This window comes from Wolffia australiana, chromosome 15 (assembly GCF_029677425.1).
Source record: "Wolffia australiana isolate 7733 chromosome 15, ASM2967742v1".
Lineage (NCBI taxonomy): Eukaryota > Viridiplantae > Streptophyta > Magnoliopsida > Alismatales > Araceae > Wolffia > Wolffia australiana.
Window position 1 is genome coordinate 10855168 of NC_135849.1, and position 72089 is coordinate 10927256.

Consider the following 72089-nt stretch of genomic DNA (forward strand, 5'->3'; position numbering starts at 1 on the left):
TTAACTCTTAAGGAAATTTTTCTTTATATTTTTTATGGATACAATTATCTTTTAAACCATGTGCTGATATAATGCACCCATACTAACTAGAATGGAAGAATATCCTTGGTCATTTTGATAGTTCACAATATCCTTAGTCATTTTGGAGTCTTGCGCAAATGAAGAATCATATATACATAGTAACCGATAAAACTAAACCAAGAGAGAGTTTGTATACTCTTACATATATTCTTGATCGTGAGGGGTAGCTTGTCACCCCATTGGCTGGAAATTTAATTTAATTTTGTTTTAATGTGATCCTTATTAATTAATATATCGATAGTTTATTAAGGATGGTGAATAAATGGTATTGTATCATTGAAGTTATTAACTAGAAGGATTACATGGGTCATAGGGTCACAAACATAACATATATGGATGTTCATGGATATAATCAAAGCTATGAGAAATTTTATGAAAATTTCCAAAATAGTATAAATATGGGGCACCCATTTCAGATACTCATGCAAGCCAAGCTTCCACCCCCCCTTTCTTCACTCCCTCTCAAAGAGCTATATCCTTCTATTATGGTCGGATGATGATAAGAACAACAAAATTATTTAGAAGAGTTGGAGATATTGAATAGGAGATCCATCAATCAAGTGTCTGTGTGGATACATCTAACTGCCAGACAGGTGAACATCTAGAATGTTCTCTTCATAGAACTGAGTGAGAGTGGAATCTGTTACACATAAGGTGATATGCGCATATTTAGATTTATAGCTTAGATCCAATTCTATTTATCTTTTTCTGAAAAAAATGTAAAATCTTCATACAGTTAATCAAGCCCATAGACTAAGGATACAAGGTAAGTCAAGTAAATGGTTTCCAATATAACGCATAAACATCAAAGATTTAACTTGATGAAATTCATATAAATAAAAAACTCATAAAAATTATGAATTTTAACTTTGAAGAATCTAATTCATAAATTTTATAAAAATTATATTAAATCAAGTAATTTGTATTTAATTTATATGTCATGTTCTCGAGACACTAATAAAATGTCTTGCATAACTATTTTACCCTTTTACTGGGTTATTTATTTCTTAAATCAGATATTTTTGTGTTTTATTATAATTATTGATAAGGTGTTTAAATACTAAGCAAAATTATGTGAACTCATATTTTAAATAATAAAATAGATAATTTTTTCATAATCTTAAAGTAAATAAATTGTGATTTCCCTATATTTGTATACCTTTAATGGATATTCTAGAATTTTCATGATAGCTTTTCGCATCTTAAGTGCTCTCTAAGACCAAAAAAGTAATGTTGAACTTTTAAAACTATTTGACCGATTTCAAGGAACCAAATTAAGTCAATATGTTTACCTTACTCTATCTCTACTAGTTTACATAAATGTTACAAGTTATTTTCATGTCTTTTATTCTTAGATTGGCCTTCTTTAAGAGTAATATGTGAATATTGCCTTATTTTCTATCTATGTTATGATTTACTGGTGTTTAGTGGGGGTCAGTTGCATTGGGGTGAACAATCTATGGCGTGTTGTGAATCCAGGTTCAGCAGTCATCAGCGTCTGTTTTGGGGTGTGTAGTAGGCATATCACACTTGTTTTAAAGGGATGTGCAAGGAATTTACGTCCAACATCTCTCATTGGCCAATGGAGAGTACAATAATTACCAGTTTACCTCATAAAAATATTCAGCCCAAGATTAACCTAATTGGCGATTAACAATGGCCTTGATGTTGGGACAGTAGAAACTATGCATATCTCTCATAAATGATGGTGTCATAAATCTAGAAATATGATTGTAAGTAAAAACATACAGGAACATATGCATTAACTTTATATCAATGGTCTTCGTGTGCTTGTACATGTGAGAGGGTCAAAAGTCAATCTGGAAAAGTACAAAACGACCATACAAGGACGAAATAACCTGATCCAATAGGAATGTAGGAGTCCAAATGAGTTTTGGCGCATTAGAGTTGACATTTAGTATTCCATTTCCATGTTTAGATAGATCTATGCATAAAAATTAACTAGGAGCCATTTAGAACCGATCAATCCTTCTGATTCCATAGTTAAGACCCATGTAGACCTTTTCCACATAGCATTGAGTCATTAGATCAAACTTCTCTCTAATAACATCTGTTATGTATGTATCTTAAGTTCAGATCGAAATATTTCATCTGTTACTCTCATTATTCTTCTAGTAGCTGTCACCAAATCTAAGCTCTATTTTCAATGGAGACAACTTCTACCCACCACTAGATTCCCTAATTTTGTGTGCTTACAAGTTTAGTGCCCGCAGGCATGGAACTAAGTGTAAATACATCAATTTTCGCATGAACCTCACTCATCTACACGCACTACAACAGCCATACCATGAATGCAAAGAGATGGTCTTCATCCCTGTGGTGGGTGTTGGTGCATGAAGGAGAAGTGGGTGTTGGATACATAATCACTGTAGGGGATGCACCAATGCCGATAACTAAAAATCCTTCTCATCAATTACTCAATATTTTTCTCTTTGTAAAATCTGATACACCGATGTTTTGTTGATTCTATAATATCCATGAAGAAAACTTTCCATTTGCTGATTTCTATAAGCTATTTGATTACGCACTTTTAAAAACACGATTTCATCTCTTTGTCAAGTTATACAGAAAACTAAAGCTTCAACTTTGGATTAAAAGACTATGGTCTTGTGCGACATTTTCACAAGACATGTGCCCACTCGTCGCTGTGGTCATCATCTGTTTCAAGAAAGCACTCTCAACCTTTTCCCACATCAAGTTGAACCCTCTACCAGATAGAATAGGTTAAAAAAAACCCTTCTTTATTTACCTTCCCCTCTTCTAAAAGGCAAACTCGGCAACAGCGTAAACATATAAAAGAAAGAAGCAACAAGAAAGAAAAGGAAAGCCTACTTGGAAGGCCGCCGTGGCACGTCTCCCTCGGACGCGCCAGAAGCGACCTTAGCGACATCGACAGGGGAAGTCCCCGGCTTGGCCTTCACATAAACCACAGCGTAGCCGATCACGCCGACGATGATGAATCCAACGGCTGCCATGGAAGCGGTGCTCAACGGCAACTTCCGCCTCTGGTGCAACACTTCAGACGACTGATGCCCCATCGTCTTCTTCACCTCCTCCTGCTTCCTCCCTCTTCCCCACGACCATGACATCTCTCTCTGTATCTTTATCTCTATCTCTCTCTCTTAAGCGGTGGGCATGGGCAGGTTAAAGGCAGCCGATACATCTCTGGCAAGGAGAGCTGAGGCCACGTGTAATTCGATTTCCTCTAATTTTGGTATTATAGGAAAAAATGGATTTTTTTATTCTTTTTTGTTGGGTTTTAGCAAGAATCAGAAATCGGGGTACCTGCCTCTTCTTTGGGAGATGTGGGCTCTGATAAGCGGCTCGATGTTGCCGTCCAAGACGGAGTTCAAAGCAGAGAGCTGCAGCCCCGTTCTGATGTCGTTGACCAGCCGGCGAGGACGGATGACGTACTTCCTCCGTGCTGCGTCGGACTTTTGCGGCTCTTCTCCTTTCGACATCAACAGAAGCTTCGCCTTGAGGCGGTTCAGCGCCTTCATCTCGTTGGCGAACCGGCTCCTCTCCCCTGCAAGAAGATGGGTCAACGTTGACCCTTGAAGTCAACGGTGGGAACGTGGACTTTAGATACCTGAGCACTGGACGACGGTGCCGGTGGGCAAGTGACGGACGGTGACGGCAGGCTCGGGAGCCGAGGAGATCTCCAAGTCCGCTTCGTCAACGTCGAGGTCGGGTGTTGACTCGAGGAAGAGTGGGATGACGTCCACCACCGCCGAGATTCCCTAAAAAAGAAAAGACTCGTATCAGTCAACGAGATAGGCAGTTGACTAGATAGAGTTTTCGGCATCAAACAAACAGCCAAAAAATTCTGTTCATGTTCGTGTTCGGGTTCTGAACATTTCCTCCGTAAGGAGGACACTTTAAAACGCCCCCTTAAAAGAGAGGAAGAGAAAACATACCAAAATATGACAGAAGAAGATCGAAAAATCGGAATGCAGAAGCAAAAGCTTCCTCACCGAAGCAGTACCAGGAAATCAGAATGCAGAAGCTCCATGTTCAAAACATAGACTAATTATGAAATTCCTTCCTTGTGTTCGCGAACAGTTCCGTGTGTTAGCAAACGGTTCGCAAACATTGTTCGAATCTATTTTCTACGGTTCGTGTTTGATCGCCAACGTTTGCACGTTTGATCAAGAATGAAAATATTTTTCCCATCCCTATGGTTGACCCACCTCTTGGAGGGTTGACCCGCCGACGGGCCCGTTGACCATCAGGTGAGAGCCCCTCTCCCCCAGAAGATACCCGTAAACGTATTCGGATTCAAGCTCGATGGTTGCAGAGCAAAGGCCGGTTCCATGAGATGAAACGCTTTCGATAACTCTTGCTTCATAGCCATGTCTCTGTGCCCATCTGCTATACATCCTCACCAGCTTCTCTGTCCACAGCTGTTGATGTAGCTGTCATGTTTACGGTGCCGAGAAGAAAAGAAAAGAAAAGAAAAGAAAAGAAAGAATCTCCAACCTGAGAAGCCACGTCATTCGATTCGGCTCTGACTGTGACGAAGGCGCCTTCCCGATCGTAGGGGCCAGTGAGAAACTTGGACATCTCGTACTGATCCAAGAATTTGTTTACATCCATCGATGCGTCGTAAGCCTGTTTGAACAGTCGATGGTTTATGGAGTCCGTCTCCGCCAGTTCCGCAATTAGCTTTGCTTCTTCGGCCTGCACGAAGAACATGTCAAAATTTCAGTCGGCATAAGGCAAGCAGATAACTGCAATCAAAGAAAGAAATTCGATATTAAAACAATCAGCGTGGATGGGTCACCGGATTGAGAAGAAAGGAGAGAACTTTTTAGACATCCGTGAAAAATAAGCAGCGTGAACGACCGTACAGGAATTTAATAAGGGAAAAACGCTTCCTTTCACGCTGAAAATTGGACTAATAATCGGTAGACAGACTCACGTTGCACAATTGTGGAAGCACAGCACCTTGTATTGCAGCTCCTTGAGAGCTTTAACCACTCTGGTGGAGCGAGATAGTAGTCTGAGAGATTCACTGGATTTGGCAGGGTCATCCCAGAGATTATGCCGGAGGAGAACCGCCTCCTGCTCAACTCGCCTGGCTTCTTCCGTTTCCAGGGCCTCCGAGGCAATCAATCTAGCACGGGTGACCGCATCCTCAATCTTCTTCTTAAACGAGAAGAACCCTAGCAGAGGAAAAAAAAATTTAATTTGGGAAAAGCGGGAGAAGGAGCAATCAACCGGCAATGAACTCCAGACGAGAAAGATTAAGAGAGAGGGGAGGAAAGGGAAGAGAGACGTACCGAGCTCCTTGAAAGCCTTGTTATTCCGTTTATCCTCCGTCGACTGATCCGCCACGGAAGAGCACCGAAGACGCCGCCGCTCCGGCCACCGCACCGCGGCGCCGAACGCCATCGCCTCCGCCATCGCCGCCGGCGAGAGACCACGAAGGGGATTTTTCGAACGATGATAACGTGAGGCTCTCTCCTCAACTCGTAAACTCGGGCAAAAAGAGTTAAAGAGCAGAAAAAAGAATAAATCTTGACCGGGAATGATGATAATCACACAAAGCCCACGTACTTCAAACGTACACGTAGCCGCACGACCGTCGTGCGGTACGGAACGGGACGGACAACGAATCGTTCTCCGTCCCAGAGTCAAAAGCATTAGAAACATGAAATAAATAAATAAATAACGATGAGTATATTGGTCAATCGCCACCGCCGGCAGCGGCCGCGGCGATTTGCTTCTTAAGATTGAGAATTTGTACTGCGTAAGATGCGAGTTTCTCCTTGAGCTTGGAAGACGCTTCTTCGTACCTTCTATTCATGAAGCTCATCTCTTCGACCGCTTCCACATACCTCCCTCGGTAAGCGTCAAGCTTGGCCTGCGTCCGGCCCAGCATTCTCCTCAGCTTTGCCTTCTCGATTCCGTGGTTCAGCGCTTCCTGAGAGGAAAAGAGTCAACGACTGGAGAGAAAGAAAGGTCAACGGCCAATTAGCGGAACTCACTCGATCCAGTTGACCGGAAATCTCGTCCATTTCGGAGCGTTGACGAGCTCTCTCTTCATCGAAACAGAGGAGCTGACTTTGAAGGATGTTTATTTGCTCGCTAGCACTGTAATTTTCCGACAGAAGCGTCTCCATCGAAGCCTTGAGAACCTGAACGCAGAGCGAAGAAAATTAGACTGACGAATTACTTCAACATGGGTGAATAGCGTACATTCTCGAAAACGTGTCCGTCGAGTTCTAGTCGCTCAAGATCATTTTTCAGCGTGGTAATCTCCGACATCTTTGCAATGCTGCACAATGGGAGGCGAAGATTATTGATTAGGTAGATTGCCCCAACACCCATATGAAAAAGAAAAATATAAAATGGGAAATTATCGGGAACGGTGACGAGCGGGGGGAATAATGAATGAACTATCGACAAAGATAAAATTGAAGATAATAAATTCAAAATTATCATTCACCTGCTTTCACTCGCGTCCATTAAATTGTGTTCAGAGCAAGATAATCTCTCCTCAAGAAACTCGGACCGTTTACGACAAGATTCCAGTTCGCACTTTACCTGTTAGACAGGGAGCTTTGATCATGAAAAAGAGAGTTTTCAAAGAAATCCAGAAGAATACGCACTTTTTGCCTACTACGAATAGGAATGGAACCGTACTCTGAAGTGACGTCAAAAAAATTTTGTTTTCCAAACGGCACTCGAGAATTCTATCTCTCACCTAATTATGCCTTGATTCCGGACTCAAACATTCGTCGACTTACCTTTTCTAAAAGGTCGGTCAGCATCGCAATCTCATGCTTGGATCTTTCCTCAGATTCCAATAATGCCTTTTCCGTGGCGGTCCACAGAGACTTCTCAGTCTCAAATTCCAGCAGCGCTTCCGTAAGTTGCTGAAACATAATTGTAAAAAAAAATGAACTCATAAGCTCCATCTGAAGACTGGCGCGCCAAGCTTTGACTCACCATTGCCATTTCTTCCTTTTGTCTGGATATCCAATCATGAGAATCATGGACTTCTCGTCTGGCAGATTCACTTTCATCCAACCTAAGAGCCTGAAACATCATGGAAATTATCAAACTGTTCCAGAAAGAGCGCCGCTCAGTCAACTAAGACCGAAAGATGAAGCCTACCATAGTCCCGATTTCTTCTCGCAACAAGGTCAACTCAGAGTCGGACGAGTTCAGTCTGCTGGACAATGCATCCAGCTCATCCTCGAGGAACCCGATTTTGACAAGAGCTTCTTCTTTTTGGATCATTTCAGCCATCAAATTTTCTTTCAAAGAGGCAATCTCCTCTATTTCAAATGCACCTACCTCGACCTAAATGCCCGAATAACGTCGGATGTATTATTCTTTGATATATAACGAATTTATGAAAGAATACCAATAAATAATTTATCCATCCGAAATATGATTATAGCCTCGCAAATTAAATTCACCTGGCGCATTTGATTGCATGGGCCACTGTGATTCCTCGATTTACTGAAATCAAGAGCTTTTGAATCAAACCTAGAGACTGACTCGCGCCTGTTAGCACCACGCTCAAGGAGAGTCTTCTGACTATGCAACTGCTTAATTTCTCGTTCTGCTTGTGCTTTTTCACTCTGTGTGGACAATAGAATTTCAAAGAGTAAAATGAATAATTGAGCAATCGCCAAAAGATTATGTTCGGTCAGTAACAGCAGATTGTTGCCACCTCGAGTCTGACTTTATCTTGAATTGCATTTTTGAGTTTGGATTCTGTGTCTTTAAGCTTTGTTTTTGTCCTCTCGAGCTCCTTCCACGTGACTTCCTTCTCTTTTGCCAAAAAAGAAGATGAGAGGCATGAAACTTCTTTCTGAAGACCAAGTATATGTTGAACAAGCTCATCTTTTTCTAGTTCATGTTCACTAACCATTTCCTGTAAATGAAGAACTGGAAGTAAGTTAACCGTTACAATATAAGAGGGTGAATGACGTGGAAACTTACACTCATTTCCTTTTCACTGACTCGCTTCTCCGATACAATCTCCTGAAAACGTCTTTCCAGCTCACAATGCTTTTGAAGAAACAGGGCCTACGCTCTTGGAAGATGATATCAGACATCCCTTTGAGGAAGATATCATAATTTGACTGATGATTCATAAATTTTTCGAGTAATACCTTTTCCTCTTCAAGTTCATCGTTCTTCTTTCTCATAACGCCGTGGAGTTGTGCATGACAATCAGAAATGGACCTTGCAAGTGCGATAATTTCTAAGGCCGGCGCTTTAAGACCCTATATTAAATCCAAAGCGAGATATGGTTTTTATAATTCATATAAATTATGGAAGCCCCCAAAACTGAGGCCAGGAATCCGTTTACAGAAAAAAATAGCCATATTTTGACATCAGATTCTTGACTTAAAGGAGTAAACGCTAGCTAAATTCATCCGTCCCCCACATCATCTACAAGTTTAGGGATCATATGCTTACCAGGAATTCACTCGACAAGGATGACAAGCCTTCAAACAGATTTTTAAAAAAATAAGAAGCCTCTTTGACTGCATCATTTGACTGCTGAACTTCAAAATAAGAAGCTTCTATGTTTTCAACGATAAATTTCATCATGTTCCCCTGAAAAGATATTTCATGCATGTGATTTAAAATTTTGATCAGGAAAGGACTCAAAAAAGAAAATAAAAAAATTTAAGCTTCAACAGGTATGAGAGACTATGTTGTACCATTCGACAGCCAAGAACATAAAGTATATGCATTATCAAAACAACGAACAAAAGGGTTAAGAAAACAATCAACTAGAATGAGTCATTCCGTCAAAACTAGAGATCTAAAAATCCAATAACTTGACATTAAAAAATTAGCATTTCTCCACCTGTAAAAAATTAGTTTGAGAGACAAGAGATAGCACAGAGTAAGAGAAACTATCAAAAAACCAACAAACTATTCGTGTACAATGAGTCCATATTTAAATATACGCCTGTAATGGCTAGTTTTTACTAGCCGTTACTTGCCCGATAATAAGCCTACCCGTTAAGGCCGACTTACCCGTTCTGTCAATTGAACAGATCGGGTAATGGGCTGGTTAACCCAATACAAAAGAGGCTTATTTATCAGCCTTACAACAAATATATTCAACAGTATCATCAAGAAGAGCTAGCTACAAGAGGATAAGTGATCACGGGGATTTGGACGAGGGATCTGGCTTTGCAATAGCAACATTTACATTTGTAAATGAATTTCTTGATCTTTTCTTACCAATTTGATACAGACTGTATCAATATCCTCCTGGGAGCATATCTCACACATCTTCTCAAATACATCTCACCGTTAAGGATCATCTCTTCATCTCTGAGAAGCTTAAATTCACATGGAAGAGACCTTTATCAATGGAATCAGTTAGTGCGCTTCACCTTGCTGAGAAGAAATCTGGCAGATCATCAGAGTTAGGAGCTGACTGATGAGTCGCCTACACGATTAAGGAGATGGGACACAGAAGAGGCACTGATTCATGAGTAGCATCTCAAAACCATGCCATTACAAATGTACTAACACTCACAGTTCATGGAATTTGTCAAGGAGTTATGGGAATCAATTCCATTCAATTTTTGCAAGAAGCAGAATTCCTGACTGGAGTAGGGACTTGCAGTGAAGGTAGCGCATCTCCTCCAGGTTGATAAAACGGTGATGGAATAAGACAGAGCATTGATGACATCACGGAGAGAGATCAACTACAGCGGTTGAATGATAAATCGTCAAAGTAAAGAGAGATGTCCACTCTTAGAATGTGTATGTACGGTTTCTTCATGGGCCTCAGACCTGAGTATGAAGAGAAATGATTCAGATATTGTATAGAGAAATGATTCCAGATATTGATTTATTCAGGTCATCATGAAGGAGAGCAGACTAAATATAGAGCAGACTAAATATAGAGCAGACTAAATATAGTCCTGAGGTTAATATGGGATATGTGAAAGCTCTCTCTACAAAAAGCGACAAAAGGGAAGCAGTTGAAAAAAGTTCCATCTGAGTCAAAGGATGGAATTACCAATAAGTCAACTCAACACCGGGGGAAGTTTCAGAAAGGAGATGCAGAGGAAGAATTATAAAATTATTCAAAAAATTGACATTGTCATATCAAAACACAATGGTTTGCTTTTGATATGAAGGGGAGGACATGCTTTGGCAAAACACGGCTTTGCAGGCATTTGGCCTTTACAATGTATTTTGATAGTCCATGCCATGTACACCCAACTTGTCAGGTTGCTCCCTTCAACTGAGGGACAGAGCAGCAGCTGCACCCAGGCTGGCTTCAAGGACGAGGCAGAGAAACCAGTCAACAGAAACCCAACTCAGATCTGAAACAGAAACAAAAGACGCCAGAATTCACGGGCTGCAGCATCACCTCTGCCTCTCTACCTCGTCCTTGAAGCCAGCGTTGACAGGCATTACCTGTGGGCATCTACGCAATGCTGAGGCGTTCAGTAGAATCGGTGGGTTGGACTAAGAGATGTATATCCCACTCTTGTTTGGTACTGGTGAAAGTCCCCCCAAAGGAAGATGAATTCAACCGCAAAGGGGGAATCGGACAGGGATGCCCCCTGGCACCAGTGCTCTTCATCTCTGCAACGGATGCACTTGGTGAATATACCCTTCCAAGAGAGATGGATCCACAAAAAGGGGTCAGAAAGGGATGCCCTCGAGCACCACTGTTCTTTGTCTTGGCAGCAGATACACTTCGTAAAAGTACAACATATGCTTGGTCCCACAGCATGTTTAAGTAATTTTAGACCCCTAGCTTCCAATGGGGTATCCCTGTACAACAATATGCAGATGACCCCTGCCATTGACAGGGTCATCTCAAGGACATGGATTGGCCACCGGTTCTAGATAAGGGAGCGCTTGGTGCATCTGCAACATGTGCACAGCAATCCCCATCAACGTGTGGGGTTTGAAGGCGCGTAAAGGTATGACAAGGAGATTCCTATGAAGAAGCTCAGGGTGGAGGGAGGGGGATGGTCCAAGAATACGTAGAGCGCAGGGCCTAGGAGTATTGAAAATGCAAGACTTGAACATACTATTACTGGCCAAACGGGTGGGTAGACTTAAGGGAACAGAAACGGATATGGTTATGATACAGAACCAACAGTCATATCCTCTTTGATGTAACTCCACAAACTTCTCTCTTCTCCCTCTCAACCCCTTACCTTGTTATGATCACATTGGGTAAGAGGGGACTTAGACATCAAGAGAAGAGACAAGTGACTTTAACTGCATTCTACTTGGCTGCACTCCTATAGGGAAGGCTGCCCTATTAAAAGGAAATACATAATGGCCAAATGAGCAAAATGCACTTAGTGGGCTATCATGACAAAACTAACCCTAGATAGGCAATTTTTTCCTCAAGTCTGGGAATTCTTTTGTGCCAAGCTGGGAGACAGCATAGCCTTCCCCTCTTGGCTTGATGACAGGCAGCTTGGGGCACATTAAAAGCAGAGTCCCCATGTATGTTCACCCTTGCAAGGACCCCGCAGGCCCCAGTTTGGGAGTGCTAGGATGGTGCCTCCATGCTTGGCCGACACCCTGTCCGATCAGAGGCTGGAAGAGTATATAAGGATCCAGCAGTCCTTAGTACACCTACATCCAATGAGAGGGTTACAGGATGGTTGGGGATGGATCGGCACATCTTTTTATGTCTGGATGCATACACGAGGCTCAGATTCAGAAACCGGGACCACCCACTCCTGCCTTGTCATATGATTTTACCTCCCATGGGGTATCGGAGAAGGAAGCGAAAGGAGAAAGAGGATAATAGGATGTCGGGCCGAGCCAGTCATGGGTCGGGCTGAGTTTGAAAGAGGAGAATCCAGGAGTACTGGTTTAAGGATGGGAGGAGATCTGGAGTAGGTTAGGGTTTTTTTCTGCTGGATTCTGAATGGGCAACAGGCAATGTCTTCTGGAGGGTGACGGGGGAATCGACCTTGAATCCTTCTAGGAGAGTGCAGGCTAGCGGAGCACGAGCAGGAGCTAGAAGGAACCACCATTCACGATTACATAGTTGAGTTTTCTTGTTGTCTGTTGATACACAAGGCGTATCATTTGGTATCAGAGCAACGGTCTTGGCCAAGATGACATGGAAGGACCTCGAAGCTCGTCTTGATGCCACTGAGACAGAGTTCGCTCGGTTTAAGGCCAAACATAAGTGCATTGCTGATGCAGTGGCACAAGCTCGTGAGGAGGCGAAGCAAACACGGGAAAACCAAGGCGAATTTCTGCGCCATGTGCTGCAATCGTTGGTATCTTTCCGCCATGGTGAAAGCACCCCACGAAGTGCGGAAGAACACAAGAAGTTACGGAGGCGAATGAGCTTGAGATGGGAGTTACTGAGGAAACCACTGAGGACAACCGTAGCAGGACAAGCATACCCCTGGCTGCGTGGGATGGAACGATTCTTCAAGGTCCACAAGGTTCCCTTGGAGGATAGGATTAACTCTGTGCTGCCTTACTTGGAAGGCCCAGTACTGCAATGGTTCCTGTTAGCTGGCGCATTATATGTCGTTCATTTCTTATATCTCTTTCTGTATTTGGCCCATTATGCATATGAGGCCCATTATGTACAACCCGTATACCCTAATATATATAGTGTACACGGGAATAATTGCGGGGAAGTTCATTATCGTTTTTCTGTTCTTCTCGTGAGTTGGTCTCCTTCCACCTGTCGCCTAGGGTTTGGCTGGAGGAGAAACTCTCAAAGGGAAGCTCACAGTTCCTGTGGACTATGGAGCGCTATACATTCGACAATTGAACTGACTTCAAGATCCAGATTGGAAAGCGGTTTTGGGGAGGCATTATTGGATAATATCCTGCATCAGTTCATGGACATTAAGCAGCACGGTACAGTAAAAGAGTTCTGCAATGACTTCAAATGTCTCTCTATGTACTTACCACCGATACCCGAGTATATGATATACCAAATTTTCTTGAAAGGTTTGAAAGAGGAGATACAGGCAGAGTTTCTGCGTGATCAGATTCAAGGGCTCCGGAATTTAATGGATGCAGCCATCAAGGCCGAAAAGATGCTCCTTACCATTTGGAAGGCGTATCACCAGCAATATCTGAAAGGCAACCGCTCATCATATGGAATCTCCAGTAATGTGAGTGGTTACTGCCGTGGATATCAGAAAATGGCAACATCAAGTCATGACGTCGTGGGGAAAAACCAACAGAAAGAGCTCATCCCTGGCGGGCATAGAGCGAAGTGGGAGGGGATGAATGAAAAACCCCATGCAGAGTCATTGGGCTACCGCAAGCAGATGATTTTTACTCGAGAAGAAATGCAGCAAAGGCGAGACAAGGGACTTTGCTTCAACTGTAATGATAAGTTTGGACCCGGTCACAAATGCAAGAAGACATTACAGCTGGTGATCATTTGAGAGAGTGAGGAAGATGCGGATACGACAGACCAAGGGCACTCCAGATGACTTGGGTGACGACGACGAGGAAGTGGGTGGTGAGCTGCTTCTGGCTCAAGTTTCGTTATCGGCCATGATGGGATTCACCCACCCTAAGGCCGTCAAATTGTTGGGAGAAATCCAAGGGCGTCCTTTAACTATATTGATTGAGAGCCGTGCGTCGCATAATTTTTTGAGTGAAGTCATCATTCATGAGTTACACATCCCCTCAAAGACACCAATCCGATTCCAGATGATGATGGGGAATGGCCAAAAGACATCTAGCCGGGGGATATGCTGCAGAATTCCCTTCTCAATTCAAGGAGTACAGCTAAAGAGCGACTTTTTACCATTGAAGATTGGAGGTACAGATATGATCTTGGGAATGCAGTGGCTTTCCTCCCTAGGACGGATGCATATCCACCGGGACCAGATCCTGATCCAGTTTAAAAGTGCAGGCCAGCTAGTTACCTTACAAGGAGACCGCAAGTTATCTTGTTCCCAACTGTGGGCCAAAGCAATGAAGAAAGCTATAGCGGACAAAGATCTAATGATGGTGGAATTATATCATGTCGAAGGCATCACAACCCAGGACGACATTGATCTTGTCACATCCTGGGAGGAACACCTAAGACTGGCATTTACACAAGTCTTCACTGCCCCACGGGGTCTACCGTCTATCAGAGATGTGGATCACGCTATACCATTGATACCAGGCACACGTCCATTCACTCTTGCAGAAAGATGAGATTGAACGCTTGGTCCATGAACTAATGCAGGTCGAACTGATACAACCGTCCCACTGTCCGTTTGCAAGCCCGGCGTTGCTCGTGAAGAAGAAAGATGATGGGTGGAGATTTTGTGTGGATTACAGGGCGCGGAATAAGTTGACCATAGTCAATAGATACCTCATTCCAGTGGTGGAGGAACTATTAGACGAACTTCATAGGGCGACATTATTCTCCAAGCTTGGCCTCAAGTCGAGTTATCACCAGATTCAAATGAAGGCAGAAGATGTACACAAGACGGCTTTTAAAACTCACGAAGGACACTGTGAATTCAAGGTGATGCCTTTTGGTCTCATGAATGCCCCGGCCACTTTCCAATGTTTAATGAATAACTTGTTCCACCCGTTCTTGTGCCATTTCATGTTGGTGTTCTTTGATGATATTCTAATCTAGAGTCAGTCGATTGAAGACCACCGCAACCATCTCCACCAGGTCTTCCAAGTTCTGACAGACAACTCTCTTCATATTAATCCTAAGAAGCGCCAGTTTGTACGCACACAACTTGAATTTTTGGGACACTGGATGTCAGAGCACAGGGTACAAGCAGACATGGTAAAAATTCAGGCGATGGTGGATTGGCCTGTTCCCAAAACGCTGAAGGAGTTCGGTAGATTTCGGGTTTGACGGCCTACTACAGGCGGTTCATCAAGAATTATGCTATGAAGGCAGCACCCTTGTCTGCCCTACTGAAGAAAGATGCTTTTAGGTGGAATGAGGAGGCACAAGCCGCATTTCAGGACTTGAAGAAGACGATGACGGAAAAACCGGTACTATCTCTGACAAATTTCCAGATGCCGTTTACAGTGGAGACAGACGCCTTTGGGACACGGATAGGGGCGGACCTCATGCAAGGGGGTAGTGTTCGCCCAACCGATATCTGTCCGTCATCCGGTATCGGACAACCAATATCCGATATCCGGGAAAAAATGGTACGGTGCCAGATATCAGATATCGGATATCGGTCGACATCCGTCTATATGGGGTTAGACGGATATCGGTATCGGCTACCGAAGGTGGAGGGACGAGGAGGATACCGGATGCCGGATATCGGTTTTCGATATCCAGATGTCGGAGACGGATGCCGGATGCCGGATATCAGTTGTCGATATCCGGATATCGAAAACCGATATCCGGATATCGAAAACTGATATCCGGATATCGGTACCGATATTGAGAAGCTATCTATCTCACTCATTTATAATAAATGAATTATATTTTTATATAAAATATCGGTGTTGGATATCGAAAACCGATATCCACACCCGATATCCGATATTGTCATCCTTCCCCCTGAGACGGAGACGGATCTCAACACCGAGACGGATATCGATATCGGTTATCGGTACTGTAGCAACCGATATCCAATACCAATATCCGATACCTGGATATCGGAATGACCGGATACCGTAAAATTGCCTTTCCGGTATCCGATACAACATCCATCCCGATACTGTCATCCGGTACCGGTATTGGGACGGGCGAACACTACAAGGGGGGCACCCCATCGCATATTTCAGCCATACCTTACCGAGAAGAAGCCAGCTCAAATCAGCATATGAAAGAGAGCTAATGGCAATCGTGCTATCAGAACAAAAATGGCAACATTACCTGATCCACCAGCGTTTCACTATAAGGTGATACGATCCTTGATCTAGGCTCGTATCGGAGGGACGGTAGAGGGCGAGGAAGGTAGAAGTTCCCGGGGTAGAGAGGAGAACGGGAATGGTCTGGGGGAAGGCCGAGCTGAAGGGGTAGGGATCGGCCGGGGATGAGCCGCCTGAAGACGCGGTGAAGTGGAGACGATCGCGAGGACGGGGATCAAAGAAGGGGAGAGAGAAACCAGACCTAGACGAGGAGAGGGCCAGGACAAGAACACTTCTTCTAACTTCTTCTTGGCTGCCCTCCTAAAGGGAGGGCATCCCTATTTAAAGGGAAATACATAATAGCAAATATCTAAAACGCCCCTGTGGGCTAAATGACGAAACTACCCCTAGATAGGTTTAGGATCCTATCAAGGATCCTATCATAAGGACAGATCAACTGAGCCTCAAATTTTTGCTGAAGCAGAAGCAAGTGCAAGAGCCATATGCAAAATGTATCAGGAAGCTGATGGGGTACCATTTCGAGATTGAATATAAGCCTGATAAGCAAAATTCTGTCGCAGATGCTCTCTCTCCAATCCCTAAGTTGCCTGAGCTTAATGCTTTATCGGCATCGAAGATGCAACTGTTAGACTTGGAAGTTTTGAAGAAGGAAATTATGGCTGATGATCATCTACAGAGCATTGTACAATCTCTTCAGGACGATTCAGAGCCATGCGGCAACTACAGCCTGCATCATCAGACTTTATTATTTAAAGGTCGCTTAGTGATACCAGCGTCTTCGAGTTTACTCCCATCGATTCTATCTGCTTATCATAACTCTCCAACGAGGAGGCACACTGGTCACCTCATGACATAAAAGCGAATTGCACAAGATCTGTACTGGCCAGGCATGAAGAAATATGCCAAACATTATGTCAAAGGGTGTCATGTGTGTCAAACTCACAAGGTGTCATCATTGGCGCCCGCAGGACTATTGCAGCCATTACCAATCCCAAAGAAAGTCTGGGACGATGTATCGATGGACTTTGTGGAAGGGCTGCCTCTGTCTCATGGAGCCAACTGCATCATGGTTGTTGTGGATCGCCTGAGCAAGTATGCACTGTTGACATTATTGTCTCCTTTCCTTTTTCTTTTCTTCTTTCTATTATTACCTCCTTTCTATTATTAGCCCATTAAGGGCCCTTTCTATTATTAGCCCATTAGGGCTCCCTATAAAACCCCTTGTAATCTCTTTGTTTGAGAATCAAGAATTGTTCTTTCTTCTTGTCTTCATGGTATCAGAGCCCTAACTCTAACCCTAATCCGGGTTCCTGGGCTCGACCGTAGCTCCGATCTCTGGCGTTTCTACATTCGTCACGATCTTGAGCTCCTTCTCCTGGCGGCGCAGCTTCTTTCCGGCCACATTTCCGGCTTCCCGCACCGCGCTCCCTCCTCGACTGTGCTTCTCTCTCGGCAGCGTACAGCACAGAACAGAACTCATTTCTCTGTGGAATGAGATTGATCACTACATGCCTCCGGACCCTCACTCGGTGGATCGCAAGTACACTCTTCAACTTCGGGTTTTTCAGTTCCTTATAGGACTTAACCCGGAATATGAAGCGGTACGGGCTCAGCTTATACACCGGGAGAAAGAGCTTTCCTTCAAGGATGCGCTTCGCAGCGCGAGAATTGAAGAATCTCGCTTTCAGCAGTCCCAGACCCCGGCTTCTGCACTTGTAGCACATTCGTCTTCCTCCACGCGCTCCTCGGTGACGACCACATCGACTGGAGCAGGAGCTTCGTCTCGTGGTCCATCTACTCGGACTGAGGAATCCTCCAAAGGTGATCCTTCCCTTTTCTGCAATTACTGCAAAAAGCGGGGTCACTCCAAGGAGACGTGCTTTAAGCTTCAACGGAAGCGAACACAACAGAGCAATCTCGCTACGGTTGCACCTTCTGTCAACCAAGTACCGATGCCTGGTCAAGTGCCTCTGTCCTATGGTCTTCTTCCAAGTGGAGCGTCTTCGGCGAGTGCTTCTCTTCCCGGCTTTACACCTGAAGAAGTGGAACGTCTTCGGCGATTGCTTGACCCTCCAGTCGTGGGCTCGTGCTCTCTAGCTAACGCGGGTATGTCCACCATTCCTTCTCCTCCTCCTTCACCATCTCCGTCGTCATCATCATCCACTTGGCTTCTTGACTCTGGTGCCACTGCCCACATGACACCCAATCCTAGAGCTTTTGTGACCTATGAACCCGTTTCCGGCTCCTCCAAAGTTAAAACAGCTTCCGGTGATCTTCTCACTGTGGCTGGGATTGGTCGTGTGTCTCTCTCTCCTTCGATGAACCTCACTAAAGTCCTTCATGTTCCACGGCTTGCTCATCATCTTCTTTCTTTATCCCGCCTTGTTCGTGATCTGAACCAAGATCTTACATTCACTCCTAATACCTGTTTTTATCGTGATAAGGTGTCAGGGAGGACGATTTCTATTGCTGAGGAGCATGAGGGTCTCTATCTTGTTCGATCTCCCTTGTCTCCCCTCGCTGTTGCTGCCGCTGCAGTTCCCCTTTCGGCGTCTCATGAGCGTTTGTGGCTTCTCCATCGACGCCTCGGCCATCCATCCTTTGCTACTCTTTATCGTTTATTTCCAAAACTTTTCCAAGGCCACTCTGTGGACCGCTTTGTTTGTGATGCTTGTCGAATTGCTAAACATCATCGTACTACTCGATCCTATTTCTTCTTCCCATTTGACGACTCCTTTTGCTCTCGTTCACACCGACGTGTGGGGACCCTTCCCTGTTCATAGCACGTCCGGTGCTCGGTGGTTATGTATATTCATTGATGACGCTACTCGTTTCACGTGGGCCTATCTCTTGAAAAATAAATCAGAGATCTCCCTTGTTATTCCTCAGTTCTACTCTCTCATTCAAACTCAATTCTGCACTTCTATTCGTCGCTTCCGCTCCAACAATGCCCGAGACTATGTCAATTCCACGTTAAGTACTTTCTTCCAAGAAAAAGGCATCATCCATGAAACCACATGTCCTTACACCCCCCAGCAAAATGGAGTTGCAGAACGAAAATTTCGTCACATTTTTGAAATGGCTTGGAGCCTCTTATTTCACATGCATGTGCCAAAGTATTTTTGGGCTGAAGCTGTCCTAACTGCCATTCATCTTCTCAACCGTCTTCCGTCTCGCGTACTTAACTACTCTACTCCCATTGATTGTCTCCAGCATTCCTTCCCCAACATTTCTCTCCGAACCAATCTTACCCCTCGTGTCTTTGGGTGCGTTTGCTTTGCTCCTAACCACCATCTTGGTCGTGACAAGCTTGATCCTCGGGCCATCCAATGTGTCTTCGTCGGCTATGCTTCTACTCAAAAGGGTTATCGATGTTATCATCCACCCTCTCGTCGATTTATTGTCACCAAGGATGCTACCTTTGACGAATTCTCCACCTTCTCCTTCTTTACCACCTCAATCAGATCCCCTTGAATTTCTTATTCTTCCTAACTCATCTCCCTCATCACCAGTCCCAAGTTCTTCCTTGCCTGTTCCTCTCGAAGAGCCTCCATCTGATATTCCCATGAACACCTTGTCCTCTGATCCTCTGCCTGCACCATTCCCAAATCCACCTGTCCTTACTAAAGATCCATCCTCTGCTTCATCGAACCCTCCTGCAGAGTCCCCATCGGATCCCTCTATCCCACTATGTTGTGCCCCTTTACCTATACGCCGTTGCCCGCCAGAAAAACGCTATGGTATCACTCTTGCTCGTCGCAAGCCTCGTGTTCCTCCTACCCCTGAAGTTCCCTCATCCTCCTCATCCACTCCTCTTGAAAATCCTTCATTAGCAATTGTGTCTTGCCCTCATCCTTCTCCATTGTATCCATTAGCCGCATCCATCTCATCTCATCGTCTTTCCCCATCCTACCATGCTCTTCTCACCTCCCTTGACACTATCTCCCTTCCAAAGACGGTGGACGTAGCCCTCTCTCTTCCTCATTGGCGTCGGGCAATGGAGGAGCTACAAGCACTTGCCCTAAATGACACATGGGATCTGGTTCCACTACCGCCGGGCAAGCACTTGGTTGGCAGTCGTTGGGTTTATGCTGTAAAGCACAATTCCGACGGCTCTATTGAAAGGCACAAGGCACGTGTTGCGGCGCAAGGGTTCACCCAACAGTATGGCATTGATTATGAGGAAACGTTTGCCCCTGTGGCCAAGATGAACACTGTCCGGATTCTCTTGGCTCTTGCCGCCGATCGGGGCTGGATATTGCAGCAATATGATGTCAAGAATGCTTTTCTTCATGGTGATTTGACTGAGGAGATCTATATGGCCTTACCTCCTGGATATGCCTCCTTAGTGCCGTCTACTCCGAGTTCAGTTGTTTGTCGCCTGAAGAAAGCGCTATACGGTTTGAAGCAATCTCCTCGTGCTTGGTTTGGCCGTTTCACCATGGCCATGAAGAACCGGGGATACCGTCAGTGTAATGGAGATCACATGCTTTTCTACCGTCATTCCACGTCCGGGGGAGTGGCTATTCTTCTCGTGTACGTGGATGACATTATCATCACGGGTGATGATACGGAGCCCATTACTCAGCTGGCTATGTATCTGTCGTCGGACTTTGCCATACGTCATCTTGGCCCATTACGATATTTTCTTGGTATTGAGGTGGCTTATTCTTCGAGTGGGATTTTCATCTGTCAGCGGAAATATACAGTGGATCTTCTTTGCGAGCTGGGAAAGGAAGACTCCAAGCCTATTTCGACACCGATTGATGTGAGTCATCGACTTGGTGCGGATGAGAATGAAGATCCGGCTGAGCCCGGACATTATCGAAGACTTGTAGGCAAACTGCTCTATCTCACCCACACCCGTCCCGACATTGCATATACAGTGGGTGTTCTAAGTCAGTTTATGCAGAACCCTCGAATGAGTCATCTTCATGCTGCCCATCGCCTCCTCCGTTTCTTGAAGGGCACCATTGGCCGTGGATTAATGTTTCGTCGTCACAGTGGTCTGCGTCTAGAAGTCTACACTGATGCCGATTATGCAGGATCTGTGGTTGATCGTCGGTCGACCTCTGGGTACTGCACCTTCTTGGGAGGCAATCTTATTACTTGGAGGAGTAAGAAACTGAAAGTGGTCTCTCGATCAAGTGCTGAAGCAGAGTTCCGTGCCCTTGCACATGGTCTTTGTTAGTGAGAGACTTGCTACTATGGGCTAATGGGCCCTATTCTATAAGCCCATTAGCCCATCTATCCTTCTCTCTCTTAGGGTATACATACCCACCTATGTACTCAGTTATGGGCATGTCATTATCTTACTCTTTCCTTCCACAACATGGTATCAGAGCTCCAGAGCTCCTCACCTAGGGTTTGACATCGCCCGCACATCGCCGCTGCCGCTCTTGCAGCAGCAGCCGCCGCCGCGCGCACGCGCAGCAGCACATCGCCGCGCGTCGCGCGCAGCAGCCCGCAGCCGCCGCGCAGCGCGCCGCAGCCCGCAGCCGCCAGACGCCGCACGCCCGCGCCGCGGCCGCCAGCTGCCGCGCGCCCGAGCCGCAGCCGCCGCCGCCAGCGCGCGCGCGCAGCCTAAGCCGCAGCGCGCCAGCGCGCGCAGCCCTAGCCGCAGCGCGCGCGCCAGCGCGCAGCCAGCCGCCGCCGCGCCGCCACGAAACCAACATGCCGTCACTGAGACTGACTTCGCCGAGAGGCCTTGTCCTACAAGGTGGCCCATCCGCTCCCATCGGTCCCGGAGGTGACACTCCTACGGGGCCCAAATCTCCTTCAGTGGATGCGCTTTGTCGAAACCGCCCTGAAGGCACGTCAGCTCTTCAAGCACTGCACTGAAGAGCCCCTTACAGTCGACCACCCACACCATGCGGCGTGGGACGTTGAGGAACAGTTCGTCCTCGGCTGGCTGTATGCGTACACCCTGGCTCCCGACTTCCGCGACCGGTTTCCGCATCAAAAAACGGTCAAAGGATTCTGGGATCAGGCGCGCTCCTTCTGTGGCCGGGACAACGACTGGTGGCGCCTTTATGCTCTTGCATGTCAGGCCAGCAATCTCCGTCAGGGGACGCTGACCATCTCTGAATATGCACTTGCCCACAAGAAGATGTGGGATGAGGTGGACTATTATCTTCCACCCGACGACCTGACATCGAAGACGTACCAGAATGTGCTCCTCCTGCGGATCATGGGCTTCCTCAGCGGCCTGAACCGCGAGTATGATGACATCTGTCGTCGTGCTTTGCACCGCAAAGAAGGTCCACCTGCTCTTGAGGAATTGGTGAAGGAGCTCCAAGAGGAAAGTCACTTTCTCCTCCATGGGACTCCCTCCTCCGGTCCTCCGGGCGAGTCGACCGCACTGCTTTCTGCCCCCACTGCGTCTGCACTTTCTTCCGGCGGCAAGCCCCCGGCGATCCTCCCTACGCCCACATCCGCTGCTCCACCAGCTGGGACGGAGGTTTGCTCATACTGCGGCAAACCGGGCCACGGGAAGAACAAGTGCAAGAAGCGCCTGAATGATTGGAGAAAGAAGAAAGAGGCCGCCGACGGCAAGGCCATGTGGCCCAGTCTGACTCATCCTCCGCCAGCGCCTCCTCAGTGACCATGGATCAGCTCCAGGCAGATTTGGCCCGACTTCGTGACCAAATGGCAGCCCTGCAGAATCCATCCACGGCTTACTTCGGTGGTTTTGGTGCGTCTTCCACTCCTTCCCCTTCCGATGAATGGTACTGTGGTCATACGGCTTTTCACTCTCCTGTCGTCTCCGATACTACTTGGGTCCTTGACTCGGGGGCCACCGAACATATGACCCCGAGTAATGCCCGGTTTGTGTCCTACGAGCGGCATCAGGGTGGCCGTACTGTTCTCACGGCAGGGGGTGGACGTCTTCGTGTGGCTGGCATCGGGGCAGTCTATGTGGACGGTCTTGGTGTGGTCCACAACGTCCTGCATGTTCCCGACCTGCGGGCAGTTCTTATGTCTCCACAGCGTTTAGTTGATGCCGTCTCCTGTTCATTCCACCTCAGGCCTGACGGTATGTTTCTGTCTGACAAGGTGGGCCGGACTACACCGATTAGGCGGGAGAATGGACTGCTGCTGCTGGATGACGGAGGCCGCTCCCAATGCTTCATGGTGCACCGGACTCTACTCTCTGCGGCTGAGCAGTGTCGGGGTCGTCTTCTGATGGAGCATCAGCGCCTTAGACACCCCCCTTTCTCTACTTTACAGCGTTTGTTTCCGTCGTTATGTTTGGGCGTGGACCTCAAGACTGTGATTTATGAAGCTTGTCAGTTGGCCAAGCATCGTAGATCCTCTTTTGCTTCCTCTCCGTCTCACACTATGACCCCGCTGTTCCGCGTCCACAGTGATGTATGGGGGTCGGCCCCACAGCCCAGTCTGAAGGGGCACCGCTACTTCCTACTCTTTGTGGACGAAGCTACCCGCTATACGTGGGTTTACCTTCTGACTGCGAAGTCGGAGGTTGCGCAGAATGTTCGACATTTTTGCACCATGCTCCAAACGCAGTTCGGTCGCGGCATCCAGCGTTTTAGGTCCGACAATGCTGACCATTCTGTCCGACTATGCTCCAGACTTCTTCAACGCTGACCTCGACTCTTTCTTTGCTGACCGGGGCATTCTCCACGAGTCCTCCTGTGTGGCCACCCCCGAACAGAATGGCATGGCTGAACGGCGGATCAGCTATGTTACCTCGACAGCGCGCACGTTGCTGTTGGACTCGAAGGCGCCTAGACGTTTTTGGGGCGATGCGGTTTTGATGAGTACTCATCTCGTTAACTGTACCCCCACCCCGCTCTTGGAGTTCTCCAGCCCCTTGGACCGGATGACTGCGGCCTTCCCGGACGCTTCCCTGAGGACGGGGCTCTTGCCTCGTATCTTCGGCTGCACGGCCTACGTCCATGACTCTTCTCCGACACGCACAAAGCTTGATGCTCGCGCCCTCAGGTGCGTGTTCGTGGATTACTCTTCCCTCCAAAAAGGGTATCGGTGTTACCATCCGCCCTCTCGGCGTTTCTTCATCTCGGCAAACGTCACCTTTGCCGAGCATGAACCCTACTTTGGGGACTGTTCTACCTCATCACGCCTTCCGCTGGATGAGGCTCCTTCGGCCCCCCCCTTGGGGCCCCGTATGATCGTGGAGTCTACCACCACCACACCACACTCCTCCCTCCATGATCTCTCTCCCCTTGCCTCCTCCTCCTCAGTTCCCCCTGCGGGGTCCTTGGACGTGTCCTCCACTTCGTCTTCGGTTCCTGCCCCTCCCCCCTTGGCAACTCCTCCTCTCCCATTGGTCTCCGGTTCACCATCCTCGTCCCCTCCCGGTGAGTCGCCCTTGTCACCTGTTCGTGACCAGCCCTCGTCTCCATCCAACTCATCTTCCCCTCCTACCGCCGACATACACTCCTCATCCGGTGTGTCGTCTCCTGCTCCTCCCGGGGAGTTCCCCCTTGCTTCCACTCCTTCTGTCGATGGTGACGATCAGTTGGGATGGCCTATTGCTCTACGGAAAGGGGTCCGTCAGTGCACTAAGGCCTCCCTATACCCTCTCTCTCATTTTATCTCCTTTGACCGGTTGAGTCCTCCCTACCGGTTATTTCTTTCCCGCATCGAGTCTGATCCCGTTCCTCGTCGCTTAGCCGATGCTCTCGCCTCTCCTTCTTGGAAAGCGGCGATGGATGAGGAGATGCAGTCTCTCCTCAAGAACCACACGTGGGGCGTCGGTCCACTTCCCCCTGGCAAGAGGGCTGTGGACTACAAGTGGATCCACACCAAGAAGCATCATGCGGACGGGACTCTCGAACGCCTCAAGTCTCGGCTTGTGGCTCAGGGGTTCACTCAGTCCTATGGCGTAGACTACTTCGAGACGTTCTCACCAGTGGCGAAGATGGAGACTGTCCGTCTTCTTTTGGCTCTTGCGGCCCATTTCCACTGGACCATCCGCCAGTTCGACGTCAAGAATGCCTTCTTGCATGGCGATCTGACGGAAGAGGTGTACATGCAGCAGCCGCCGGGCTATTCTCTCGACGCCCCCGGTCACGTGTGTCGCCTGCGGAAGTCTCTCTATGGACTCAAGCAGTCTCCGCGCATGTGGTTTGGGCGGTTCTCCTCTGTTCTGAAGACCGAAGGGTACACTCAGAGTAATGGAGATGCCTCCCTCTTCTTCCGTCACAGCCCGACCGGGATCTCCATTCTTGCCGTGTACGTCGACGACATCCTCATCACGGGGTCTGATGCTGCTGAAGCTGTCCGCCTGAGCGCCGCCTTGGCTAAGGAGTTTGAGATCAAGGCCCTCGGCCTTCTTCGCTACTTCCTTGGTCTCGAGGTGGCCTACTCTCCTCGTGGGATCTTCGTCTCACAGCAGAAATACACCGTCGACTTACTAGCACTGACTGGGATGACCGATTGTGCGCCGGTGAGCACTCCCATTGATCCCAACGTCAAGTTGGGCAAAGGGATGGATTCACCACTGACGAACTCCCACCGGTATCAGCAACTGGTGGGGAAACTCCTCTACTTGACGCACACTCGACCTGACATCGCCTTCGCCGTCAACTTGCTCAGTCAGTTTATGCATTCTCCCCGGGAGGTTCACCGTCAGGCCGCCCACCGGGTTCTTGCGTACCTGAAGGGCTGCCCCGGCAAGGGCCTGCTCTTCCCTCGCAGTACTGACCGGACCGTCAAAGTATACACTGAAGATATCCATACTTCGCTTGCGGGGGGTGTTAGTGAGAGACTAGCTACTATGGGCTAATGGGCCCTATTCTATAAGCCCATTAGCCCATCTATCCTTCTCTCTCGTAGGGTATACATACCCACCTATGTACTCAGTTATGGGCATGTCATTATCTTACTCTTTCCTTCCACAACAGTCTTTGTGAAGCACTTTGGATTACCCAACTGCTTCGTGAACTAAGGTGTCCGGTTTCTTCCCCTGTTCAGCTGTTCTGTGACAACAAATCGGCTATCAGCATTGCTCATGATCCCGTCCAGCATGATCGTACAAAACACATTGAGATCGATCGACATTTCATTAAAGAGAAGCTTGAGTCGGGAAATTTCTGCACGCCATATGTTCCGTCAGCTGAACAGCTTGCAGACATCTTCACCAAAGGGCTTCATGCCCCTCGGTTTGAGGAGCTCTGTTCCAAGCTGGGTGTGGAAAACATCCACGCTCCAGCTTGAGGGGGAGTGTTGACATTATTGTCTCCTTTCCTTTTTCTTTTCTTCTTTCTATTATTAGCTCCTTTCTATTATTAGCCCATTAAGGGCCCTTTCTATTATTAGTCCATTAGGGCTCCCTATAAAACCCCTTGTAATCTCTTTGTTTGAGAATCAAGAATTGTTCTTTCTTCTTGTCTTCATGCACATTTCATTCCCCTTAGCACCCATTTACTGCCTCAAGTGTCGCTGAGAAATTCATCAAGGAGGTCGTGAAGTTACATGGTGTACCCTCTTCTATTGTATCAGACCGCAATAAAGTCTTTACCAGTGCATTCTGGAAGGAATTATGTCAACAACAAGGTACAGTCTTACACATGAGCTCCTCCTATCATCCCCAAACAGACGCACAAACTGAAGAGGTAAATCGTTGTTTGGCAACGTACTTACGATGTTTCACTTTGGACGACCCAAAACAATGGTCTAAGTGGCTCCCTTGGGCTGAATTCTCCTACAACACATGCTTCCACTCCTCCTTGGGGACCACCCCATTCAAGGTAGTATACGGACGTGTTCCCCTGAAGCAAATATGATATGGCTCTCCGGCGTCACCGATTGTGGCCCTGGACATCTGCATCGCGTTCAGCAGTTCATGAAAGTTAAGGTGGATCACCACAGACGGGATATAGAGTTGAGGTGGGTGACCAGGTCTATCTCTGATTACAACCCTGTCGCATGAAATCTCTAGCAAACAGGATGAATGAGAAATTATGTCCCAAGTTCTTCGGGCCGTTTAAGGTCATGCAACACATCGGTGAATTGGCTTATCGACTGGATTTACCAGCAACATGGTCTATTCACCTGGTCTTCCATGTCTCCCAGCTACGGAAGATGGTGGGGGGGACAGAACAGGCTCAGACCCTTCCGCCAGAATTATCCCAGGACCTTGAGTGGAAGATGGAGCCGCAAGATGTGCTAGCGGCCCGCGAGCGTAATGGCATCCCATCAGTCTGTATAAGGTGGAAAGGGCTACCAGTGGAAGATCCATCTCGAGAACCTATATCGACCATTTGCCGCCAGTTCCCTGAATTCCACCTTGGGGACAAGGTGGTAGTCGATGGGGATACGATTTTACCTCCCATGGGGTATCGGAGAAGGACGCGAAAGGAGAAAGAGGATAATATGATATCGGGCCAGGCCAGTCATGGGCCGGGCCGAGTTTGAAAGAGGAGAATTCATGAGTACTGGTTTACAGATGGGAGGAGGTCTGGAGTAGGTTTCTGCAGGATTCTGGATGCGCAACGGGCAACGTCTTTTGGAGGGTGCGGGTGGAGCATCCTTGAATCCTTTCAGGAGAGCGCGGCTGCTGCAGCACAAGCAGAAGCTAGAAGGAGCCATTCATGGGTACGTAGTTGAGTTTTCTTGTTGTCTGTCGATATGCAAGACATATCACCCTCCCACATGGAAACAAAAGATCCCCCTAAAAGATATGGTTATTCCGTTTGATGCTCCTTCGGCAGATACGGGTAATGCAGGCCGCTAAGAAGATGTGGCTCCTTGAGGCCTCGGCGGAATATGTTACGTGTGCAAGAGACAAACAAGACTGATCCATCTATTCTTCGAATGCCCATTTGCTCGAGCAATGTGTCCTTAGAGGATACATGGGATTATTTACATGGCACTGTACTCCAAGGTTGAGAGGGGCATGGTACACCATTCTTGGTGCTCAGTCCAATAAAACAAATAGATTCTTTATAATTAGAAGTGATGAAGAATAACATAAATTCATGTAAGCAATAAGTATACACAGCAATTCCCACATCTGAATGACTAACCATGGTTTAGAGAAAGCACCTGGAGTTCATCATCAATGAGACCCACATCTGAATCTCTTGAAGGTGGGCACTTGGTCACTGGCAAAAGATTCTCGTTTCCTTCAGAAATAGAATTCCAGCCAGAATAAATGTGAGACTCATCTTCCTGTATAGATCCATTCTCACAACCCTCCAAGCCAGTCGAGATTTTTGTATCCATCTCATCAGGCGCACTATCTTCATGGAGCACCTCTCTCTGTGTATAAGGTTAAAAAATAAATAAATCATCTGATTTGTAGAAACAAAAAGAGTAAAAATAACATAATTATAATTAAAATATCCTTCTTTCTTCAAATCATTCATAATTGTATCCAGAGTAAAGCATCAGAAAATGAAGGAGCAGATAAGACGTACCGATGGTGAGTCAAAATTTCTTTGACGAACTTTCCTACGGTCGGTGACATGCAACAAAGTGTGAGCATCAGGTGGATTATATTCTCCTCCTGATTGACAATCTTTCAAAGGTAAAACGTCTTCAGATATGACCTCCAGCATTGCAACACCTTTTTCCTGAAGCAATTCTTCAAATGGCAATTGTAAACCTGCATTTTTCTTGCCAAAGGCCTGCCAAAAAATAAATAAATTTTAAGGCAATCAGCTATATACATTCTTCTCCAGGATTTTAAGGTAGATGAAAATAAATAAATTTTCTAAAAAGCTGAACTAAATAAAAAAGCATGTATTTTGATTAAGCAACAATAAACTGAAAAACAGCCCGGAAGACTTAAACAGGCGACCTTTCCATCCAAGAAATAACATTTCTCAGCATGTTCTCTCAGTTAGGGTTCAGCACACATCAACCATTTGTTAATCTCCAACCTTGTTGATGGCATTGTTGGTGTTGATTCGAAATACGACATTGATAATCTTAGATTTGATGTTAGCATTGAAGGGTACGTGGACTGGAAACATTTGTGGGGTTGATGACTTCAGAGATGCTGCTGATAATAGAGAGAGAAAGAGGGAGCCAAAGAGAGAGTTTTAGTACAATGTGATTCCATTCAGATTATTTAAGGCACTAGCCACATTCCAGTCCTTCAATTCCATCTTCAGACAATATCTCAAACAATTTATGCTAGTACTTTCTGATGATATCATGATTTATAGCAAAGACAATGATATGTTCCCGGAGAAGATATCAAAGATATCAGAAAGAATCCAACAATTTCAGGATTTAGTAAGAAAATAAGAAACAGCAGTGGGGAAACGGGAGAGGAAACAGTGAGGAGTGAACAATCAATGGAGATTGATAGGGTTAGAGAGAGGATAGAGATGGAAAGATGAGTCAGATTGATCATGCCTTCCTCTGAGCAGTTGTATCTCCCTTTCAACCAAGGTAGCCTTTTTTTTTTTTAACAATTCAACCAAGGTAGCCATGGCAACCACCTTCCAAGAATTTTGATACTCTGATTTTCTCTCTCCCTTTATTTGTAAGCAGGAGTTCCCGCCCACTCTTCTCGTGCATTGCTTGAAGTGACATTCATGAGACAAGCCTTTTCTTCCTCTCTTCCAGGTAGGTCTGAGGGAGTTGCATATCAGACACTCAACAACATGAGCAACACCTAGCCCTCTTATTTGAGCTGCCATCCAGACATCAACTTCACGTCAACCCACAAAAAAGTCAGTTTGGTCATCAGTATATCGAATGTTTTGGGCATGGCATAGCAGCTTATCCATCAACCCTACTGAAATCGAAGCCATTCTGAAGTGGAAGACACCCACAATCATCAAGAAACATAGGGGATTTTTGGCCCTACCCGGACATCACCGCAGCTTTTTCAGTAATTACGCTGTCATTGCTCAATCATTTTTTACCTTTTTTTAATTAAAAGGGAAGATCACCGCAAATGGTGATCTACCTGACCGTTGCTCAATTCTTGACGACCTTGTTAAGGAAATTTTCATTTAATTGGTCAGACAATACTTAGGAAGGAATTGATTCTCTTAAACAGGCGTTATCTTGCACCCCAATCCTCAGGTTACCGAATTTCGTATTACTAGTCAGTGTTGAAACAGATCCCTCTAGTCAAGCCATGGGAGCAGTACTTCTGCAAGAATCATAACTGATGGCTTAGAAAAGGTGATACAATTTATCGCCAACAGTATGAATAAAGCTGCAAAACTACCTTATATTTCAAAAGAATTTATCACACAGGCCAATTTAGCAAAACATTTCTTCTAGGCCAAAAAAATCCCACTGTGCAACTACAAATGGTTGGCAAAGTTGTTGGTGTTTTACTTTGAAATCAGATACAAGACTGGCGAGAAGAACATTGTGCACCTTATCCAGATTGATAACAGAACCAGAAGAAGCACACTGTCATTCCATTTCACTTATCCATTGGCTGGATGAACTGGCTGTTGAATGAGAAGTCAATCAAGATCGCAAGCTATCATCCATCAAAAGACCCATGATTGATGGCCCAACATCATTACCCAAATACTCTATCCAGCAAGGCAAACTCAGTGCTAGAATGACGAGTCAGAGCTTCAGCTAGGTTGCAGACAGAAAACAATAGAAAAGACAGAGAAAAATATCAGAAACAGAAGCATCGTCTTGGGCCATCGGGAAGCAAGAGAAAAAAGGGCTAAGTACTATTGCGAGCAGAAGCATATATGCAGGGGATGAAGTACAACGGCCAGTTTTATCTCGGTTACAACCTGCAAGTGGTGCCCACGTGGGCACACAAATTGAGGAAATATGGTTGTCGCCATATTTGATGTTTTTTTGTACCTTCCTGTTAAGGGGCATGGCGGTCGTTTTTATTTGTCTATGCATCTGTATGTATTAATCCTAAGGAATGAGAAGCAAGAACAATTTTATTTTCTCTATCAAAATTTTCCCCTCTTACAATCTCCATTAACGGTAGCATGTGGTTGACATATGCTAAGTCATATTAAAAGAATTTTATCATTCCAAAGTAGGCAGTCATGGGGGGTTGTGCCATACTTTCCACTACATCAATCACAACTATTCTGGCAAAGAATGAGCAAGACTATTGAATCATATGGTAGTCAGTGTCAATTATGTCACCCACAAAAAAATACAGTAACCCTCACAGGATCATTACAACCCTTACCAATCCCCAATCAAGTGTGAGAAGAAATCTATGGATTTTGTTGTTGAAGGTCTACTAGTATCAGTTGGATTTCATATTATCTTGGTTATGGTCGATCAACTCAGTAAGTATGTGCATCAGATTGCAGTAAAAGCCCCCTTTCTCCACCAAATCAATTGCAGAAATACGCACAAGGGAAATTGTACGATTACATATGATAGCAGATTCTATATCTGATTGTGGCAGTATAATCACTAGCCAACTTTGAAAAGAGCTGCGTTGACTGAAGGGTACTCATTTGAAGTAAAGCTCTTCCTACCACACAGAAAAGATGGACAGTCAGATGTCACAAAAAGGGCTAGAATGTCAGAAAATCCCAAGAAGTGGTATCAATGGTTACATTGGGCCCAACATAACTATAACACCTCTTATTACTCCAGGATAAAGATGCCCCTTTTCAAAGCTTTATGTGGATGAGATCCTCCATCACTAGTTCTCTATGGGTCACCGCCAGTGTCATTTGACTCTATTGACAAACTCTTGACAGAAAGAAACTCAAAGCGACAGTCCCTTAATGTTAGCGGCAGACTCTATTTCCTATTCCGTTTCTTTTCTTTTCTCGTATTTGTACTTTCCATATTTACCCTTATGTGTACTTTCCTTCTTTAACTGGATGGCCTGTTATAATAGGCCCAATACTGTACAGCCCATATTAGCATCCCATATATGGGTGGGCGGGCGTCATTAGAGAAGTAAGATGTTTCTCTGCTCACCCTATTGGCTATCTAGGGTTTGTGTAGTCCAACCCGACATGGTATCAGAGCAATGTTGGAGCCAGTGGATCTTCGTGTGGCACCATCGTGGAACATCGTGCGCTGAAGCAGCGTAAGGTCTCGCGTGACGCTGTGTGGAGCGTGTTGTCTTGAAGCCAAAGAAGAGTGAAGCATCGTGTGACGCTGTCAAGATCAGGAGCTGTTATCTTGTGAAGGTGTCAACGGCACCGGTCACTGATCGTCGTGTGACGCTGTCAGGATCAGTTACTTGATAGTCATTGGTTGCTGTATTGGGTGACGGTTGTGTTGACCGTCTATTCAAGCCAGGTGGACTATCTAGTCCATCGAGAGGAGAATTGCCTGTAGTGGGTGCTTGAGTGATCATCAGCATAAGTCTAAAATAGCGTCCTCCAGCACAGTGGACTCATCACATGGTGCAGAGGGAGACCGTGGCATTACCTCTTATTCAGCATTATCAGTAATACCACCAATGGCCGAACCACTTCGGTATAATGACCGCAATTTTGATCAGTGGGGGCAGATGGTGGAGCTTACACTTTGGCAGGGAGCTGGACGATCATTTGATCACTGAAGTTGATCCTGACGACCCAACATACAAAGCATGGAAGTGGGATGATGCCAACAACCACGTCTTCTTGCTAGGGAGTATGACTAAATATGTGTTCCCAAAGTTGTCGTTCTTGAAGACTGCCAAACAAATTAGGGATTATGTTCGGAAAACAGCTCCAAAAAGGAGTACCCTGTGGAGGACATATGACCTAGTTGTGAAGGCCTGGAGCGTCCAACAAGGAGACAGAACAGTAACAGAGTATGTGAATGAATTGCAATCTATCTGGTTGGAACTGGACTATGTTAGAGTCCTGATGAGATAACCAATTCTTGAAATTGTAGGGTTATAAATACCCCCTTGTAAGGTCATTAGAAGGACTTTTGATGAATGATCACCCGTATCCGGCTTTCATGAGGGCAAGAACTCCCGATTCTGAGGTTCTTGATAGTTTGTCCACCTATCGCCCTCTCTTCTTCTCTCTTACCTCTTCCACCTCTCCTATTCTCCTCTCTCTCTCTCGTCCATTTCTTGATTGTTGTTAGATCTCTATGGGGATTGTAACAGACTACTCCAGGCCAATCCTGAATTCAGATGAGTGGGAATATACTCTTCGTGATCGGATGTTTAAATTTCTGATGGGACTGAATGCTGAATATGAGTCATTAAGGGGTCAAATTCTCAATTACGAGCGAGTACCTGATCTTGAACAGGCAATTAATATCGTGCTAGAGGAGGACAACCACCTGCAGCAAGCAGTCCCAGGAGCTTCTAAGGAGGAAAACAGAGCAGGGTTGATGGTTAAGTCGAAGGAGCAGAAGCATATGACTGAGCAAAATTCGAGTGGTGCCGTTCGAACCAACACTCAAGGAACCTATGATTCACATCGCAAAGAGAAGTCACATCAAGGAAAAGGCTATCGGAACAATGTAGTGTGCCATTATTGCAAGCGAAAGGGTCATACGAAAGGGAATTGTTAGGATCTACATGGTCGGCCACCGAGGACGCAGGCGCACTCTGTCTCTGCTCAGGAAGATCATATAGGAGAAAAGGAGATGTGTGACTCCAGCTCAGGGGGATCAATTGGTACCTGCGTTGATTTCAAGCAAGACAAGGAAGAAGTAAATATTCTCAGAGAAGAGTTAGAGAAGTTGAAGGCACTACTTGGGTCTACATCCATGGCAAAATCCAGCTGCCAGCCTGGTGAGCACATAAACCCTAATGATAATCTTTCCTTGGACTGGATTCTGGACTCTGGAGCTACTGATCATATGACACCATATCGATCAAAGTTCCACTCTTATACCCCGTATGAAGGGGGCAGAAAGGTGTTCACTGCTGGAGGTGAAGTCTTTCCTGTGATTGGTATTGGTGACGTAAATCTAGAAACTCTGGGAGTCCTCAAAAACGTTTTACATGTGCCTAATTTAAAGGCGCAATTAGTGTCTCCCCAGCGTCTAGTGCAAGATGTCAAATGCTCACTAACTATTGATTGTGCTGGTTGTTTTGCATATGATAAGGAAAGGAACTTGAAGATTTCACTCTTTAAGGAGAGGAATGTCCTTATTTACGTGACGGGTGAAGCAAAGGCAGGAATGATGGTGAATGCTCAATCTCCGGAGAAGAACCATGATAAGCAAATAGAAGACTCTAAAGTTTTACATTTTTGTATGGGACATCCATCTTTTAGGTTGATGAAACAAATATTTCCTTCATGTGCAAAGAATCTGGATATTTCAGAAGTAACTTGTGAATCATGTCAATGTGCAAAACATAAGAGAGCCTCTTAAAGGGGGAATGGAGAAAGAAGTAGAATTCCCGTTGCACTTGTCCATGGAGATGTGTGGGGACCAGCACCCACAAATTCCCTCACTGGTGCACAATGGTTCCTTATTCTGGTAAATGATTGTACCAGGTTGTCTTGGGTGCACTTACTTAAACACAAGTCAGAAGTGACAAGTGTGATACAAGATTTCTGTGCCAGGGTCAAAAATCAATTCAATATTCTGTTAGAAAGTTCCGTTCTGACAATGCTAAAGATTTTTTTAATGAGAAGCTGGCCTCATAGATTCAGGTGAATGGAATTGTACAAGAGGCATCGTGTGTTAATACTCCACAACAGAATGGAGTCGCAGAAAGAAAGATAGGACATGTGGTTAATACAGCCAGAACACTTCTCCATCCATACAATGTGCCCAGGTATTTATGGGGAGAAGCAGTACTTACAGCAGTACATCTAATTAATCGAATGCCATCTAAAATCTTAAACTATGAGAGTCCAGTAAATATCATCTCCAGAGGAGTATTCAATTGCTATATGTGCCTACAACTCGACAAGTAGCAGATCTTCTCACTAAAGGTTGCAAGGAAATTCCTTTCAACAGCATATGTCCAAGCTGGGAGTTAGAAGCATCTACCTACCAGTTTGAGGGGGGTGTTAGCGGCAGACTCTATTTCCTATTCCGCTTATTTTCTTTTCTCGTATTTGTACTTTCCATATTTACCCTTATGTGTACTTTCCTTCTTTAACTTGGTGGCCTGTTATAATAGGCCCAATACTGTACAGCCCATATTAGCATCCCATATATGGGTGGGCGGGCGTCATTAGAGAAGTAAGATGTTTCTCTGCTCACCCTATTGGCTATCTAGGGTTTGTGTAGTCCAACCTGACACTTAATTTACACTAGAATAAAGCACAATCATGTATTAAAGCACAGGCAGATAAGTACCATCATGATGAGGCTTTTTGTGACAGAGACATGGATTCACTGATAATAAAACCCTACCGCATGAAGTCAGTCGCAAAGCATCATTTTGAGAAGCTAAGCCTGAAATATTTTGGAACATATCAAGTCCTTATATTTTATGGTCTTGTGGCTTACAAATGAGACCTTCCAAGCCATACCAATATCCATCATGTTTTCCATGCCTCATCGCACAAGGAAGCATTAGGAAAATTTTCTATGATTCAACCCTTTCCTTCAATTCTTACAAATGACTGTGAACAGAAGGTCTATTGGGAAGCTGTCCTTAACACGAGATCTACCTCAGCAGGACGGACAGACTGATCAGATGGAAGAATCTTTCTGAAGCTGAAGATACTTAGGAGCTAGGGGACCGTCTGTGAAAAGCTTTCCTCAACTTCAAACCTGAGGACAAGTTAAAAGTCTAGGGGGACAGTATCGCTACATTCTCTTTTGAGAACATAATGAAGATGCACAAAGAGGAGAGAGCCGGAACAGATCACACCCAAGGTGACGGTGGCACATGTGTCGGAAAATCTACAAATAAAGAAGAGAGGGGCGAAAGAAGATATGGAAGATTCTTTTTAAGAAAATCTATAGATAGGGTCGGTCTCCTGCTTGATGTCTCCTTGTCATGTGCACTTTGAGCGCACATATGCCCTATCTAGCTTATTCTGTTTCCTGAGGTAAGTCCGCAGGAGGCTTGTAACAGAATCTTAGAACTTTACAAGTTTCACATTGAAAATGATATCCCAAGGAACACAAGCCCTCACTAGGGTTTTGACATTGAAAATAACAAGCACATTGCCATCCCAAGTTTCCAATCCATTGAAATCTATAAATATCAAAACCCTAGTGAGGGCTTGTGTTCCTTGGGATATCATGGATGTAAATGAACTCATTTGACATAAATGACTATATTGCCAGTGAAATAAGGCATTGGGATCCATAATCTAATCAAAAATATATAATTCATAATACTTAATTGATCCTCTCTTTTATCACCAATGACTAATTTCCTACCAAACTCGTCTTGAACATGTCCTCACTGGTTGGCTCTTCCTCTAATCTGCATGTTTACCTATTTCACACATGCCAGAGGGGCCACCTCTGCATGCACATCAGCAGTGCCACACCAGCGGCACCCTCTCAGTGGTAACATCCTCAGTTGCCAGAGGCGCCACCTCTGCAAGCACATCAGCAGTGCCACACCAGAGGCACCCTCTCAGTGGTGACATCCTCAGTTGCCAGGGGCGCCACCTCTGCAAGCACATCAGCAGTGCCACACCAGAGGCACCCTCTCAGTGGTAACATCCTCAGAGGCACAACTTCAGCAGCATCCCCCAGAGCTGCATCCTTGCATCGTCGTCACTCTTGGTGCCCTGAAGCACCTTTCTTGGGAGGAGATTTTTTTGAGAACTAGCAGCAACTTTCTCCACATCTGCAGCTTTGGCAGCCTTCTATTTCCTCCCTGCAGCAGTGACAGCCTTCCCAGCAACTGTCATGTCAACATCTAGCGGCAGCCTTCTTCCTGTCCACAGCTTTTTGGCAACCTATCTAGTTCCTCCGGACAGCAGCAGCCTTCTCCTCGGCTGCGCACTTGTTTTTGCTTCTAGCCACACCGGCGGCGGTCTGCTCCCCTTTCACGGCCTTTCAGCAGCCCATCTATCTTGTTCTTCTTGGCGGCAGCCTTACCAGAGGTTCTGGAAACCTTCTCACTTCTCACCAATGGTCATCTAGTTGACGCCACTGCACGGGAATTCCCATCCACATCAGAGACCAACCATGTCAGCTTCTTCTTCCAATTCTTCTGACATCCTTCGTGAAACACCTGTGTTGGATATTCTCTCCTCCCACTAATCACTGTCTTTCTTTTGGTGTTTCTCCAGCATCATTCATGGAACATCAGCGCCTGAGCCCTGGATATCTCCCTTCCTCAGCAACTTGACTACCTGACACCGGAGAGTTTACTCTTTATTGTTCTTTCTTTTTGTTTGCCTTTTCCTCTGGCTTTTCTCCAAGCTTTGAATGAAAATCCATTTTTCAATTTGCATTAGAGTATTGAAGAAAGGGAACACCCTTGTATTTGGGGCATCCTTGTCATTCATATTTTGGGCTTCCTTCTCCTATTTAAGGACAGGAAGGCCCCTTGTGAATGAGTTTCATTTATGTCTTTCTCTTGTTAACTCCCGCGATGGTGGATGGTGGGATGGACACAGCCACCCTGCTCTTCCACTATCATCTCTCGCTTTTTAATGCTAGTTCTTCAACTATCCTTTTAAGTTAATACAAGAGTAACCAGTTGTTCAGGTGAATAAAATGTTATCAGAGAGAACACATTTCAGAAATATCAACATCCAGACAACTGTTCGCCAACCATCTGGCAGAGATACAACAAACACGAGGTCTATCTTAAATCTAAAACATGTGTGTTCTCTATTTTGGGCACCAAAAAGCACAAGAGATGATCATCTTAAACATGAGTATCCGTCCAAACATTTACCAGATGCAAGAGAAAAAACAAAAAGAAGAGAAAATAAGAAAGAGCACCAGAAAAGTTAACAGGCTTACATCATGCACAGGCTTAGATGCCAAAGGGCCAGGGCACCATGTGTTCCGTCGTGTATTCTGAACCAAAGAAAAGCAAATAATGTTCATCAATAAAAGGAGGAAGAATAGTACACAGATAAAGATGGTATGTCAACGTAATTACAAACAATTTTTTTCTCAGTTAAAAGTGGATTTCATAAAAAGCAAACATGCTTTCTATCAAAGAACTCACTAACCAATTCACACTATACCTTGTTGGCAATAGAATCCTTGTCACCCCTTTGTGTGTCCAATACCATAGAGCTTAAACTTGCAATTTTAATCTCCTGTTCCTGTAGTCTCCGCTCCCGTTGTGCCTTTGCTTTCTTTTCTTCCTCAAGCTCAAGTGCTATCCTTTCTTTTTCAAGTTCACTCTAAAGAAATATAAAACTTTACATAACTATGATGACCAAAAGTAGACTCAGCCAATAAGAGTGAGAAGTTTGCGCTAGTTGATTATCCTACTTGCAATAACGTATTTCTTAAATTGAGGATTTCTTGCTCCCAGTGCTCAGAGTGAGTAGCCTGTTGCATAAAAAAACACAAAGTTATTCTAAATTTCTTTAGTAAAACATAATTTAAGAAATTATCTGAAAAGAGGAGGACCATAAGTCTAGCTTGAAGCTCTTCAATTTGTTTCTGCTGACGTTTGAGTAATGCTGCATCCGTCAATATCTGAGGGTCGAACAGTGAACAATCAAGAGGCAAGGAAATAAGTAGCTCAAAAGATAGATAAGCATTGAATCTACTCACTCAAGCAAAATACACCCAGATCAAAGAAACATTTTCAAGAGACAAAAAAAAATGTCACAAAATGAAAGTCCGAATACACTTACCTCATTTACGCATGCAAAATTCTTAACACGGATAGCCCTACTGGCGAACTGGAGACTACTTTTTGTTTCTTCCTGGTGAATCTGAAATCAAATACAACCACGTAAGCCTGAGGCAAAAGTTTGTCCAAACATAGATTGTAACCCTGTCTATCACCTGGAATATATGTCCTTCATTTTTTTTGAAAGATAATATATCCTTCTTATAAATTATTTATTATAATCTAATTTACTTTTTCGTCTTCTCTCTTCCTTCCCTCTCATATCTTACCCTTCACTACCTTGGTTCTTGATAGATTTGCATGATGCATCTATCATAATACTAAAATTAACCAAAAGTTTAAGCATCCATAGTGGGCCCTTAATCAAACTTTCAGTAATGTATCCAATAAGTAAAGCAAAAAATGGCCCATGCTTTATGACTTTGAGTTATTTATTCCCAAATGGGGAATAAGTGACTTCCGGGGGCCTCAGCTCACTTAAGTATATTTAAACTAGCCGCAGTCAAGAGAGAATATGAAGTTTTCTTTTCTTGAAACACAGAAAGGAGATATGAGGGATGTGGCAGCACTGGAGAAGGGATTTTTCAGACCCAGGAGACGGATTATTGACATCGTTCCTGCAAACACTGTCAACTGGAAATTCCTCTGAAACCAAAAAACCACTTCATTCCAATAAGATAGTGAATGTCCCTTCCTCATTCCAAACCTTCAGACAAAGAGCAGTCAGATTTATGGAGCAGGCCTTACTATGAAATCAGATGAGAATCCCATGTTGTCGTATGAATGAAAAGTCCAACAGGCCCAGCTCACCGCCCATCTTGGGCCTCCCGACAGTCAAAAGGACACAGCTGGTGAGGCTCACTCTTTCTCTCCCTCCCACCCACTCTGTTGACAATCGTTTGCCTTGTCTCCTCTCTTCCTCTCTGCAACCATAGGCATTATCTTCCAGTATCAAGCATAATTAAAAAGACTATCCTTCATTGTCCCCATCACTCCATTCCCTCCCTCTCTCTTGATCTAGTTATAGATCCTGATTTGGACTATTTTCAGCGGGAAACTTGTCGTTCATTCCATAGAATAGGACCCTCTGGGTACGCTCCCCATGAGTGCTGTATCAAAACCGTGCCAATAGTCTCTCCAACTCCTGACGCCCTCACTGCTACTGATATTGGTTCACAACGGAGACGACTGATTAAGCTACAATGGACCAGTATAAATACAGGTTACAGGGCAATTGGATCGGCTCAGTCTTAATACATGACAGGATTCAATAGCTTGATAGATCTTCTCGTGGACATGCATACAAATATAAAAGAAGTGGGATAAAAAGTTACAACTGAAAAAGGGACAAAAGACAAAAAATAACAAACTGTGGGCTCCGTAAAACAAATCCCAATATTACCAAAAGATTGAGTGTGATCCACCCTCCTGAGCATTGTCAACAATAGAGGGATCCATAGTTACATGTTTTCTTTCATTATTTATGAGATAATGATAGGATCCCAGCCGGGATCATATCGGGAACGAAGTGTCCCTGGCGGAGTGGACGACGCCGAGGGGACGAGGGCGGCCGAGAGTGGCGGAGTGGACGTCGCCGGAGGAATGGGACTCGACGGAGTGGACGTCGTCCAGAGAGAAGGAGAGACTACTGAAGGGAAATAACACTAACAACTCATGTCCTGCCCTCCAACTAGGAGGGCAACATATTTAAAGGGAAATGCCAAGGGAATGCAGAAAGACGATAATGCCCCTAGTGGTCCTTGTGGATCGTAATAGATAACTTGTTATCTTCTTGAAAAAGTTATGTGAAAAGTCCTCTGTCTACCATTAGGTGAATGGTATTCTGCGGATACATACCATATACAGAGGACAGTTGTGGGAATAAATGGATATAATATTGATTGGAGATGGAAAGTAAACATTAGTAAAGTTCATAACCCTTGTGATGTAAGAATCACCTGCACAAGGGTGATATTGCAGATAATAGCTGTATTTGAATTTCCACCCAGCGCAGGTTGCAAAATGCGAGTGAGTTTGCTATCCCGATATGGAACATGACCCCTAAATCAAGAGGAAAAATAAGTTGATTGAGACGTTGAGAGGAAAAAAAGCACAGAAATCACATCTTCGTAGAAATGGCACCCTTGGCTCTCAGTGCCCTCACTAAGCTTTTTTATAACAGTTCCGAGAGTCATCAAACTTTTATTTATGTGAGAACCCTCCTTCAGTCTCACTCCTTCAGCACCCGTCTTTGCAGCACGTTCTGATCCAGCAAGGTCCACGAGATTCTGGAAGCCAGAAAAGGAATTAAAATAAATTATAAAAAAAAATTCAAATTTGTTGAAATGACTTTGCTCCTCACCAGAACAGATACACGGACGGCATCACAATGTCGATCCGAATTACCATCTCCATGGTCATCCGTCCTTTCCCTACTTTCAATAATCTTGTATCCAGTCACAGTATTAAATCATAATCCAGATATGGTACCTCTGAAATGATTAAATGAAGACAGTAGTGTTACCATGCGAAATATTGTATGAGATCTACTGCTGTGAACGTTCATATTTGTCTCTCCCACATGACGATGTGCTATGGAGTTGATATGAGAAACGACAACAAATCAGCTGAGAATTGATTGCGCATGAATTCAAATAAAACACGTAATGCATCAAGACAATAATTAAAGTCACCTTCTCCAAACTCCATCAAGCCAATGATCTGTTCAGGGGAAACAACTATTTCCTCTCTCAATCCTGCAACGAATATGCCCCTCTGAAATCACAGATGGAGTATTCAGGAAAAAGAAGATGAGCCAAGCAGAAACTAACAACAATTAGATACCTCAAGGCTTTCATGAATCTGTAATCTCCGGTGCTCTGGAGCCAACAAGTCATTAATCTCTTCATTATATATCTCCATGTATGACATACGGACAAGGAATTCTCTGTCCGTACACTGGAAAAAGGAGCATCAACTTGTTAGACCAATATATCTCATAACTGCAGCTCAGAACAAAGAACGAACTGTGAAATAAGAAAAAAGAAATCCTGAGAAAAGCAGAGCTTTTTTTTTCTAAATCACAGAAAATAGTTCCAAAGATTTGTACATCAGGCCATTTAAGGACCAAACACACTGGCCGACAACATGATTCTCGAATCGATCTTAGAGATATAGTTTGAATCAAAACACTGTGGCACAAATTAAATCAGTTATATAGAATGTTTTCGGAGCAACCTTCTCCATAACAACGAAAACACCACTACCTAGAGCAGAAAAAGGCAACAGATCAGAAAATTTTCAATTGTTAAGGCAATGATTGATCCCTTCTTCATTTGCGTAGAAATTATATTCTTATTTCTTACGGAAATATGCAATCGATGGATGACGACAAAGACGAAAAAGTGAAGACCTGTGTATATCTTGAACTGCGCCACATCATGTTTGCTTGTAGAGAATGTTATCGGGGGATAAAGAAGAAAAAAAATCTGATAATACTGAGACGCGCAGCCTTTGATGTCTCCCAATAAATGAAGATCGAAATAACCGCACGGCTACCATAACTAGTGCCGTACCAATTTTCGAAACAAGAGAGAGGCCAACCTCTTCTATAGTTTTGAATAAATCATGCACCGCGAGAGGGATAATCCCCAGTTCCTTTGGCGATCCCCTCATAGTGTACGTTTTTCCACTATTAGTCTGTCCATAGGCAAATACAGTGCCTGAAAAAGATGTGCAGCGTAAAGATAGCATTATTAGATTGAAGAACTTTTGAGGAATCAAATGAATGAACGTAAACGTGCAAAATAAGTTGAAGTAAAAGAGAATCCAAAAATCCGAACCTCCCACCACTACCCCACACGATAAAATCTCCGGGAAGACTGATTTATTAATAGACCCATTTTTTCCAAAATCAATCATAGGAAAGCCGAACAAATCAAAACATGGAACAAGATTTTCAAAATGTCCTATGATGCAACCGGAGCTAGATCAATTAGTATCAAGGAAAAGGGAAGCAGAGACACTCGTCATTTTGTCTAATAACAGAATCAATGACATCATGAAATCATTCCACGCACACTTCCGGATGAATTTCTCCAATTTCCGTGAACATTAATCACTGAAATGGTGGGAATACGCATGGCGAAAGACGCGCTTTCAGCAACTTATATCAGGCACCACGTCCCCGAAGATGAAAGACATCATCAGACTCACCGTTAAAACCTCGGACGACAGAGGCCACAATCTCCCTCGTGCGCGCCTCATAGACCTCCCTGGTCGAACATCCATCGCCGAATATTCTATCTGCATATTGATTGCATCAACCGAGTGAGTTATATCTACGATTGTTGAATTGGAAGGATAGAACAAATAATTCAATAGAAAAAATTGAAAGATCTTACCAAACTCGAATTTGACAGACTGATTCCCGATGCCAATGGTATTGCCAGCAAGTTTCCAGGGGCTATATTTGGCGTCCTCGGCGGAGAGTGGGCGGGCACGAACAATAACGCCAATCCTCTCCATCGTGCACAAACAAAAACCGCACGAAAACCACTACAAATCGACGAGCTTTGCCATTCGACAGATGAAACCGCTAGAAATCTCAAATCTTACTCGGTTCCCTCTTCGCAGCGTATGTTGCTTTTCGACGAGAGCTTTGTTTCCAAATTTCCCGCCTTCCGACTCCCAGGAAATGACGGAATTGACCTTTCCAGAGAGTTGGGGATGGGTAACACGTGGCAACAAATTAACAAGAAATAAAGGATGGCCGGAGAGAGAGATAAGAAATAGAGAAAGGGAAACAAGAGAGATGAGAGAGAGATGAAAGAGAGAGAGAGAGAGAGAGAAGCAAAACAAATATATGAGAGAGAAAAATAAGAGAGAATAGAGCGGAACGAAGCTAATTTGTTTCTTTTAACACTCCCGCACCGCAAAACCACACAACTGTAATTGCATGAAGTGTGATTCAAAAATTCAATCCTGGCGCATCAAAATGTTCATCAAAATATTCAACCTGCAATCTCTCAGATGCGTGCAAATTATCATTAAAATATCAAAAATATTGCAAAAAAATGTGCATCAAAATGTTCATATTTGCATGTTATCCTGATATAAATTGATAATAGACCAATTAGTGTGGTTTTATGATTTTTCAAGATTTTTAAGTATTTTTAAAATATTTTCTGACTTTGGATTGACTAAACTATTAATTCTCAAATTCAGATAATATTTTTTGGAATTACTCGAGGAGTTAATTAATTTCCCATATTTTCCTAATAATTAATTTGCCAATAAATTATTTTTTGCTGTCTGCGAAATATATTTTGGATTTAAGAAATGTATTTAGTATATTTTTACTGGTTTAAATCATCTTCTGCCATGTGGTGTATCTTAATTGGACATTTTTTGGCCAAAACTTGGCTCGACTAATCATAGGAAAATGAATCACTATCGCATCTTGAATTACGATGCTATAATGATTCAATCATTTCCTATTTTTTAAAATTCCATGAGGCATGTGGAATAAAGTTTTATTTTCTATTTTGTTAATGATTGTAATTTTAAGCGGGTCAACTCTAACGAATCAAAAAATTGTCCTCTTTTCTCACTATAAATGTGGCATGAAATTCTAAAAAATTGATGTTCGAAGGCACTTTTCTTCTATTTGTTCGTCCTACATGGCAGCCTTTTAGTGTTCAAATAGTAAGCCCTATTAGCGCTGAATCAGTGCCGTGAAGGACACTCAATTTTTAATAGTTAATGATTGATCTTCTTACTGCGCCCATGACAAGTTGGGGCGCGTGGTTGATCGGCAAATAAAGAAGGAAACATAGAGCTCACAAGTAAAAATTGAACTCCCATCCAGCTGACACATACGTGAAGGAGAGGGATTGAGGATCTACTAATTTTTATTAAGCAAAATCCATCTAATCGAGCAGGTAGTTTTGTCTTCTCACCCTCTTTCCATCCACGTGGTTAGATTATTAAAGATACATCTGAAATAGAGAAAAACTGTTGATGAAGCTCTACCCAACCTAGTTAGCCATGAAGGGCCCAACAACTGTTTTAGTTTTAAAAATTCGTATTAGAATCAATTTGCAAGTTTCTTCTTTATTTATTATCTTCTTTGGGCTCGTTGTATGAGTAACCTATGCATGGCATTAAAATGATTTTCAAGGACTTAGAGCACTTCTTTGCATCCAATGTCAATATTCAAAAGCATAAAAATTGACTTGTGATGTTTATCATGTCAGTTGGTGTTTTATGTTCATATAGATATATATATATATATAAATATATTTCAAATTATCCTAAATTTTAATTTACCCCTTTTTGTATACTTTCTCTAGCTATAACGATTTCTTCTATAGTTTATCTCTTTATATATTTGGAATTTGTTATCGTGCAATTCAGTTCCGAATGTAGCCTACCCATTTCTAAAATATCGCAAATCTTCATTCATGTACCATCATCTTTGATTTATTTTTTCCGTTGTATAATTTTTAGCATATCTCTTTCAAAATATAATATAATTATGTTATGTTTGCAGTTCACGCTTTTTTTGAACTGAAATGGATTAGTATTTCAGTTCTACATTTTCTGATCGGAGATTAAAATTAAATAAAAAGCCATATTCTCTTTTTTAAATACTTTGAATTTTAATCTACACAATCATTTATCTCTCTTCCTATTTTCTTCAACAATTTTCATCAAGATATAAATTCATGTTTTTTAGGAAAATTGCCTCCTTCCGGATTGACCTATCTTTCATCATATTCTTTCTTTATATTCTGAAAAAGGGAAATTTATCAATTTTATGGCAATAAACCTAAATGCCAACAACACATTTAGTTATCATTAGTTACACTCAATATTAGACTAATCATAGCTCGCTGTAGAAAAACGTACATCCGGGGAAAAATATTATGTGTGTCTGTGAATGTTCAAATGAACATGAATGAGCACAAACACAAACATAGAAAGTCCCTAGCAGACTGCTCGTAAATGTTGTGCGAAAAGGTGAACCATTCGCGAACTGGTGGGGAAACTAAATTTTTATTTTTTATTTATAATACTGTGAGAAAAGATTAGTGTATTTGGTGATTAGAAAAAGGAGGCATACATGCCTTGATATCGGCAAGGGGAGCTTCGAGTGATTAAAATAACTCATGTGGAATTAATCACCCAAGAGAGAGAGGAGAGAGAATATGCCTAATGAGCATGGTTTGACACTCCCCCACAGGAGCATATAGATCAACCATACCCAGCTTGGTGCTTGTTCCGTCAAAAGAGACTCCCGACATGTTCTTGGTGAAGATAACTGCTAGCTATTGAGACGAAGAGACATATGGAATTCAAATAATACCTTTCATTACTTTGTCATGAATATAATGACAGCGGACAATCTCAAATTTAGGGGTTTTAATTCGTCATTGGTAATTGAGATTATTCAATAAAAATTTAGCTAACCATACTTTGGAATATTTATCTAGTGATGAGTACGGATCCTCTCCACAGGGAACGATGATTAATGATTTAATTTTCTTACTATAGTGATTATCACCACAAGAAGAGATAAAGAAAATAATAAAATAGGCGAGCTAGTGATGTCCAGTAAAAGGATTCAAAAGTTATAGTTCAACTTAAATTAGTAAATAAGAATGGAAGTAAAAGTAGAATTATGAGACATGCTACGAGCACAAGGAAGAAGGCGTGATGGTACGATTGCGACCAAATACTTGAACAATGTGGCTGTAAAGCTGGAAGACAAGATGATGGATACGTAAATCATAACACCCTAAACTTGGTATTTAATTAAGTTAATTCGCACAATTTTATGCATTTAAAGAGTTTAAAATAGGGTTGTTATTATATGTTTACATGTTAATTAATTTTTCCAGGTAATTTCTGGTTTTTCCTAATTTTTTGTTAATTTGTGAATTCTATGGAATTTATTTAAGCTTGGAATAATTATATTTAAATGGAAATTGCAGGTTTAAAAATTATTTTTAATGTTAATTAATGTTTAGATAAATTACCAAATTTTCTAGGATTTTCTATAATTTTATTAGATTTTTTGGGAATTTATTTGAGGAATAAATGAATTTTTAAATAGAAAATGTATATTTATAAGGAAAATAAGAGTTTTGAAGCAATTTTTAAAGTCGGAGGGGTTTTCCTTAATTTTTTTTCCAATTATGCCCTTAAAAAAACTCTCGATCACCCATTGCAGTCGTAAAGATCTAATGAAAATATTCTCATGGTTTTATGAAATTAATCAGGATTTTTTAATGGTTTTAGGAAAATATGGATGAGAGAGAAAGCAAAGGGGCATATACATAATTATTTTTTGGGCAGCGCCAATTTGTGCACACATATTTATTCATGGACTTTTGTGCATATTTGCAAGAATCGGATCTCGAGAGGCCACGTGGCCAAATGTCAGCCATCAGATTTGCATCCGATGTCTAAAATGCTCTACGCATTTCTCTATTCTTTATGGACTGTAAGTTCACCGCCCTTGCGATGCATACAAAGCGCACACATGAGATGTGACGTGGTCCCATGTGAGTGGGTGAAAATTAAAAGACAAGGGGTACGTGCAGATTGCTATGTATTATGTTTTCTTTTCTTATTTCAGCTGGGGTCCATGTCAAGCCGCGAGAGGATGCTCCAAAAGAAATTAAAATTTTCCAGCCAATGGGAGTTCAACACGCGGTTGCATGTTTCAAAGTTAAAATTAAACAAATAAAAATTGATCCAATGGCTGACATTGGTCAATTTTCATTTATTTATAACGGTTGATCTTGATGTCAGATTGAGGTGATTTCTTTATGGATTTGCTTGTCTTGACCTCCTCTTTCTATACATATGATTTGATCACTCAGATGAAGACTACATCAATGGATAAAAATTATTAATTTATTGGGGGTAAAATGGTAATTTTTACTATTTAACCCAAGTATTAAAACTGAATTTCGAGATGAAGAGGTCATTCTGGAAGGGGGCTATTTCACAGCTGCAAGACAAAGAGGAGCTACATCTTGAATCAACCCGATTTGGTATTTCTACTTCATTGTATTTGAATTTTAGTGTAATTTGGATTATGTTTTAGTCAAATTTGTGATTTTTCCTATTGATCTTTGTCTGCATTTCTAAATTGTTTGGCTTGGCGGCATGTAAAAGCCTGAATAGGATTGAGCAAATAGATTATGAAATTGATCTAGTTATTCCACTTGCACATTCAATAAAAAATTATAAAGTGTAACTTCTAGGATATATTAGATTGTGTTTATGATATAATAGTTAGTGAAATTGGATACCCAATTCCACCAAAACAAACTAAAACTAAATCTCCTTCTTAACCCCTCTACTACCCTCCTTCCTAAGTTACTAAGCTAATTAGGCCAACTTATCTTCATTGAATGTTAAATTAACTCTAATTAGGGTCAAATGATTTAAGTAGATCACTAATTGAATTACCTTACCAGTTTCCCTTAGATGATACCTATACTTATCTTTATACATCTTAAGTTGAGGTTTTATAATTTTTATTGTATAATCTAAAATCAACAATGATGAGGGGTTATAAAATTATATAATTCACCCCTATTTTTAGCTTATCATTAAGGGAGTGAAATGATATAAAAAGATAGTTATAAACCCTAATTAAGCTAACGATGATGTCGGAAAGAGAGAAACGTATGGTGAAAATGCTTACCTTAGATCCTTACGTTCCGCCAAGATCAGGAAAATTTACGAGTGTTGGTAAGCTTCCCTCTTCTGATCAAGAAAACACACTTGATGGATCTCAAAACTAATTATTTTTCAATCAGCCCACACAAAAGTAGGAAGCAAGTTAAAGATGAATTTCACAATGATCCAGGCCTATATTTATAGATCAGAATGTATGGATGGAAAGAGAATGGGAAGAGGAAGCAATGTTGAAAATTTTAGCTCAATCAAATCTGTAGATCATCAGATATCACCATTTAAAGTTGGAGCAATCCTAGCCCTTGATTTCTCTCTCCTCCTCATCGTCTCTAACGCTTCCTAATTTTTTTGTTTTCACTTGAACTGTCAAATCCTTTAGATTACTTTTCCTCTCTTCTGGCGCACTTGTGTTTTTTTGAAGCTGCCACATGTACTTATAGGTGGAAAAAGACAAAAGAGAGAGAAAGAAGAGAGGAAGAAGACAAAATGCCATATTGTCTTTTTCCTTTCGTTGTCCATTGAAAGAGAGAGAAATAAGACAAAATAATTTTGTCTTTTTGTGCCTGCGACATTTATTGCAAAAAAGAAGAGGATTATTCTAATTGGTCCACGTCGCTAGAAATTTGAAAAAATCATACTTAACAAAATTAAAGTCCAAAAAAAAACATATAAATATATTTATTTTGACTTAGAAAATCATATCTTTCTAAATTTAATGTCAAAAAATTCCATAAAAATTATATTCTGACTCAAAAAAGTATATTCTTTTAGAATCTATTGTCAGAAAAATCTCAAAAAATACGTAAAAATGCAAAAAATTTAGAACATCATTCTGAAAATAGATTTGTTCATTTTAAGCTCTATAACATGCATATTATGTAATTAATTTAATGCAAAAAAGCATTTAAATATGGTTTTGTTAAGGTAAAAAATGCATGTTATCAACCGTCCCCTTTAATATTCTTGGTTCACTCGTGTAACACTTAATTTCGAGCGATGAAGGTTGCAGCTTGACTATCGCAATGCATTAGCATGGGTGTAGAATGATGGAAATATATGTGTCGGCAAGCCAATCACACATTTTTCATCTTGTTCTATATTCATTAATAGAACATATTCATCATAGTAATGAAATTGATGAATACATGATCGAACTCAATGAACTATGATGAGATCGTAATACAAAGACACTAGTCTTTAAGCATGTGTTCTAAATATTCCTATTCAAATGATACATGAGAAGGACATTGAAGTATCCAGAGAGAATATCACTATCTAGCCTCGCTCGTATGATGAGTATGGCTAGTCCCGTAGCCCATACTATGGCGACACTAAGGATAATTAGTGGGTACTATTTAGTGGGAAGAGTTCACTGAATTGATCCGTACGAATCCCTGAATGGTATTACACTGGACTGTCAATCAGGTTGATTCACGTCATGGTTGTGTAAGTGGCTCTTAGACCTGAGACACCAAAGACCTCTTATGGACGGACGGTTGTACTTTGACTATAGCCAACGAGTCTCTAAACATGGGATTCTAAATGGTCTTAGTTTGGGTACATCAAGAGGTTCACGACGATGATTGATTTGTCAAGATGGGATTGTCCACCCTCGGTATAAGAGGTGACAACTCAACGAGGACGATGCAATGAAGTTCTTGGGCAAGGCAGTGAAATATCAGGAGAAGAGTTCTCAGATGATTTCCGAATGCATCAGTACTAACTTGGATGACTGATTAGGTTTGATAGTTGACCATACCCTAAGTTGTCCAAGGAGCATCAAGTGGATGAGGGATTATACGTAGACAATAACCAGCGATGAACAGGTTCCATGAAATGAGTCGATACACACTCCTTTGTATCTTCTAGAACACAAGGTGTGGCTTGGCACCCCACGTATTGGAGACTCGACTTATCTCTGGTGTCGTTAACCAGACTCATACATGGGCCCAGAGGGTCACACACAAATGGTTTTTGGACGTCGAAAGATATACTTAAGTTTCGGGGGTTTTATGAAAAATACCAACTTAGTATAAATAGGGAAAGGCCTTGAACGAAATTCACCCGTGCCAGAATTGTTAAGAGGCTTTCCCCTTCTTCTCCCCTCTCCCAACACCCCTCTCCATGCCCGATGCATTCAGAATGGTGTAATGACGACGGTGGAGGTAGAATGGGGCTTGTCAACGAGGAGGAGATTCGACATGATGAGGATCACGTGGATACGTCTAAAGGTTGCAAATTGAGTAGCTCAAGTTGGCTCACTCCAGGATCCAAGAAATCACAAATGCGATCTATGTAAAGGTATTATGTTTGATGGTTAGGGAACGACAAGCGTCACCCATCACGTCACACATCACCGTGACGGAAACATGATGGATGATGTGATGATGATGAATTTCACAGCTGGTGACAGTGACGGATGATGAAGATGGTGTGATGACGATGTGATGGTGACGGGATGCCCTAGACGCGTGACGTGATGGGATGAACATCACAGATGAGGACCATTACATTTTTTTAACACATTTTAATAATTAATTTATTGACAGAAAATTATGAATATATTTAATTTAAGAAATAATTTCTTGACAAAAACATTAAGGATTTAGTGACGTTTGTTTAATAAATTTTGATAATTAATTTATTGACAAAGAAATGTTAACATAATCAATACAATAATTAATTTCTTGATAGAAAAATGAAGGATTTAGTGAAGTTTTTTAAAATACAGTTTAATAATTAATTTATTGATAGAAATAATTAATGATACAAATAATTTAATAATTAACTCTTTGATGGAAATTTGAAGGATTTAGTGACCATTTTTTAAAATACAGTTTAATAATTAATTTATTGACGGAAAATTAAGGATTTAATGACACTTTTAAAATACATTTTAGAAATTAATTTATTGATAGAAAATTATGAATATAATCAATTTAATAATTAGTCTCTTGACAAAATATTAAGGATTTAGTGACGTTTGTTGTAATAGATTTTAATAATTAATTCATTGACATAAAATTATAGATATAATTAATTTAATAATTATTTTCTTGATGGAAAAATTAAGGATTTAGTGACGTTTTTTTAATAACTTTAAAAAATTAATTTATTCACTAAAATTTGTGAATATAATTAATTTGTTGTCGGTCTTTGCTATAATTTTTATTGTTTTGATTTCTTAAAGTGTTTTCTCCAGATTCAAACTTTCAATATGTATTTTTCATACTCCATTATCAGGGTTTTTTTTTTTGTTTTTTCTGTTAAATCAAAACCCTACTCCAACAATTTTTCTATTAACATAATAGTGCCTTAAAGGCGTTGTTTAGTTAGAAAAAATGTTTGGATGACTAACTTACCATTTTTTGAATAACTATTTTGTAAGCTGCTCCACTTCAATCACATTTCGTATATAATAATAGATGTGAGTAAATATGTATGCGTACACATATATGACTTGTAATATTTATAATTAAGTTATATACACACGGTGAGAGTAATTAATTTTCAAGTGCATAAAAGAATATGTTAAGCCAAGTACACAGTTAACTGTTTGAAAGTAGATAAAGCGACATAAGAATCATGATCAACTTTTATGTAAGATGTTTTTTGCAAAAGGTCTTTTAAATATTATAATTAAATTACTTTCATTTTTTCGTAGAATCAAACTACCTTAAAGTATATGTACACTTAAGAGAGAGAAAAGGAAATTCGTTACCTATGATTGAGATTTTTGGGGATCACATTTCTGTCAAAAATTATTTTCCCAAACTTGAAACTGTAGCAAATGAAAACTGAGAGACTGGCATTGGTTATGTATACAACTAGTAGTTATGCGCTCAGGAGAATAAGTAATACATCAGAATACAACTATTATTTATGCCCACATGAGATTTACTAATGACATCAAAAAGATGATGGGTACTCGATATCAAAAAAAGAAAAACAAAAAAATAAAATCTTGTTATGTCTACAAGTATTACTTGTGTGAACTGAAGAATAACAAATATTATCAGAAAGACGAAGGGTACTCAATATCAATGAAAAATTTATGAGATGAAGTGCTGGTTATGTATCCAACTATTATTTATGCGAACAGAAGAATAACCAATCGCATTGGAAGTATGAAGGGTACTCAATGTTAATAAAAAAATCTAAGAGATCAATTTCCAGTTATGTATCACACTATTATTATGCGAACAGGAGAATAACCAATCACATAGGAAGTATGAAGGGTACTCGATATCAATAAAAAATCTAAGAGATTAATAACCCGTTATGAATCACACTATTATTTATGTGAACAGGAGAATAACCAAGGACGTCATAAAGATCAAGGGGACTCAAGACCGAATAAAAAAATCCAACTAAGAGATTAAGTGCTGGCTATGTATCCAACTAATATTTATGAGAACAAAATAATAACCAATAACATCAGAACAATGAAGGGTATTCGAGATCAAATCAAAAATCAAATAGATTTATTGTCAGTTATGTATCAAATTATAATTTATGCGAACAAGGGAATAACCAATTCATAATAAAACAATGATGGGTACTCAAGATCAAATCAAAAATCAAATAAATTAAGTGTCGGTTATGTATCAAACTATTATTTATGCGAACCCAAGAATAACTAATCACATCAGAACAAGAAAGGGTACTCAAGATCAAATCAAAAATTCAAATTAGTTAAACGCCGGTTATGTATCAAACTATTATTTATGCAAACATGAGAATAATAAATCATATTAGAACAATGAAGGGTACTCAAGATCAAATCGAAAAATCAAATAGGTTAAGTGTCGGTTATGTATCCAACTATTATTTACGTGAACAGGAGAATAACCAAAGACATCAGAAAGATGAAGGGTACTCAGTATCAAATAACAAATCAAAGAGAGACCCTACGTTTGACTTGAACTAGTGAAGCTCCAAAAACGCCTAGAATTGACACCTATTATTAAATTAGCAAACAAGTGTAGCATGGCAGAGGATCACAAAGATTGAATCTAAACGCAGCTGGTTTGTCCTCCCTGACTTTCTTGGGCAAGGAGCTGAGTTTCTAGGCCCAAGCACTTGCCTTCATTACTCAGAGAGTGGGGACCTTCATAAACAGTGGGCATTCTGACTTATTTTACATATAGATATTGACATTTCATAGCTTGTTGAATTGAGGAGAAATTGACCAGAGGTCACATGAAGTAGTCAGAGATCTCTTGTACAAAATACTACAACAAATCTTGATACGTAGGATGATATCTTTCTTGGGCAAGTTTCATAAATATAGGAAGCTTCCAAAAGAGAGGATTAAGAGGATTTTTTTCTTATTCTTGACCTAGGCGAAAGATTTATGGTTTTGAGTTTGCATTTTTTATTATCTGGTGGGCTCTTTGTTGATCAATATACTGGTTGATTAAAAGAATGAAGATCAATACACCGGTTGAGAACTCAAAGAGAATTACAACTTAGTTTTGTCAAAAAGGTAGATGCTCTCAAATCAAGACAAAAGACATCAGTTGGGCTAGAATAAAGGAACAAACAATTTTCGCGACGAAAATCACCATAGCTGCAAAAAATTATCCAATACAGTTACCTTTAGAAGATCGGAACAATAGAAGTAAATAAAGACACAAACATTGAAGAGTAATTACTTACACTAGTCTTCATCGTCAAAAAAGTCATTCGCACTATCTCCTTCACACATCTTAGCATTCTCGGCAGATAACCAACACTTGACTGTGACCAGGAGCTTGATCCTTTCAATAGTGAGATGTGCCCGCTTCAAAGTGACAATTGCACGTCCTGCGGAGAATAAACATTTTGCAAGGGCATTGGTTGCACATACCGAGAGAAACTCGTGCGTAAGGGTAGAGAGTCGTGGGTAGGTTTGTGCACCTACGCGTGTCCACCATCCTAGTGCTGTCTCTGTGTCCTTCCTCTCCGTTGACTATAGCTACATCTCCAATTCCTCAGCTGGAGATGGTACTCGTCGCTCCTTCTCCCTATCTGGCGCTACGCCATCGATGAGTTTTGTGAGCCAGTCATCATCCTCGGGGTAGTCACCACTTATGTTTTGGTCATCTTGTAAGGGCATAAGTCGGCGGACAAATGCCAATGCACCCTGAATGCCACTAGGGTTGAGTGATGTTGAAAGGGTCAAGAATTGCTACTGTTGTCGTCGTACGATTCTTTGAAATCATCTTCTCATATTTCAACATCTTACCCTTCATGCTCTCACAAGCTTTACGGATGGACGTAATTTGAGCAGCGATCATCTTTCTTCCCGATGTGAATATTGTAGACATATCAAACTTAAGCAAGATTGTGTCGATATGTCGAATCAGCGCCTTCAAGATGTGAATGACTTCCACAACTCTCACTGTCTTCGAGCCACTAACATAGTTTGTCATCCTGTAAAATGGCCCTAGAATATCTTGAAAGTTGGCCAATATTTCCCACTCTTCTCGTGAGAGTCTCATCTTTATCTGTTACTGACAAGATTTTTAAAGCCATAAAATCTATGACTTCTCGCTTCTCCAACGCGACATGCAACATGTCATACGTATTATTCCACCGCGTTGGGAAGTATAATAGGATTTGGTTGTGATTCTTCTGCATGTCTTTGGACGTTTTTATGTACTGCTGCCATCGTTGTGTCGATGCTCGGATGCTTGTCACAAAGTGCCTAGGATGGGCAATCGTGTCCCCTAGGATAAGGCCACTATCATGAATGTCCATTTCTACATGACTTGCCACATCCTCCCACATGGCATCCAAATCATCTATATCAGCGTCATAATCAGGATCATATGTTGCGTCCGCTGTGCAGCTCTCTGCAGTCCTAGGAGTAGGTGTGTTCACCGATACACATAATGATTTGAATGCAGCCTGGACAATGATGTTCAGCACGTGGGAAACGCATGGGACATGTCAGTCCTCTATGAAATGGTTAGATCAGTTTCCCCACCAACCGTCGATATTTCCTCCATGCTCGTGGGGTGGCGATAACGTGTCCTAGAAATGGTGGTCGGGCTTCCATGGGAGATGATGCCTGCTCGCATCCAAGAAGTCCCATCTCCTGAAGCATGTCAAGAGCATACTTCCTTAGGAGAGGGCTAGTTTATCACACTGATAAGGAAACTCGAGCCTAAGGAAGTATCTTGGAATTCCCAGATCACATATGCTGAAATGTTGTAGATAGGCTTTGGTGGTTTGAATGCCCTCTGTGTCATTGCCTGTCACAAGCATAACATCCACATAAATTGCAAGTATAACGATACTTGCGGTGGTGGTTTTGAGGAGTACGGTGGGATCCACTCGACACACTATGAAGCCAATCTTTTTCATAAGTCCACCAAACTTAGCAAACCACCCATGTGGACTTTGCTTGAGGACATTTCTAGCCTTATGTAGAAGACACACCTTTGATGACTCCCTCGAAGCAACATACCCTAGAGGTTTCTCCATGAAAACTTGTTCCTCAAGATCAACATAGAGGATAGCATTAGACACATTCAGCTGATGCATACTCCATGATAAATTCACAGCTAGAGAGAGGAGCCCGCAGATCAAGTTGAGACTAACAACTGGAGAGAAGGTCTCAGTGTAGTCAATCCCATATACATGAGTAAACTCGCGGGCAGCTAGATGAGATTTGTAATAAGAAACCAAGCCCTCTGGATTGTGTTTCATGGTGAATACCCATTTTTAGGCGACGATGTTGGTATCAAGAGGGCGAGGGACGAGTGTCCACGTGCCCCTTAATACAAGCCTGTTTTCTTCTAAATCTATGGCGAATTTCTTCAACATACATCTGTGGTAGAGACTCAGAGGTCAGGATGAGGGCAACAGTGCGAAGGAAGGGGACACGCAGTTGTAGGAGACAAACTTAGATATGGGATGTTGGGCGCATGCACTCATACCTTTGCAAAGGGCAATCAGGAGATGGAGATCATCTTGAGGAGAAGCACGACGAGTAGGAGAAGCAGGTGGTGAGGTAGCAATGTATGTTGGTGGATCTGTGTTCGGAGCTGATGATATAGGCGGAGTAGAAGGGGGTTTTGTGGCAGCCGAAGAATAATATTCTGGATAGTTAAGAAGAGAAAGAGAGAAATCCACAACATTGAGTAGAGGGTAATGCTTGGTGGTGGTGTTGTAGAGTGGCGAGGAGTCTTTTCTAGAGTAAAGAAGGGAAACTCATGGAATGTGACATTGGCTGAGATGACGTAGGTCTGGGTATTCGAGAAGTAGATGCGATATCCTTTTTGCGTACAAGAGTAGCCGATAAAGTCCCCTTTTTGAGCGTGAGGGGCGAGCTTGGAGAACGAGGGAGAATGATCTTGGACAAAGGCAGTACATCGAAACACTCTGCGAGGAATGGAAAAGAGGGTGGCATTAGGATGAAGGCAATGAAGTGGAATATTGTCATTGAGGGACGTAGAGGGAAGATGGATTTGGAGGTAGGTGGCTGTGAGGATAGCATAGGACTAGAGATAGTGAGGGATGTTCATCTCGATGAGGAGTGTGTGAGCAATATCAAGTAGGTAATGATGTTTTTGTTCAACAACACTGTTTTGTTGAGAGGTGTGCGGGTAGGTGGTTTGATGGATGATGCCATGATCAGCAAAAAATGTTTGAAGTGAGATTTGTACTATCATCTCCAGGGTATTGTCAATACATAAGATTTTTGAGGTAGTGCAGTATTGAGTAGTTACGTCATTGATGAACTGCATAATCATGGAGAGAATTTCAGTGTGATCGTGGAGAAGATAGGTACGGCTTACTCTAGTGTGATAGTCTACAAAGATGATGTAATAGCGCAAGCCGGCAACAAATAGAGTGTGGGAGGGACACCAGGCGTCCCAATGGACTACGTCGAATGGGGTGGATGAAGGGAGCCCATCTCAGCGTGGACATAACAAATGGTGGTGTTTCCCTAGTTGACATAACTTGCACATAAAATGAGTAAGAGAAAGTGAAGGAAATGTTTTTTGTAATTTCTCAAAACAAGGATGGCTTAGGCGACGGTGCCATTAAAAAGAGGAAGTTTTTTATGAAGATGAAGACAAACAGGCCTGAAGGCCTATGGAGGACTCATCGGAGATTGGTGCATAGATCCCCTGCCTATGGTCATGCCCCAAGCCAATCCTCTACCTGATACGCGGATCTTAGATTATGCAATATAGGGGAAAAATGTTACAAAGCCCTATAGCACGTGAGTAATGGCACTAATGGAGAGGAGGTTTGGAGGGAACCCAAGAACATGGAGAACTTGTGTAAGGGGGATATGGGAGGTGACGGTAGTATTGTCGTGTCTTTTGATAGGACAAGTCCGACCATTGACGATAGTAATAGATGGGGAACGAGGTGATAGTTGGTAGTAGGAGAGAAGGGTGGATTGATGGTCATGTGTGTGGACGCCCCCAGTCAACTACTCAAGATGATGATGAAGATGCACTGAGCGCGTGTGGACTTGACGTGGAGGGAGCAGATGGCGTTACTGGAGAGGAAGATCCTACAAGACCACCCGAGCAACGAAGGGCTTCATACTCTACAACATATAGTGTCGCTTGGAATGCTGGTAGTGGGACGCTTGACAGAGCTGGTGAGATGCGAGGCGCAAGAGGTCCATTCATAACAGCTGACTATGTAGAGTTAGGTTTCCCCGACTGCTTCTAACACTTGTTGGAAGGATGATTCTACTTGTTGTAGGATGTGCAAGGAGAGAAAAATTCCTCCCTTTTCCTCGTGGTAGACGACATTTGTCGGCTTTGAGTGTTGAAGGAGCCAAGACCACCGTTGCATATGGGGCATGAGTAGATCCCGATGAGGAGTATGACGTACATGTATTCTCATGAAGAGCATCATATAAAATCTGGAAAATGTCCGGTACTTGTTCTCCGGAGAGGATGATGCCCGAATCTGAGAGGAGATAGATGGATGAAGTCCAGCTAGATGGAGGCCGATGATAAACTCTGAACGATATCGCTCAAACATGTGCATATCAGTTGTAAGTGGCTGATGGATGGCTAACTCCTATATTAAGGCCTGGAGGTTCCCAAAATGAGCCTGAAGAGTGTAGTCCCCTTGCTTGCAAAAGAGGATGGATTCGAATATCTCCACTGCATGATTGATATTGGTCCACTTGGCATACATATTCTATAGTGTCATTGAGGTATCGTGCAGGTCGTATGTGGGTGAGTGGCTCGGCAATGGTTTGCTCGATGCTTTATAGCATCCATGTCAAGATAGTTGAGTCGAGCTGAGTCCACGAGGCAAAAGTAGGAGACGCGACGGTGGGAGGATCCTCCATCAAGTGCTGAAGCAAGTTATAAGAGGTGAGGAAATGCTCAAACTCAGATGCCCACGATGCATAATTGCGTCAATTGAAGACATATGCCAGACGGGTGAGCTGAGTGTTATCAAATGTTGCAGATTTGCTGATCCAAATGGAGATAGATCTATTGCGAGTGGAGCGTGTAACATTGAATTTTCACTTGTGTGACATTGAATTTTCACTTGTGTGCTCCATTTGGAGGCGGGAGGAGGTGAGGTTGATGCGAGGGCAAGAGCGCCATGAGTGAGGGAGATGTGAGAGTGAGTGCCGCACGGTTGAGAGGACAGCAGCCAAAAGGGCAACAACTGGCAAATCGCACGCAATGAGTGCCGAAAGGTGGCTGCGGGGAGGGCAGTAGTCGGGAGGGCGGTTGTCAGTAGGTTTACAGCGAGGAGGGTGTCGGTCGAGAGAATGCTGGTCGGAGAGGACACTGGCTGGGAAGACAGCCTGATGGTGGTACTGGCGATGGCGAAGGCAGCTGAAAAGACAACCTGACGGTGGTACCACCGACGATGATGGTGATGATAACAATGGCAACAGTGAAGACGGTGGTAGAGGCAGCGGCAACAGTGGCCGGAGGATCGCTGGAGATCAGTCGGACATCAACTGGAGAATGTAAGAGGAGGAGAAGGATGGAGCACATAGTGCTTTGATACTATGTGAGAAAAGACTATTATATTGAGTAATTAGAAAAAGGAGGGATACATGCCTTGATATAGGCAAGGGGAGATTTGGGTGGTTAAAATAACCCATGTGGGGCTAATCATCCAAGAGATAGATAAGAGAGAATAGGCCTAATGGGCCTCATTTAAAAAATAAATTGCCCCCCTTCCCGCGTTCACACCCCCACCCCCCACCTCGAAGGAAAAAGTCCTTCGGAGAAGACGTCGAAACCTCAATGAAGTGAGGTTGCTCGTGGTTTGCAAAATGTTGGCAAACGAACACAACGAACCAGCCATGACTGTGAACATAGATTTTTTCCTGTTCATTCATCAACTAGCATTGTTGATTCGGTGACAAACAATGAACTTCCCATCCCTACAAAAAGGAATGTCCCTACTAGAAGTTAATAAATATCAAATGGCGGAAGCATCGAGAAGGAAGAGGTGTTTCAGACTCTTATCTTGTGGATGCCATTTTCTTTAATGTTTCTAGTCTTCCTTGGACATTTGCACCATTCTTCCCAACATTTATTTCCATGTAATTATCCCGGACAGGATGCCAGGACTGTTCAAGCGGATCCTTGTCCATCTTAAATCAATCTCTTAAGATATGGACAATTATACATGTATATAGTTGCAAGTTATCAAGCTTGCATTTTTTTGTTATGTCAAAACCCCAGCCAGCTCTTACGTGATCCAGGGGTGGATCCAGTCATTGCAATAGTTGCATTGGAAGTCCAAGAAAGGAGTATTGTGCCATTTTATGCAGGATAGTTGGTATTTCTTATATCTTGAAGACCATCAAGTCATGAGTAGTGCGCCTATTTAAAGACCATCAAGTGGAGTTTTGTGTGACAGTTATTATTTGAAGATTCTCTCTCTCCACTGATGCAAATGATATTTTCTCGATGGTGATGACTCTAGGACATGATGAGGCTTACGATGACATCTTGAGCATTCTCCTTACATGGGCTCACTATTCATCGTCACTATCTTCTCAATTCCTTCTCCGAATACACTCCCTCAAGTGTTTAATCCCAACATATTTTCTCGACCATGTGATTTACTCATATCAATGACATGATTGAAACATTTCAAAATAAGCTAAGTTATTATTTTTTGAAGAAATTAAGGTTCTCACAGTGATATGTGCAGACGCTAAGTGTATATTAATTGTTACGTCGAGATTAATCACAATAAACAAGAAAGGATTAAGTTCACCCGCATTCTATAAATGGAGTCCATGAGTCATGCAGTTGACTTTTCTATTGGGCATACCATTACCCTCTCCCCCCCCCCCCCCCCCCCACCCCCCTCCCCCCAAGAATTGAGATTAATTACGATTAGGCTTTGACATTTTGGACCGGGGACCGGTCGGACCGGGCTGAACCGGGACTGAAGAAGACAGGACCGGAACTGGACCAAACTTCAGGTAAGGTTTAGGTTCATGCCAAAAAACTGGATCAGACCAGACCGGACCCTGTCCCACCCACTACCCATCCCCCTCACCATCGCCCTTCCCATCACCCGCCCCAAGCGCTCATCGCCGCTGCTCCGCACAATGCCTCTGCCACCCCCCTGCTCCTCTGCCACCCCTCGTATTGGACCGGACCGGGACCGAACAAGACTGGACTGGAACTGGACCGAACTTTAGGTAAGGTTTAGGTCCATGCCAGAAAACTGGACCGGATCGGGACCGTCAAACCCTAATTACAATAGGCCAAAAAGGATTAACTTTATCCTCATTCTAAGACACGGTGGACCAATATATGTTTTACATTGGAGTCTACGCAAGCTTCCATTACATCTAATAGTCCCAAGGCTTAAGCAAAGAAAAAAAGATCCTGAACGTTGCCAATAAGTTGGGTAGAATTTGCAGATAAAGATCTATCGTCCCGTCCGTCTATCGTCCGGGTCTGGGGAGGGACGAATTCACCGTTTCGTCTTCGTCCGGGTCTGTATCATACCGTCCTTATTTAGAGATTTACCAGACTGTAAATAATTTTTTCTACCAAAAAGGTAAATTTTTTGTTATTCTTATAAATGATTTTTATTAAATAAACTGTCTCCCTCAAAGAACACCGAGCGGCAGATGTTCTGTCGTCGTGTCGCAACGGAACGGAGCGGAGAAATGGCAGGCGCCGGCGGAGGCGGTGGCTTTCGATCGAAGGTGGAGCACTACCTCTACAGCGGCGATAAGAAGCACGTCTTCGCCGGGTTGGCTGTCATCGGCTTGGTCTTTTCGGCGCCCTGGTTCTTCATGAATAAAGGTAATCTCGCGGGCCTTCGATAATCTCTCTACTTAGGTCGATCAACTTCCGAAATCAGCGTGAATGCCTTATCTTTGACGTGATAGGAACAGAATGGTTTAGATTAGCTACGTCGGTTGCGTCATTTACCTTTCGACGATTCACTTTGGTTCCCATACTAAACACAGTTTTTTTAATGCGATTAAACGCGAATGTTTTCGATCTTTTCTGTCAGATTTGTGACTGGATTTGCAAATATTTATCTATTTATAGATATTTTGTTGGATTAATGTAGAGGGTTATGGTTTAAGCTGAGTCGAAGGATTTCTTTACTTTTTTTACATAGGCGTGTGGATTTTTGGGTGGTCTGCGGTCTCCTCCGTAAAACTAAGATTGTAAAAGTTTTATTGATGAGAAAGACTTATCCTTTTCGGTCTGTTGTTATTGGACTAACGTAGAGGATTAGAGTTTAAGCTGAGTTGAAGCATTTCTTTGCCTTTTTTTACATAGGCGTGTGGATTTTTGTGTGGTCTGCGGTTTCCTCCCGTAAAACTAAGATTGTAAAAGTTTTATTGATGAGAAAGATTTGTCCTTTTCGGTCTGTTGTTATCTCGAGAATAAAATGAATTGGACGAGAATAAAAAGAGAGTCCCTATTATACATGTCACTACTGGCAACAATGACATTGTTAGTAAGCGGAAAGTCCGTCGACTTTAGAAATGATAAGGGTTCAAGCGTCTCTATCCCCAGAAAAACAATTTGACTTTCTAAGTATTTTTTCTCTTTTACATCGGTGCCTCAAATATTACTATATTTTACATTTACTCTACTCCTTCACTAAAAGATCCAAGATTTTTATGTTTCGCCTAAGTTTTTTTGTATACGTACAATTGAAGATATATGCACAAATTCTTAGAAAAGTAAAACTAAGAATGTAAAAGTTTTTCTGATGAGAAAGATTTTTCTTTTTCGTGAAACGGTTGGGGGGATGATATTACGGATGTCACTGACATTTATCTTATTATCATCATCGGTTTCTCTTGATAAGCTATCATTTTCAACTGATCCATTTGATCGACCGATATTTCTTCATCCATTGCTCGATTAAAAAATTTTGAACCCTGACACGATCTAGGGCCCCTGGACAGCTTTGCTTCTATGTTGCTTATAAACGTGTTTTCAATGACATGAAAAACAAACAGTGGAAAGTGGAAGGGTTGGCGACGTTTGAAAGAAGAATAGGACAGCCCGGAATAGTTTTCAGACAAATGTAGAACTTGTTGGATCCAAGCCACTGAAAGTCCGGAGTAGCTTTTTATCTGTTCAATCCGCAAGGCTGTATAATTTCGTGTGAACTACTAATTTATTATTATCTGGTAGGATCGAAGCACCAGTCACACCAAGACTACATGGAGAAAGCTGATAAGGCGCGCAGCCAGAGACTTTCTTCTGGGCAGCAGACGGATAAATAACAAATGGCAGATGATAACAAACGGCATCCTCTTCAGGACAGATAATAGCGGTATCCTCTTCATTTTCTAGAGTCTATTTTTTTTCTCTCTGTGAATAACAAACGGCAAATGACGTGAGCTTCTGCTGAATTAATTTTGCGCTCGACCATTAAGTTTATTTTCCTTAATTCCCGTTGAGTTTTGATGCTGAGACCATGATCCTGACTCGGAAAACTTTATGACCACTTTAATTAGTCTAAAAGTAAAGTGGAAATAAGCTTTTATCGAGGTTACCAGCTTTTTTGCACTCGACAAATCTCGTCTTGTTATCTCTGCCTGGTTTCTGTTGGGCGAAATATTGTTGTGTTTATAGTTCCATCTTCTGAAGATTTTGCTGACATAGAAAGTATATCGTTGGTACACGAATGCATGTTTTTTTGAAATTTTCAGGTAGAAAAATCATGACATCAAAGTAATAGCATAAATCAATTTTTTTATCATATCGCTTGTTTTTACAGAAAGAAGTTTTCTTAAAACTTACTTCCTAAATTCAATCATACGGACCCTAATGCTCGAAACCTTCAATGCCACTGGCCAATAAATGGATTTTAGAAATAAAATAGAGTTTCTTTGAAAGGGGTAGTTGTCAAATAGTCCAGACCCTTGGAGTTTGTATCAATGCAATGCCATTAGAATCATACCAAGGAGATGAGAATATGGTATGTTTGTGAAACTCTGATGGTTATTACGACAATTTACACCATTTGTAGTTTTATCTGAAACGCATCAAGTTGGGGGCTACTTCTTGCAAATAACATTTTTAGGTGCTTAGTAGACGTAGCCTTCATATCCCAAGAAAAGTTTAATAAAGATGATGAAACTCTAATAGACACAGACTGGGTGACGACCGTGCATGAAGAACTGGCCGATTGAAAATAACTTCCCAGGCCTGGTGATAAAGACGTTATGGGGACTGTCTTGAAAAGTAAGATATAAATGTATCAATATAAACAAGATCACTATATTTAGTAAGAGAAATTAAGTACATAACGTCACATGGATACTGCACTGTTGATGATAATATTTCCCAGAATTTTGGAAAGGACTTGATCCTTGCCAAACTTTACATGGATTACATACATCATAGTTGGAACCAAAAAACCCAAATTATGTGAATAAACTTTCTGGCTTATTACAAAAAAAACTGAGATGGTTTCTCCTGAGAGAATCTAATTTTTAGGTTGTCAAACTATTTAAAAGAAGAATATTGTCATTCATGTTCTAGGAGAAATACAGGAAATAAGTTATGGAGGTATAAGTGTACTCCTAAACTTGAATACGTGTAAGTAACACATTATTTTTTGTAGGTCTAGATTTGACATTCCTTCAGTGATCTACATAATACCAGTTAAAATTATTAAAATAGTGTTTGCAATAATTTGTCAACTGCATGTGTTCATGTTGTAATTTCCCTATCGAAAGCACTCCTAAAGTATTAGAAATGACAATACAATGAGAAGGTGTAAGATCTTCATGTTCTTCGAGGACTATATAAATGACGCATTTACAACCATTAATATTGAGGTGCCAAATTAAGTTATTAGAGGGTCTATGATAGGTTCATACCTTTTACTTGAAGATCTAGTAGTTGAATTGTTCCCTTGAATATATATAGTTATGTTCATTTTGAAACCCTAAACATGAATCTCAATGAAATACATACTAGGTTAAGTTAATAATAAAGAGAAGTTAAATGAACTTTATTTCAACTCAAGCATAAAATCACTATACATCTTCCATTGCTAAGGATGGTATACAATGTATAGCAATTCTCACTCCTTTTATATAAATACGTGAGTATAATGACTATGGCTCATTATTGGAATATTCTCCTTGAAATATGACTGTAAATAAGAAAAAGACTACGCAGTGTAGATATTTTACTGTTCTTATTTTTACTTTTTTGCACCTTTGGAATTTATTTGAATCTTTGCTAAAATTTTCCCTTTTTCCTTTTGGGAAAGGGATACAGGGTGTAGATTTATAAATAGAGCCTTGGATTTTTGTAAAACTATCTTTGAAATCACTTCCTCCTAGAGAGGATGATTGAAAGAGAGTGAGGGTTCTTAAGGTCGATCGAGGTGTTCTCCGTGTTTTGTGTGATTGGGGAAGATCAATAGATAAGGGGAGAGTTTGATCTGCATGATAAAAGTGCCTTGATCCCAGCAGACCATAGGAATCTTAGGTTTGTCTATTGTCTTACATTGGTATCTCTCCTTCACATATCTTTAGTTAGATCTACATTCTTATTTACATCATCATCTCATTCTCATCGCCATCCTTCATTATCTCACCCTACTATTACCATCTTTGATCTTGATCTCATCACCTTCATCGCAAATAAAGACCCTGAATCATCTAGTCCATGATCCTCTTCTCCATCTCACAACCACCTACCCGTTCTTCCGTTACATCTATTGGTTAGATCATTTCATCATTCATCTTCTACATTAATTATCATTTCACTTTTTTCACCATTATATTTCACCATCACCCATCCATACCCATTCACCCATTCAACAACATATCTTCTTATTCATCTTCTACGTACATCATAATTTCACGTCTTCATTTATCTCACTCTCTCATTTCCATTTGATATATTCACATCTTCCTACATATTCCTCATATCATTGTTTATATCATCATTGCTAAATATTTATTATCACTCTCTCGCCACCTCGTATTCATCGCAACACAATCTCCTATTCTATATGTATCTCCTCTCATCCCTCTTGAATCATCACTTAAAGGGTACTTAAACCTTAATATATGTTCCCTGTGGAAATGACCTTTGCTCATCATTAACTACCAAAGTTATTTTATGAGTAGATGTTTATAAATTATTTTATGAACTCAAATTCAGCTGATGATTTTTCATTGATATTTGCGATAATCAATAATTCCACAAAATAGATACTAATTCACCAAAATATTGGAAATTTATATATTTAATTTTTAAAAATGATATCTCTTCAAATATAATGCCAAATAATGCATTAAGACCGATCCTTGACCCTTAAAGAGTTATTTTATCATCCCAATTGATTATCTTTCATTGTAGAGAACCAAAATAGCGGACGACCCTTTCTCAGGTGAAGAGAAGCATCCTAGGTGGTGACAGATCTGTTGCGGCATGGAAAGCTCAAGACTATGTCAGCTGAGCTCAAGGAAAATGAAGATTTGCAGTACCGTAGATGAAATGGAGTTGTCTATTGGGTTCTAGAGGCCTTGACACGGATGAACAAATCAAAATATTCCACAGCGGAAGACTTGAACGGAATCGAATGATACCATTAAAACCATGAAACAAAGTACCTTTACATGGATCGCATCCGTGATTTATTGGATCTTGGAGCGAGCCGAGTTATGCTACTCAAATGTGCAGCCTCTAGATGTATCCATGCGATCCTCGACACGTCAGATCTCTCCCTTCTCGTTGACGAGCCCCGTTCTACCTCCATCGTCGTTGTTACTCCGTCCCGATCGCATCAGGCATGGAGAGGGTGTGCGGGAGAAAGGATAAGACGGGGAAAGGCCCCTAAAAAATTCTGGCTTGGGTGAATTTCATTCAAGGACTTCCACTATTTATACTAAGTGGGTATTTTTCATAAAAACCCCCAACACTTAAGTATATCTTCCGATGTCCAAAAGACCATTGGCGTGTCACTCGCTAGGCCAATGTATCAGTTTAGTTAATGACTCCAGTGGCCCAATAACCTTTATTGTCCTTCCAAATTAATTAACTATATCATCATATAGATTAATTAATGTCGGATCGATTTAACCCAATCGATAGGTCGAGTCTCCAACATGTGGGGTGCCAAGCTATATCTCGTGTTCTACAAGATACAATGGAGTGTGTATCGACTCACTTCATGGAACCTGTTCGTCATCGGTTACCGTGTATGTATAGTCCCTCATCCACTTGATGCTCCTTGGACGACTTAGGGTATGGTCAACTTCAAACCCAATGACTTCGTCCGAGTTAGTACTAATGCATTCGGAAATCATCGGAGAACTCTTCTCCGATATTTCATTGCCTTGGCTAAGGACTTCATCGCATTGTCTTTGTTGAGCTGTCACCTCTTATACCGAGGGCGGATGATCCCATCTTGACCACTCAATTGTCTTCGTGAACTTCTTGATGTACCCGAACTAAGATCATTTAGGATCCATGAATAGAGACTCATTGGCCATAGTCAAAGTACAATCATCCGTCCACAAGACGTTTTTAGTTTCTCAGGTCTAAGGACCACCTACGCAACCGTGATGTGAATCGACTCGATTGACAGTTCGGTATAATACCATTCAAAGATTCATACGGATCAATTCAGTGAACTCTTTCCACTAAAGATCTCACACTATCTATCCCTAATGGCTACTGGACCAGCCATACTTACTATATGAGTGAGGCTAGATAGTGTTATTCTATCCGGATACTTGGATGTCCTTCTCGTGTATCCTTCGAATAGAATGTTTAGAGCACATGCTTAAAGACTAGTGATCTCCATATTATGATCTCATCATAATTCACTAAGTCCGATCATGTATTCACGAACTTCGTTATAACCATCACACGTGCACTATAATGAATGTGTTCTATAAATGAACATGGAATGAGATGTGGAATGTGTGATTGGTTTGCCAGCCACATATATTTCCATCAGTGTCTACATCATCTTGGAGTAAATTCTGAGGGAATTTTGGAGGAGTTTCACCAGGAATTATTGAGAGCATCCTGTGAGTGACCTTGGAGGGTTCAAGCTTAGCTAATTGGAGAGTTGGAGTAGAGTTGAGTAGAACACAACATCTTGCAAAGAGGCTTTTGTAAGGAGGTGACACCAAGTGTGTATATTCTTGTTGGTTCGTCCCTTTGGTGAACTTGTTATCTTTTCTCCTTCTGTACTTGTTGTTTTGGACCTCAATTGTGAACACTTATCATCTCATTCAAGAAGCCATTTTCTCCAAATTAGTGTGTGGGTTTTGTTTACTCTCACCCCTATACTATTGGTCGATTCTTGAGCCTGGTTGGATACATATTGTAGGCTATATTAAGTTAAGGTCCTCAACACCAACTCATCTAGATATAGAGTATCTCCAGACCAGCCTCTTGCCTTTGCAAGATTATGTAAGGTTAATCTTGAATGACTTGCAGGAGTAGGTCTTATTTGTAAATCCTCGATTATAGCCAAAACACCCCCATTCAAAGGGGCTCCCTTCTGAAAGACTTCTTACTATCTTAAGCAGCATCTCGAGAGGCTCATATCATTAACAAACCATATTCCATGCACCCATGTGTGTCTTTCAATACTATATTTCATACCTTAAAGAATGATCTTTAAGGTATGAAATACTTATGATTTTTTTTTGCTTCATGTACCTTGTAAAATAATAATCCAGCAATAAATAAATTGGTGAATGGATGGATAACTGAATGATACATGAAAATATAATAGCAAATGTAGGTGTCATGCAAGAGATTGCAAAAATACTTATGATTGAAGTATAACATGACCGCTAGTGTGCGTGCTCTGTTAATATGCAATCAGTTGTGTCATGGACCTAATATACACGCGCCATGACAAAGACATATTTTAGTCTCCACAAATCGCATATTATCATTTATACTTGATCTTTTCCATGAAATATTGTTTTATGAAGAATAGACTGGTCAAACTTATGCATCTAGCTCTTAGTGTTTTCTGGTGTTTTCATGAAAATTTGGGAGAAAGTCAGCCAGGCCAGGTAAGAACTTCAGTATTGCAAAACATGCCCAACTTTATCACTATCTTAAAGGAAACCATGTTCTCTGATGGTAAGTTAGAATCATCATTGATCGACCATCAAATCGGGTCCATGAAGACTGAGTAGATGAAAGAACTTAGCGTTCTCTCTCACCCCACCTAAGGTGTTTTCAGATTGTTTCTTATAAGTTTTTTGCTCTTCCAGTTATGCAGTTTGGTGCTTCGTAAGTCAAACCTGCAATGAGAAATCTAGCATTATGTTATCACTTCACTTATCTTAGCTCCACCTTTCCTCTTAAATATTGGCCTTCAGTTTGAGGGAGTGACTGACCTCAAGCTTTTACAAGAACCTAGGTAAATCTAGAGAAGTTCTTAGACTTGATTGGAGGAAAAATCATGGGAGTCTCGAAGGTTGACGCCAACACCAAACATCATCGAATAGCTTGGTAAGTCTAGTTTATCATTTGCACTTCTATTTTTCTATAAATTGATCGAGTTTGATGATTAAATACTTGAAATAAAATTCTTAAAATTATCCATTATACCCATATAACCTTGACTAACTTTTTTCTGTATGTATACTTGAGATCATCAAAAAAATATGATTTATATCTATTAATATTATTATTTTATATATATTGTTTTTCTAGTCTAAGTTATATTATTTTAATCAGATATAATTTCTTTTTTCCATGACCAATGACTGAGATAAGATTATTCCAATGGAAAAAAAACTGGAAATCAAATAGGACCATTCAAAATGGAGAACCAAGACTCTCAACTATCACATTTCCTTGCAACGAATCCAATTCACTTCCATTTTGTTATTCTAATGAACTATTTCAAGATATATACATGTGATATGTATCATATATTATGCCCTTGTCTTATTTTAAATTAGCATCACTATAGATCTGTAAGGATTAACCGAGTCACATCAAGGCGGAACACACCAAAGGATAATACAAAACAAAATATTTGTCGAAACTATAAATGAGTTAGGCAGAAACATCTATGGGTATTTCTCACTTATAAATAATTAAATTATATGGCATGCAAGCATGTTTCACATTGCATATCTCATTCATAGCTGTTTATATATCGTATTTTTCATTCTTCATGTGGATGAATGAGGGTGTTTTGACTATGACCTAAATTCCATAATCATAGTATTCCAAATGATACCAGCTTGGTTCTAGTAACTATTTATGATGTGTCTGAGATTCTTATGAATGATGTCCATGAATACATGTACTTATTCAGTGCATTACGAGGAGATATTAATGAAGCAGCCATTATTATTTTAAAATGTGTTGGAAATATTTGTATTCAAAGTATACTCCCGAAGGACATCAAAATATATCAAAAAATAAAACAATCTATCTCTACTCAGATGATGAGTATGGTTTATTTCATAGACACTAGTTTGAGGACGCTAATGACATTAAGTAGGTAATCTTAGGAGAAAGAGTTCAATGAATCGATATGTATGAATCATCGAGTGGTATTATAACTAATAACAATCATGTTGATTCATATCACAGTTGTGCAAGTGGTTGGACATGAGACACCAGATAGAACTTATGGATATGTGATAATGTATTGAGTATTACCTACAAGTCTCTAACCATTAGATTCCAAATTTCCTTTCTCACATGTAACAAGTCCACAAAGGTGAATGTGTGATCATTATGGGAGCCTCTAACCTCGATATAAGAGGAGATCGACTCAAGGAATACATTCTAATAAAATCCCTATTCAAGGTAGTGAATAAATAACAGAAGTTGTTGTCAAATTATTTCATTATGCAGTAGTATTAACTAAAAGTCCCAACCAGGGTTTGAGTGTTAACCATATCAAAGACATTGATTGATAAAGGCAAATTCGCATGTATTTTTATTGTCGTTGTAAATTTAATTTACCTAAATCAAATAAAAATTTTAATTATGTAAACTCACTCAAATATATGTATAATAGGAATAAGGTCTTCTACACAGTGACTGGCCATTAGAGGTGAATCTAGTGATTGATTTAGGGTTAGGGATAATAAGATGATGAAATTAGTGATCAGAGGAATTGAGTATGTAATAAGATAATATCAGAGACGAGTAATCAAGAATAAAAATATATTGAGGGGTAGAAGATAAGTGATTAGTAAATGGAGGAAGTAATTAAAATAATAGAGAATTCAAGATAATATGGAATAATTAGTAATAGTAGATGGTGTAAGGGAGAAAAGAAAGACATAATATAAGCTATTATCTATATTATTATCAGGGGTACTACTTTTAGAGATATTATACGTATTGAGGAAGTCGGATATTCAAATGAATTTATAATATTGTAGTAAAGGATGATATTAAGATCGAGACTAGAATAATTATGTTTATAGTTTTAATTGAGATATAATGAAAATTAAGTTAAAAGATGGATTCACAAGTATACTGTGATTAGTAGGTTATATGTGAGATAGAAGAGATAAATATGGTAAGTAAAGGGATATTAGATTTAGGTGATTTTTGAATATAATTATGTCTTAGTGAGATGTAAGATACGGGAGTAAAAAGAAAGGGTTGAAAGAATTTGCATATATCGGGGAGAGATATTATTTAATTATAAGTAGGTTGATGAAGTAGATAAAGCTATATATATATATATGAAGATTTTAATATTACTACAGATAGGGATTAAATATACTTTCTTAAATTTTATAGGGTTTCAATTAATTTAAGAGAGAGTAATGGTAGACAATAGGAGGAAATATGAACAATATTAATAGTATTGTGGTATTAGGGATAGTTTTTTTTTTTTTGATTGGCAAAAACACGGTGGCGGGTACGGCCAACCTCGGGGTTGTGCCCGTAGACCGATCCATCCGTGCCCTGGACGCCACCCAGGGGGATTTTATTTATAAAGTGGAGTGTTTATCAATGTTTACAGGCGTGTAGCGAGTATAAATATCCCAATTACACTCGGATCCCACTCGTCCACGCCCATGTTAAGAAAAAGAAAAGATACATAAAAGATACCGTGCAGGCGCTCGGGAGATGTGCACGTCGTCGTTCCATTAGAGCAGCCCGTGATGACGATGGAGTTCGGTGATGATGGGCGTGGTGAGGTCTCTAGTCGAGGCGGGCGCTGTCTGCCGCTGTCGCTCCAGCGTTCCACGCAATCCTCCAATCCCGCGGGCTTACGACGATTCGTCGTATGCGGAGGGTCGGCATGGCGAGACGATCGACGTGATAGCAGCCTCTAGCTGTCGAAGGGAGCGCCTGCGAAGAAAGAAAGATGGAGGAGGGGGTTCGTACATGTACCGCATGGTTGGAGAGTG

The 72089-nt window shown here is 41.9% G+C and overlaps 3 protein-coding genes across 6 annotated transcripts; 1 reads left to right on the plus strand and 2 right to left on the minus strand.

Moving 5' to 3' along the window:
- Positions 1-2994: 2994 nt before the first annotated feature.
- On the minus strand, positions 2995-5756 carry PRFB3 (peptide chain release factor). 4 transcript variants are annotated; one of them, XM_078587000.1, is made up of 7 exons: positions 5385-5756; positions 5050-5267; positions 4582-4782; positions 4293-4505; positions 3692-3842; positions 3392-3628; positions 2995-3267 (listed from the first exon to the last, which is right to left on the minus strand). In XM_078587000.1, exons 1-7 carry the CDS (start codon positions 5746-5748, stop codon positions 3212-3214), a joined length of 1440 nt encoding a protein of 479 aa, XP_078443126.1. In that variant the 5' UTR covers positions 5749-5756; the 3' UTR covers positions 2995-3211. The 4 variants fall into 4 exon arrangements, with proteins under 4 accessions (XP_078443126.1, XP_078443125.1, XP_078443127.1 ...); XM_078586999.1 differs by having other exon boundaries at positions 2995-3280; XM_078587001.1 differs by having other exon boundaries at positions 3388-3628; positions 5385-5755.
- Positions 5748-43190, minus strand: LOC144712719 (P-loop containing nucleoside triphosphate hydrolases superfamily protein). The gene is made up of 28 exons (XM_078586998.1): positions 42934-43190; positions 42746-42835; positions 42134-42252; positions 41375-41488; positions 41224-41305; positions 41055-41122; positions 40893-40976; positions 40673-40818; positions 40489-40591; positions 38532-38612; positions 38302-38370; positions 38161-38220; positions 37908-38069; positions 37678-37734; positions 28317-28526; positions 27943-28158; positions 8545-8685; positions 8235-8348; positions 8062-8148; positions 7790-7993; positions 7533-7697; positions 7225-7413; positions 7057-7146; positions 6855-6983; positions 6554-6651; positions 6304-6382; positions 6093-6242; positions 5748-6028 (listed from the first exon to the last, which is right to left on the minus strand). Exons 1-28 carry the CDS (start codon positions 43055-43057, stop codon positions 5792-5794), a joined length of 3468 nt encoding a protein of 1155 aa, XP_078443124.1. The 5' UTR covers positions 43058-43190; the 3' UTR covers positions 5748-5791.
- An 18141-nt stretch (positions 43191-61331) lies between these two features.
- Positions 61332-63139, plus strand: LOC144713309 (uncharacterized). Its single transcript, XM_078587889.1, has 2 exons — positions 61332-61521; positions 62881-63139. Exons 1-2 carry the CDS (start codon positions 61344-61346, stop codon positions 62970-62972), a joined length of 270 nt encoding a protein of 89 aa, XP_078444015.1. The 5' UTR covers positions 61332-61343; the 3' UTR covers positions 62973-63139.
- Positions 63140-72089: the final 8950 nt, after the last annotated feature.

What these genes read in the sequence shown, in the direction of transcription:
- PRFB3 (XM_078587000.1), bottom strand. Translation starts at nt 5,748, where the DNA reads ATGCTTTTGACTCTGGGACGGAGAACGATTCGTTGTCCGTCCCGTTCC. An exon ending in TCAAGGAGCTGCAATACAAG is followed by an intron (nt 4,783 to 5,049) that starts GTGCTGTGCTTC and finishes TTCTTCGTGCAG; the next exon opens with GCCGAAGAAGCAAAGCTAAT. An exon ending in GCGGGTCAACCCTCCAAGAG is followed by an intron (nt 3,843 to 4,292) that starts GTGGGTCAACCA and finishes TTTCTTTTTTAG; the next exon opens with GGAATCTCGGCGGTGGTGGA.
- LOC144712719 (XM_078586998.1), bottom strand. Translation starts at nt 43,057, where the DNA reads ATGGAGAGGATTGGCGTTATTGTTCGTGCCCGCCCACTCTCCGCCGAG. An exon ending in AGCTTCAAGCTAGACTTATG is followed by an intron (nt 38,221 to 38,301) that starts GTCCTCCTCTTT and finishes TTTATGCAACAG; the next exon opens with GCTACTCACTCTGAGCACTG. An exon ending in TCATTGATGATGAACTCCAG is followed by an intron (nt 8,686 to 27,942) that starts GTGCTTTCTCTA and finishes ATATCTTTTCAG; the next exon opens with GGGAACATGATGAAATTTAT.
- LOC144713309 (XM_078587889.1), top strand. Translation starts at nt 61,344, where the DNA reads ATGTTCTGTCGTCGTGTCGCAACGGAACGGAGCGGAGAAATGGCAGGC. An exon ending in CTGGTTCTTCATGAATAAAG is followed by an intron (nt 61,522 to 62,880) that starts GTAATCTCGCGG and finishes ATTATCTGGTAG; the next exon opens with GATCGAAGCACCAGTCACAC.